Source organism: Rattus norvegicus, chromosome 4 (assembly GCF_036323735.1).
Source record: "Rattus norvegicus strain BN/NHsdMcwi chromosome 4, GRCr8, whole genome shotgun sequence".
NCBI lineage: Eukaryota > Metazoa > Chordata > Mammalia > Rodentia > Muridae > Rattus > Rattus norvegicus.
In genome coordinates, this window is record NC_086022.1 from 1,551,251 (window position 1) to 1,623,339 (window position 72,089).

General features: G+C 40.9%; 1 long non-coding RNA gene, 1 other non-coding gene and 1 pseudogene across 3 annotated transcripts; 1 reads left to right on the plus strand and 2 right to left on the minus strand.

Moving 5' to 3' along the window:
• Positions 1-21,009: 21,009 nt before the first annotated feature.
• LOC134486905 (5.8S ribosomal RNA) lies at positions 21,010-21,163 on the minus strand. The gene has a single exon (XR_010066334.1). It is a non-coding gene; the product is annotated as a 5.8S ribosomal RNA (ribosomal RNA).
• Positions 21,164-27,466: 6,303 nt separating this feature from the next.
• LOC134486531 (uncharacterized) lies at positions 27,467-55,140 on the minus strand. Of its 2 annotated transcripts, none has more exons than XR_010065720.1 (4): positions 51,781-55,140; positions 51,421-51,530; positions 49,159-50,651; positions 27,467-27,611 (listed from the first exon to the last, which is right to left on the minus strand). It is a non-coding gene; the product is annotated as an uncharacterized LOC134486531 (long non-coding RNA). The 2 variants fall into 2 exon arrangements; XR_010065721.1 differs by lacking the exon at positions 27,467-27,611 and adding an exon at positions 45,950-46,253.
• A 10,450-nt stretch (positions 55,141-65,590) lies between these two features.
• On the plus strand, positions 65,591-66,497 carry Uba52-ps14 (ubiquitin A-52 residue ribosomal protein fusion product 1, pseudogene 14; annotated as a pseudogene).
• Positions 66,498-72,089: the final 5,592 nt, after the last annotated feature.

Consider the following 72,089-nt stretch of genomic DNA (forward strand, 5'->3'; position numbering starts at 1 on the left):
GTGCTGCCCAGGGGTTCTCTGCAGCGGCAGCAACCAGGAAGACCTGTGCCGCCCCTTCCGGGAGCTTCAGTGCACCAGGGTTCCAGATGGTCTTTGGCTTTTTCCTCTGGCGTCCGAGATGTGTGTGCAGGGAGCAGTCTCTTCTGGTTTCCCAGGCTTGTCTGCCTCTCTCTTAAATGAATTTCTTATAAGCAATTGATGAAGGTTATTTACTCATTATGAAGTTAGAAGTTCATATTGAAGCTCAGCAAGCCTCTGGAGTGACAATTCCATTTTTTGTCAGCATAGGAGACTTGGATATCATTTGATAAGGGCTTATGACTAGTTATATTAATATTCATAGAATTACCAAATTGTTTGATCCTTGAAGAAGTTACCATTAAATTGGAAGACAAAGAACAAGAGCCAAATAAGTCCAGCAGCTACTGAGATGCAGTCACTGACTGAGCTGAGTCTGAGCAAACATCAAAGAAACAGTGAGCTGTACTGTAGCCTAAGTAATGATACAAGCAAAAGCACTAAAATTCTTTGAATGAGGCATATAGGTATGGGAAAAGCACTTCAACCTGGGACTTCACTTGACTTAGGCTGCATAAAAATCTACCTTCCAGAAATATACCTAACAAATATACCTCACCTCATCTCACCTGCATGAAGCTGTATACATATCAAACAATGGACTAAGACTCCCTGCACATAACATTGTTTATAAACTTCTCTTTCATGATCAACTTCCATTCAAAAGTATTCAAGAGCATATCCACATACCGGAGGGAGAAATCTGTTTCAACTGGCCTGAGACAGTAATACTCAGTAAGTCGTATTGAATCTTCTGGAACAACTTTCAAGGGAAACATCCTGTTTAATGTCATATACCTAGTGATCATGAATATGCATTTGATTAAATCAAATGCATCATGGAAACTGATGTTCACAGTTAATTAAGGCTTGCCTAATCAAAAAAAAAGTCAACCCAAACAGAAATATCCACTCTGAACTCTGAGTAAACATTTCCTCCTTCTCGAGAGGTCCACAAATTAAGGCTACACTGAATACCAGTGTTTCTCACTTTGCTTTTGAATAAAGTTTCTTTGTCACCTTGCTCTCTGTGACTTCTTGTAATAAGATGAAAACATCCTGGAAACACCTCACCTAGTCAGTAACCTCAGATAAAAAAGATAAGCATCTTCTTCAAATAATGACATGAATTATGGAAGCTCAAAAAGAATTCTCCTGTTACTTTCTTGTAAGAACTTCTAAGAATGACACAAGCCATGTCTAATCTCATGCCTATTCAATGAAATCAGAAGTTATAAAAAAATTCATCCTAGCGTTGTTTTTTGTACCAATTTCAACTTTAAGATATTAAGTACAATCACATTGGAATTCCTTTTTTCTCAGAAGTTTTGATAATGTCACCTACAATTAAGCAAGAGGAGAATCCTTAATGAATTTCTCAAAAATACATTTGCATGACAGATAAAATATTACCTCTAGAATGAGAATATTAGAAAAATGCTTGTTTCTGTGTTACTGCATTGAAAATGTAATTTATACCCCTTCGTCATTTTCAAAATGCAGATGTTCATAGTATACATATTAGATTATGTGGACTATTAATAATAATAAAAGTTTCTAACAATAATTGAAGAACAGAGCCAGTACTTTGAGACAATAATGCTTCTGTCACCTTTAATGTATATAGTTTTTGCTATAGGTACACAATGATTTCTACATATGAAAGTCTAAATGCTCTACAGCTCATGCTTTCTGGTTTCAAGAAGTGAAAACTTCAGTAATAGCTTTTAACTTCAAAATCAAAATGAAAACAAAATGCATGAACAGAAAGAACAGAAGGAAAATAAAAGAAGGGAAGGAAGGAACGAAGGAAGGGAGGAAGGAAGGAAGGGAACAAGGAAGAAACAGGAAGAGATTTGGTAAGTTGCTCATTGGACAGGCTACATGCCAGTATGGAAGACGCCCTTGGATGAGTTCGAAAAGTGTACAAGATCAGGCATGGTTGTTCGTATCTATAATTTATTGGTGAATATCAGACATTCAAAGTCATCACTGGATATATAGTGAGCTTCAGGCAAGTCTGGGGTTTACGAGACCCTGTTGAAAAGAGAGAGAGAGAGAGAGAGAGAGAGAGAGAGAGAGAGAGAGAGAGAGAGAGAGAGAGAGAGAGAGAGAGAGAGAGAAAGAAGGAGCTAGGGACCTAGGGGTAGAGGAAGAAAGGAAGAACTGACTTCGAGCGATAGCGACACAAGATGGCAGCCACCACAGGCTCGGGAGTAAAAGTCCTTCGAGATTTCCGACTGTTGGAAGAGCTGGAAAAAAGGCCAGAAAGGAGTAGGCGACAGCACAGTTAGCTAGGGTCTGGAGGACGATGAGGACATGACACTCACAAGATGGACAGGCATGATAATTGGGCCTCCATGAACAATTTATGAAAACCGAATATGCAGCCTTAAGATAGAGTGTGGGCCACTCTAGTATCCAGAAGCATCCCAGTCTGTGAGATTGGTAACAAGAGTCAATATGAACGGCGTGAGCAGTTCCAATGGAGTGGTGGATCCACGAGCCATGGCAGTGCTGGCAAAGTGACAGAATTCCCACAGCCTCAAAGTCATCCTGCAGGAACTGAGGTGCTTGATGATGTCAAAAGAGAACATGAAGCTCCCACAGCCACCAAAAGGACAGAGTTACAGCCATTAGTCACCAAGGCCCCGGCCTCCCTTCCCCATCCAACCCAAGTCTTCATTTTCCACAGTAGTGAATTTTCTAGATCCATCTGTAGACCTCAAAGTACTGGAGAGGAAGCCCCACTTAGACTTCATCCTGAGACACTGCTCTGATACTAACTTCTTGTCCATTTGAAATACCTAAGTTGTGCTGTGTAACATCATCTGTCGAGTATAACCGCTGTCTGCCTGGTTGAACTTATGGGATCAATAAGGTGTGTTGAAATCGGTTTCCTTTAAAAGCGGTGGGCACAGCTAATGCAACTGTGGACAGACACGTCTCACACAATCACCTGCTGCTGGCACTTGGCCTGGGTATGCCTTTGCCCGCCCTGCCCTCTGCCACAGCTGTGTGGTGGCCCTTAGAATAGATGGGGAGGTTTCAGGTAGCAGCCGTGGGACTGACCACCACTAGGCTTGGGGTGCTCTGGCTGTACCCATGCTTTCTTAAGTCTTAAGTGATAGCCCCATCCAAGCCATGGTCCCCAGTCTTCCACTCCCACCCTTGGTCAAAGCTTAGATTGTAACCTCCCCTCCCCTGAAATTGGCCGTGGGTGGGGAATTCAGAGCTTCCAGTCTCCCCACCTTTATCAAGGGGTGCTGCTTTCCCCTCCTCAAGTCCCTTGTTGCCCATCACCACCCAACACTTGCTGTGGCCAGAAGCCATCAGATGAGATTGAAAAAGCCTGGCCTCCCTCCCTTAGCTCTGGACCACACTTGTTCACCTGCCACCATCCTGGGAAGGGAGCGCTGGGTCCGCGGCCCTGCCACCACCATCAGCTCTTGACCTTTGAGCTCAGGTCTAGAGGTGAACAGAGCAGTCACAGGGAGACTCAGACGGGCCACTGCTCAGGGTCCTTGGATATATGCCTAGAGAAAGGCCATGTGGAGAGTCCTCGGTGCACATGGTTCTGGGTTGGTTCCTTTTTCCATAATTGCTTTGTTTTTACAAGTTGAAGAGGTTTGAACAGGGCTCTCAGTCACCCTGATCACCCATCGGGTCTGGAGTGGAGTCTGACAGCTGGAGCACGAGGCCCTGACTCTGCCAACTCGGGTTTCAGTGTTGCTCCTCAGACCCTGGGCAGGGACCCAGAGGAGCTCTGTGTCACCTTGTTCACAGATCATTGCATATAGGTGGGCCTGGCTCCTTGCTCATTGGCAAGCTCCCCACTCTGTTCAGGACCACTAAATGTTGAAATGTGGATGCATACTGAAATAAAAGCAATTTGAGTAGTTGCAAAGGGGGAAAAAAAAAGGACTGAGCAAATGAAACACTAGTGATTCTTAGTCCATTCAAGCCTCATTAAGTTTCGAATTTTTCAAACTAGCCATATGTACAGCAAAATTAAAAAAGACAATGATAATAACCACTGGCAGTCACCTGGGGAGGGAATTTGCTCACAGTGGTAGAATGTAAATGAGCTGAATTGATAGTATAAGAATAACGCAAATCCTCAATTGATTGATTTGAAGTATCTTTTCCCACATATGAGCTTACGTTAATGAGAGGAATGGTGGACATGTAAACCATTAATGAAGTACAATTTTTTAAGCCTTCTCTATTCCTATTTTCAGTCATGGTGACTTCATGCAGGATTTTCTGATAGTATATATCAGTATGATGTCATCTTACTAAAATCAATAGGAAATACAGTCCAAATTTTTGAATCCCAATTAATTAAAGATTAATATTTACACAAAATTGTTTGTATCAAATTTGACAAAGTTGTTTTCGTGAATAAGAAAGGCACACAGAACTAAACCCTTAATAAAAATTAAAATCAGTTTCTGGCTATTATAAATAAGGCTGCGATGAACATAGTGGAGCACGTGTCTCTTTTGTATGTTGAGGAATCTTTTGGGTATATGCCCAAGAGAGGTATAGCTGGATCCTCAGGCAGTTCAATGTCCAATTGCCCGGAAACCGGGAAAGGGAATAACACTTGAAATGTATATAAGAAATACTCAAGTTAATAAAAAAAAATTAAAATCAGGACCTATAGAAAAGGCTCATGGGTTTTCCTTGGTCTCTAGTAGAGAACCTAAGTTCAGTGTCCAGTATCTATACTTGATGGGTCATTACTACTTGTCAATCGAGCTCTGGAAATTGGGTACCCTCTCCTACATTTTGCAAGTAACTGTACTCATTTGTGCACACACGTACAGATGCATGAAGCAAATATTTAAAACCGCTTTTAAATATGAAAAACTAAAAAAGTCAAAAAGAAAATAAAGGACAAAGAACAATGATTTGAATATAAGTCATGTTAATGCTATACATATCTATAAAAAAAGTCATTTAACAAAACCTTGAAACAGCATATTTCAGATAGTTAAAATGCAGTCCCACACTCCTACCCAGTATTTAATATCAAATTATTATCTAGAGTTATTCAAATCAATGTTCAAATCAATAATTTTTACAGGTGCATTTAATAGTCTTTGTTCATTAAACTAATCAAAATCTATGTTGTAGTTATTTGAAGAGAAAGAATTTTAGGAATCACGTGATATCAACTGAATAAATATGAAAATTATGTATGCAAACTTTACAAAAGTTAGTTTCAACACAAAAGTATAAATTTACAATTTAATAAAAAAGGAACTAATGGATCAACCAAATGTTAACAAATAAAATTCATCTATGTATGCAATAGAAAATAATATTTGAGATATAAAATTAAGGGGTTGGGGATTTGGCTCAGTGGTAGAGCGCTTGCCTAGCAAGCACAAGGCCCTGGGTTCAGTCCCCAGCTCCGAAAAAAAAAAAAAAAGAGAGAGAGAAAGAGATATAAAATTAAGACTTATGTTAGTAAAATAATGCATAAGTTATTTTACTTAAAAAGAAAATCTTATGATCATATTAATACAGCTAGAAAACATTAAGAAAAAACTTAATACTCTTAAAAATGGGATACACATGCACACAAATTTAGAAAAGTTTGATACATATACATTATATTATAATGTCATTTCAAAAGTTAGAACTATCATTGTGTTTGTTATGAATGAAAGGAAGGTATTTCAAACCATAAACAGAAATAAAATTTTCTAGAATTTTACATAAATAAAAGGCATTTAGAAACTAAAATTTTTAATAACATCTCCATCATAATTAGATGAGTATGATCCTGCCTTCTTGCAATGAACATTGAATTGATCTCTATCAAGAAAATTGTGATAGCTGTTCGGTACAGAGAATGAAAAGCTGTCCTCTGGACAGCTCATGGTTATCACACTCATTAACTCACAGCACCTGTGTTAACACAATACTTTCACATGATCAAGTCAGCTAGAGTCAGGGCTTAGATGGGGTGACCAACCCTTGCCAATGCCATATTGAGGGGCTTTTGGCATTTGATGGCTACTGGTGAATGAAGAATCATTCATTGGGGGGGGGGGAGGTATTGCCTTGGTAATTTGCTTGTGCTTCAATAGATTCCCTTCACGAGTGACACTAGATTCTGATTCTTTGATGAGATCTAAAAGGTAAACAGATGAAGACATGGTGTCAGGAGATGTATTATAGGAAATATGGTGAGATTTGGTAAAGAGAATGTAGAGTGCATTCAAGTATATTTCTTTATATAAAAAAAAGAAAAGTATGAAAGGACAAATGTTTACTTAATTAACAGAAGATAGAATATCTCTATAGACAAATTCTAAATAGCTTATATACATAAAGCTAGAAATAATAGATGAGTTTAAAAGATGTACAAATTTTCTTCACTGTTTAAGAGATCATCGTAGGAGATCATGGGAGAGAATGTAATGTATAATAATATACTTTCAAATGTAAAAGATTATAACTTAGGCTTAGTAATAAATACAAGGTTTTTCACCAACTGAGATTATGTATAATCAGTTTGAGCTAATTCCTCCCTGTTAAATTATACACATTTCTAAATTCCTCAGAAAAACAACCTTAGAATAACTACTTTTAGTCCCCCAAAGTCCAGGGAATTGGGGCAAAAACTCTTCAATGCTTTCTTCAAGCTGTAAATAATTATTTTTATATATATTACTAAACTAAAATTATGATCTTTTACATTGGCACAGAATTTATTTGATACAAATTTAGATTTTTAAGATTTTCTTTAATATAAATTTCTCATTGATTTAAAATTAATATTGTTACTCTGATGTACACGTATTGTGCCTATACAACACATTTCAGCATAGATGGCTTATACCCAGTCCTTTTCTGCTATTAAAAAATGAAGCTGAGATGATTAAGCACGTGAGTTTAAGGCCAAATAGCAAAATCATGTCTCTAAGTTTATTATCAGAATGCTTTCAAGATAATTTATTAAGATAATTAATCGACAACAGTCCAGATTACTTATATAGTTAGATGGTTTCTAAAAAACACCAGAAGTCCACAAAATATGACATTTAATGTTCTTTAACTTTTATTGAGACATGTCCACTCCCACCAGCTCCCCTTTGGTATATTCAAAGAAGAAACTGAAAATCTCCACCTCCACGTGAGGTGATTTATTGTGGCAGACAAGCAATATGCAAAAATTGCTCCAATGCTTCTACAGACTAATTACTGTCCAGAAAAGAAAACATTGCAGAATAAGTTGGCTGAAAATTTCTGCCAGAAAGATTAGCCGTTCAAAATTCAGTGTTTCAAAAGTCTGTCTGATGATCCTAGGCCAGAAGCCTGAAGACTTGCTCTCACATGTTGCTCACAGGGGACTGTGCAAATAGAAAATTGTCTCAATAACCTATCTCAGTTCTAGAAGCCATGCTACGTTTCCTATATTTACAGATATATGGATCATTCTCAGATTACTGGCGGGGTTGAAAACTTAGTATAATCTTATAACCCACTCAGACTATTTAACTATGAGAATATATATATATATTTTTTTTATTAACTTGAGTATTTCTTATTTACATTTCGAGTGTTATTCCCTTTCCCAGTTTCCGGGCAAACATCCCCCTTATCCCTCCCCCTCCCCTTCTTTATGGGTGTTCCCCTCCCCATCCTACCCATGTTGCTGCCCTCCCCCAACAATCTAGTTCACTGGGGGTTCAGTCTTAGCAGAACCAAGGGCTTCCCCTTCCACTGGTGATCTTACTAGAATGTTCATTGCTACCTATGAGGTCAGAGTCCAGGGTCAGTCCATGTATAGTCTTTAGGTAGTGGCTTAGTCCCTGGAAGCTCTGGTTGCTTGGCATTGTTGTTCATAAGGGGTCTCGAGCTCCTTCAAGCTCTTTCAGTTCTTTCTCTGATTCCTTCAACGGGGATCCCGTTCTCAGTTCAGTGGTTTGCTGCTGGCATTCGCCTCTGTATTTACTGTATTCTGGCTGTCTCTCTCAGGAGCGATCTACATCCGCATCCTGTCGGCCTGCACTTCTTTGCTTCATCCATCTTGTCTAATTGGATGGCTGTATATGTATGGGCCATATGTGGGGTAGGCTCTGAATGGGTTTTCCTTCTGTGTCTGTTTTAATCTTTGCCTCTCTCTTCCCTGCCAAGGGTATTCTTGTTCCCCTTTTAAAGAAGGAGTGAAGCATTAATATTTTGATCATCCGTCTTGAGTTTCATTTGTTCTAGGTATCTAGGGTAATTCAAGCATTTGGGCTAATAGCCACTTATCAATGAGTGCATACCATGTGTCTTTTTCTGTGATTGGGTTAGCTCACTCAGGATGATATTTTCCAGTTCCAACCATTTGCCTATGAATTTCATAAACTCGTTGTTTTTGATAGCTGAGTAATATTCCATTGTGTAGATATACACATCTTCTGTATTCATTCCTCTGTTGAAGGGCATCTGGGTTCTTTCCAGCTTCTGGCTATTATAAATAAGGCTGCTATGAATATAGTGGAGAACGTGTCTTTTTTATATGTTGGGGCATCTTTTGGGTATATGCCCAAGAGCGGTATAGCTGCATCCTCAGGCAGTTCAATATCCAATTTTCTGAGGAACCTCCAGACTGATTTCCAGAATGGTTGTACCAGTCTGCAATCCCACCAACAATGGAGGAGTGTTCCTCTTTCTCCGCATCCTCGCCAGCATCTGCTGTCACCTGAGTTTTTGATCTTAGCCATTCTCACTGGTGTGAGGTGAAATCTCAGGGTTGTTTTTATTTGCATTTCCCTTATGACTAAAGATGTTGAACATTTCTTTAGGTGTTTCTCAGCCATTCGGCATTCCTCAGCTGTGAATTCTTTGTTTAGCTCTGAACCCCATTTTTTAATAGGGTTATTTGTCTCCCTGTGGTCTAACTTCTTGAGTTCTTTGTATATTTTGGATATAAGGCCTCTATCTGTTGTAGGATTGGTAAAGATCTTTTCCCAATCTGTTGGTTGCCGTTTTGTACTAACCACAGTGTCCTTTGCCTTACAGAAGCTTTGCAGTTTTATGAGATCCCATTTGTCGATTCTTGATCTTAGAGCATAAACCATTGGTGTTTTGTTCAGGAAATTTTTTCCAGTGCCCATGTGTTCGAGATGCTCTCCTAGTTTTTCTTCTATTAGTTTGAGTGTATCTGGTTTGATGTGGAGGTCCTTGTTCCACTTGGACTTAAGCTTTGTACAAGGTGATAAGCATGGATCGATCTGCATTCTTCTACATGTTGACCTCCAGTTGAACCAGCACCATTTGCTGAAAATGCTATCTTTTTTCCATTGGATAGTTTTGGCTCCTTTGTCAAAAATCAAGTGCCCATAGGTGTGTGGGTTCATTTCTAGGTCTTCAGTTCTGTTCCATTGGTCTATCTGTCTGTCTCTGTACCAGTACCATGCAGTGTTTACCACTATTGCTCTGTAATACTGCTTGAGTTCAGGGATAGTGATTCCCCCTGAAGTCCTTTTATTGTTGAGGATAGTTTTAGCTATCCTGGGTTTTTTGTTATTCCAGATGAATTTGCAAATTGTTCTGTCTAACTCTTTGAAGAATTGGATTGGTATTTTGATGGGGATTGCATTGAATCTGTAGATCGCTTTTGGTAGAATAGCCATTTTTACTATATTAATCCTGCCAATCCATGAGCATAGGAGATCTTTCCATCTTCTGAGGTCTTCTTCAATTTCTTTCTTCAGAGTCTTGAAGTTCTTATTGTACAGATCTTTTACTTGCTTGGTTAAAGTCACACCGAGGTACTTTCTATTATTTGGGTCTATTATGAAGGGTGTCGTTTCCCTAATTTCTTTCTCGGCTTGTTTCTCTTTTGTGTAGAGGAAGGCTACTGATTTATTTGAGTTAATTTTATATCCAGCCACTTTGCTGAAGTTTTTTATCAGCTTTAGTAGTTCGCTCGTGGAGCTTTTGAGATCACTTAAATATACTATCATATCATCTGCAAATAGTTATATTTTGACCTCTTCTTTTCCGATCTGTATCCCCTTGACCTCCTTTTGTTGTCTGATTGCTCTGGCTAGAACTTCAAGAACTATATTGAATAAGAAGGGAGAGAGTGGGCAGCCTTGTCTAGTCCCTGATTTTAGTGGGATTGCTTCAAGTTTCTCTCCATTTAGTTTAATGTTAGCAACTGGTTTGCTGTATATGGCTTTTACTGTGTTTAGGTATGGGCCTTGAATTCCTATTCTTTCCAGGACTTTTATCATGAAGGGGTATTGAATTTTGTCAAATGCTTTCTCAGCATCTAATGAAATGATCATGTGGTTTTGTTCTTTCAGTTTGTTTATATAATGGATTACGTTGATGGTTTTCCGTATATTAAACCATCCCTGCATGCCTGGGATGAAGCCGACTTGATCATAGTGGATGATTGTTTTGATGTGCTCTTGGATTCGGTTTCCCAGACAACACACCTAAAATCTCTAGAACAAAAAGTAGCAAATACACTCAGGAGGAGTAGAAGTCAGGAAATAATCAAACTCAGAGCTGAAATCAACCAAGTAGAAACAAAAAGGACCATAGAAAGAATCAACAGAATCAAAAGTTGGTTCTTTGAGAAAATCAACAAGATAGACAAACCCTTAGCCAGACTAACGAGAGGACACAGAGAGTGCGTCCAAATTAACAAAATCAGAAATGAAAAGGGAGACATAACTACAGATTCAGAGGAAATTCAAAAAATCATCAGATCTTACTATAAAAGCTTATATTCAACAGAACTTGAAAATCTGCAGGAAATGGACAATTTCCTAGACAGATACCAGGTACTGAAGTTAAATCAGGAACAAATAAACCAGTTAAACAACCCCATAACTCCTATGGAAATAGAAGCAGTCATTAAAGGTCTTCCAACCAAAAAGAGCCCAGGTCCAGATGGGTTTAGTGCAGAATTCTATCAGACCTTCATAGAAGACCTCATACCAATATTATCCAAACTATTCCACAAAATTGAAACAGATGAAACACTACCGAATTCCTTCTATGCAGCCACAATTGCTCTTATACCTAAACCACACAAAGACCCAACAAAGCAAGAGAACTTCAGACCAATTTCCCTTATGAATATCAACGCAAAAATACTCAATAAAATTCTGGCAAAATGAATCCGAGAATACATATTTAATTAGCTAATTATCAGATAATACATAAGCTAGCCAGGATATAACAGATTTTAAGCCTTTTAAATGCTAAAATATATAACTAAATGTTCTGTTTAACTGATAAAAGTTGGACTGGGTGTTAGGTACATCTTATACTTTTAAATTACAGAATGATAATAGTTGTGCTCAACTTATATTTGAGAAAAAATTTTCTGTTTTTTTTTTAATTAAAAGGGTAAAAGAGTAGATTGATGTCATTATTAAGGTGAAGGGAGGTACAGGATAGAACCAGGCCTGTCATTGGATAAGAAGGAAGGATGGGTGGGAGAAAAGTTTTAGAGAGGCAGAGGAAGCCAGAGTGAGAATGTGAGAACACAGAAAACATGGCAGTAGATGTTTAGATGCCTCTTTGTACATATTACAGGTTGTTATGACTATTCTCAAGGGATGGGTGTGTACAGGATTTTGTGCCATCTAGATTGGGAAATTATATCTTATCAATTGCATCAGAAAATATCGTTTGATGTGTTCTTTCATAAGGCAACTTAATTGAGTTTAAGAGAGTGTATGGTGGCCAGATGCATGGGCCTACCAAAGAATTGGGATGTGTATGCCTGGCGTGGTGGAAACCCAACCAAGAGGGCTGTGGATGAGGGAGGAGCAGCCTGACAGGGTGCCGTGTTGGGAAGTTTAGTGTGTCAGAAAATAGATGGGGGCAGCATGGAGCCACTGAGATAAATTATTGCTATTTCCAATGGCACCAGAAATATTAAGGGAGTGAGACAGCTAGGGTATAACTGGGAACAAGTTCTGTAGGGTTTTTTGTTTTGTTTTGTTGTTTTTATTTTTACTGCAGCACATATATTGTGTGTCGAGTGTCCTGAAGGGAAAACATGCTTAAGTCCTTTAGTATGAAGTGATTTATTGCATCATGGCCACATATAACCATGATGGGATACTAAAGACAAAGATAGGAGAGTGAGGATTTTTAATTTCCAAGAAATTATAGGATTTTGGTGTTTCTCAATCGTATGATTTTTTGGGGTAGGATATATACCTTGTGATCTAGACTAATAGATGAATCACAGAAAGAAAAAAGGTGGAGGCAGAGTTACCATGAAAGGTTTTTGGGGCCTGGGAATCAGATGAAAGGGACAGAGAGACTACAAGGCCACAGAATATGTTGCTTATCAATTATATTGAGAGGTTACAAAGGGAATGGCAGGTTTGAGGAAAGCAGCCAGTTAGACAGGACTGTGATCTAACACTTCCCTGCTTATGAAAGAAAATTCAAAAGTCACATCCAGCTGGAAAGTCTTATGAATACTATGAAGTACCTATTAATGTGCGGAGCCAGGACTGCCCTAGGCTGTCTGAAAGACCTGGACAAAAGAATAACTGGAACACTAGTTCTATACCCTTACCCAGGATCACACTTGTCAAGGCCTGTCTGATGCTGAAGCCAATGTCTTAAAGGAGTCAAGGTTGAGGGAAGAGACTCTTCCCTTAGGTTGTGGTTATCAGTTCTTAGGCAGCTGTAACTGTGGTATCCATGTTCTTTTCATCAGCATTGTCTGACTTAGTCATTTGCTGACTTAGTTGTTCTCCATGTACAACCACCAGTACCTCCAGGACTGCAAATTATAAATATGATTCTACAATTTCTAATAAAGTGCAAATAAATTTCAAGCAATCTTCACAAAAATGTTTACTAACAGCAATCACATTTTAAATCAGACAAACTAAAAATAAATTGAACACCATGTGCTCCAGCTGTATATCCTCTGGACATAACCCCAAGACACCAAATTACTACAGAGGTACTTGTACAGTTTCACCCATTGTTGCTTAGTTCCCAACAGGGCGGAAATGCAATTCATATGAATCCTAATGGGGTGACTGCTCTGCTTTTCCTATCAATTATTTTGCTCTACTGCCACTATGCCATCCTCATCGTGCAATCCTAGATAACACAGTGATCTATGACTCCAAGATATAATGTTTGACTCTGTAATTGCAAATATTGGAAGAGAAATGAAGTCTTAAATACTTCTATATATTTATTTAAATGTCCCTGTTTGTTTTATTTGAGAGACTGTGCTACAAAAGGTATATACACACTTCTCCCTCATTTCCTCTGCTGAAGGCTATTAATTCTCATGTGATAAAGTATCACATTCTCTATACTATTTCAAGAGATGTATCTCTCTAATTCTTTTGTATTTAAAGAGTCTAAAAGGTCCTTATATCAAACTATGCTGTGTGTATAACAGGCAAACCCAGAAATATCAAGTGTGCTTCACAAGGTAAATATGCAAAATATGGTTTTATAGAATTGCTTGTAATGCATCTACTACTATTTTTATTTTCTGGTCTATTCAGGTGTCTTTCATAATATCCACCTGCTTGTTACCTATGGAAAATTACAAACGATAGCAAAAACAGAAAACAATTATGGTCTGTTATCAAATCTTAAGCAAACATTCATCACTCTAGGACTGGGAAATTGCTCAGAGGGTAGAAACATATGGACCTGGGTGTGAATATTCAGCATGTATACATAATGCCAGGCATAGGGGATAGCTCACATAACTATTACCTCTGAATCCTGAGGCCTCACTGACCAGTTCTCCAATCCCACACTGAATTTCTAGTTCAACAAGAGAACTTATGTCAAGAACAGTGAACAGCACTAAAGGAGATGTTTGAAATCCTTCTCAGAACTCCAAAAACACATGCACAGATGGGTAAAGCCACACAGTTACAGGCATGCACCACACACTCACATCCACCAATATTCTTACAACACACAACACCACAGATACATAGAAAATGGTTAAGGGACTGCAGGATAATTCTTAATTTGCTGTTGTCACCCAGTATGTATCTTATATACTGATAATAACCAAGAAAAGATTAACCTGAAAGAGAGTTTATCCATAGTTGTATCTTTTGCTATATTTTAATTTAATTAAAATGCTTTCATAATTTTACACAAAATATTATATCCAGATTTATGGGATTCTAGAATCACCCAGGACAAAAACTTTTGAGAATTTCTGAGAGACATCAGACTAGAAGAGTTCTAGTGCAAAGACCCTCCAGCCAGAAGCTGGAACCCAGATATCCTTCAACAGAGGAATGGATACAGAAAATGTGGCATATTTACACAATGAAGTACTACTCAGCTTTCAAAAACAATTACTTCATGAAATTCCTAGGCAAATGGATAGAACTAGGAAATATCATCCTGAGTGAATTAACACAGTTAGGAGATACTAATCCAAAGCTTGGAATACCCAAGATACAATTCATAGACCATAGGATGCTCAAGAAGGAAGAAGAACAAAATGTGTACACTTCAGTCCTTCCTAGAAGGGAGAACAAAATACTCAAGAGGGAGGAGAATATAGGGACACAGTGGAGCAGAGACTTAAGGAAAGGCCATCTAGATACTGCCCCATTTGGGGATCTATCACATATGCAGCCACCAAACCTAGTCAGTATTGCTGATGCCAAGAAGTCCTTATTGATGGGAGCTTGATGTGGATGTCTCCTGAGAGACTCTGCCAGAACCTCACTGATATAGACAAGCATGTTTGAAGCTAACCATCGGACTCCATAGGGACTCCAATGAAGGAGTGAAGGAAGAGCAGAAACGGTTTGCAAACCCACAGGAAGAACAACAATATGAACCAACTAGACTTACCAGTGCTCCCAGGGATTAAACTACTAACCAAATAGTACTCATGTAAAAGCCTAATGCTTCAGTTGCATATGGAGCAGAGGATGGCATTGTCTGGCATCAATAGGAGGAGAAGCTCTTGGTCCTGTGAATGTTCCTTTCTCCACTACAGGGTAATGGTATGCTATTGAGGTGCGAGTGGGTGGATGGGAGGAAAAGCATACTCATGGAAGCAGGGGGTGGGTTATGGAAGAGTGGGTAACTCGGCAAGGGAATAACATTTGCAATGTAAATATAAAAAATATCAAGTTAAAAAATGTTACCACTGCTCTTAATAACCCTATATAAGTTTTTAAAATCCACTTGCCAAAATTCTTACAAAGTCTGTTTTGTGTTCACACATGGACTATGATGGATTAACACCATATCTGGGAATATCTTCAGAATATTAGACATAACATCTGAATATGTGATTATTTATATCCATTTATTGTTAAAGAAGAATCCGGTGCCAAAGAAAATTTCCTCTTTTTGATTAGCATGGAAATTATATTCAAAATAAGCTAATAAAATAAAGGATACCTGAGTGTATACACTTTCACATACATATTCATATATATGAATATGTGTGTACATATGTATACATGATGTAGGCCTCCTTCACAGGGCATCTAGGCCTTAACAGTTCCCTTAGGACTACACATTGCATCTAGGCCTTCATGTTTTCCCTAGACCTTTAACAGCCAGCAGCTTTGCCCTCTGAGCCATCAGTCTACAGAGGAATTCATAGAGAAACCCTGTTTCAAAAACTAGGGGAGGGAGACAAACAGATTAACAGATTGATTGCTCTCTCCCTCTCTCTCTCTCTCTCTCTCTCTCTCTCTCTCTCTCTCTCTCTCTCTCTCTTTCTCTCTCTCTCTCTCTCTCTCTCTGAGTGTGTGTGTGTTTGTGTGTGTGTGTGTGTTTGTGTGTGTGTGTGTGTGTGTGTGTGTGTGTATTCAACTGAGGAGGCACTGGCAAATAAATGTTTGCCCCTCCTCTGTAAGCCAGGCCACCCCAATACTGCCTTTCCTTTTCCTTAGTTTGTTTGGTTTATTCCAAGTTAATTGTGTCTGTTTCTTTAATTTCCTCTTCATTTCTTTAGTTGAGTCAGGGGTCTTTGCACATAAGCCCTGGAAATCTGTACCTGGATCAGGTCTTCAGCCTGCTCACAGGGTTCTACCCACCTCCACCACTCAAGTGATGCAATAAAAGACATGCACCACCGCACCTGGATTCTTTTCAGTGAACATTTACTTTAGTTCCAATTTTCATTCAGGTCTGAGAGAGGAGGGAGGGAAGGAGGGAAGAGAGACAAAGAGAATGACAGAGAAACAGTGACAGAGAGGGAGAATTGTAGGTTATTGTTCCATCTCTTCAATTACTGTCTGTTGTTTGCCATCTTGGCAACCATGCCCCGAAACCCTACCTTGGGTAAGATCAAGCATAATGGCAGCAACCATACAATTCCTGCTTAGTTGCACTGAACACCCCAAACATCACTACCTGTGGAGAATTGTAAGGGGGCTCCTCTGATCTAGAGAGTAGTACCCTTGAATGAAATGAGAAGCACAACAAGCATTATTTGTTTTGAAATATAAGACATGGAAAGAACTATATGTGTGGATTCACAGACAGAAAGACAGAGAGACAGACAGACAGACAGACAGACAGAACAGGACAGGACAGGACAGGAGAAAAAAAACAAGAACACAAACAAAAACTCAAAATGGGAGTCCGGTTCCAAATAGTCTCTGTCTGCACTGTCACTCTAGTGTTCGTGGTCCAGCTTATAAAAGCTTATACATGGATGGTTTTGGGAAATGCTGCTGGGTGTTCAGTTCAGGTCCAAGATTATTGCGGGTAACTAGACAACAAAGAATGCAGTTAGACTGACTTCTACAGTGTTTGGCTTCTGAGTGTGTTATCACACAGAAGAACCTACCAGAATATGTAATGAATTCCACCAGTAACAGCAGAAACAACCAATGAGAAAGTGTCCTTATAAGATTAGTAACAGCAACAAAATGGCAGACTAGCTAGATAACAGTTACCTAGCCATTAACTAATCTGACACAGGCCTTCTTCACATTGCATCTACATAGGCCTTCCTATCTTCCTCTCCAGTGCTGAGACCAAAGTGAGATCAAAGTCATGCATCACCATGGGTGCCTTCCTTTTCATTTTTTTTCTTTCATCCTAGGAAGTGTGTGTGTGTGTGTGTGTGTGTGTGTGTGTGTGTGTGTAGAGAGAGAGGGGGGGAGGGAGAAAGAGAGGGAGAGTGGCAGAGTGAGAGAGAGAGTGCTCTACAGAGAGAGAGAGAGAAAGAGAGAGAGAGAAAGAGAGAGAGTTTAAAATCAGCACTCAAGACTTTTTTCTTCCTATCCCTATCCCAATCCCCCCAAACCAGCAGTAAAGCCACCAGCACCAGAGACAGAGGAAGATGAAATCTCTAGTCTGAAAAACTAGAGGAGGGAGGTAAACAGATCTCTCTCTCTCTCTCTCTCTCTCTCTCTCTCTCTCTCTCTCCCTCTTCCTCATAATTTGTTAAAGTGTTCCCTTTGTGCTGTGTGGATTCTACTTTATTAAGCAAGTTTCACATCGTACTAGCTCCAAAGAGGAGTCAACAGTCTCTTGGCGTATTGGCAGTTGTTGCCTGCTTTAAATATTTTTTGGTGTGTTTGTTTGTTTGTTTGTTTGTTTGTTTGTTTGTTTCAAAACCCAGGGCCTGCCTTCGTTCAACAGATCCAAACCCAATTCTCCAAGGGAAAAATGGAGTCAAGTCCGAAGTCACTGGCGTTTAAGTCATCTGCTATTGACAGTCATAGGAGATGGGAATATCGTGCTTTCTCCAATGGAGATTCACCTGGGTATGCATCAACCACATATAAGGACAGGCCTGGGGTAAACGGGGTGGTGGATGGGGAGGAAGGATCTGGAAAGAGCTTTGCGATGGGAAACTATGATCAGAATGTTGCACAGAAAACAAAATTTGTACTTTAAAAAAAAAAAAAAAAAAAAGCTCCCGATATCTATCCAAAAAGGAAAGGAAAAAAAAAAAAACCGACAGCAGAACTTTACTATCTGCAAATGTTCCATCTCCCTGTACCCAACCACTCCACTCCCAGATAGGTAGATGATAGTTTGCACTTCTGTCCCAGTTGTTCTATCGAGGTTAATAAAAGGGGAACCACCTCTGTGGTTATGTTTTACACACACGAAATAAAATAATAGGAGTGGATAGACGTGCCTGGCATTTTAAGATGCCCAATTTCTTTGCAAGCTTCATTTTGTTTCATTCTTTTAAAGGTTTATTTATTTATTTTCATTTATATGAGTATACTAAAGCCCTTTTCATATACACACGACAGTAGAGTACATGGAATATCCCTTTGCAGAGGGTTGTGAGCCACTATATGGTTTCTGTGGAATGAAACTCAGGACCTCTGGAAGAGCAGAGCAGTGAGTGATCTTAACTTCCGAGCCATCTCTCCAGCCCTTCACAAACTTTATTTAACAAAACATTAAACATGAATCAGAAATGCCAAATCTTGCAAATATGGTCCAGATTCAGCCTTACTTAGAAATCCAGAGCTGGCAGGGCGAGGATGGGAGTGAGCAAAGGGAGTCTTCCTCTTTCCCTGAGGGTGTGCTATCAATTCCATTACCATTTCCAAACAGCTGGGTGTGAGTCTAACTAAGGTTTTCTTCAGTCATTTGCCATTAGCCAGAGCACTGAAAGGACAGCAAGGGATCAGACCTTCACACTGAAATCATCACTCACTGATTTCAGGCAGAAAACTTGCCCCCACCCCCCCAAAAAAAAACAGGCACACCCTGGCTCAGCGCTGACGCAAAGCATGCTAGGGCAGCAGCAGTATTTCCTGGACAGTCCTTCAGGGACATGCACATTCTCCAGCCCCACCCCACCCCACCCCCTCTCAGCTAGCTCCTGTCCACCCCTCCCCCTTCCCCCACATACAGGGAAGAGGCCTTGTGTGTGTGGAGGGGGGAGATGGAAGTGTCTCTTGAGAGAGGGTTCGGGTCTTCCAAACAAATAAATAACTAGAAACTTCATTTATTTACTTTATTTCATCGAGCATACCGTGGCAGAGGGAAAAGGAACAGGGAAACTAGGCCAACTGGTAGAGCTCCTTTCATTTTGGTTCAAAAAGGAAAAGCCAAAGAAACAACACTCCCTGGTTTCATGAAAGGAACATAATGGGAAAAGTTGAAACATTGGCTCGCCAGTTAATACTTTGGCTTTTAATAAAAGGGGCAACAGATCTACCTCCTATTTGGTAAAAAAGAGGATAAAAAAAACACAAAAACGTCTGTCAGCCAACTTCCCTTTAAACGTCTGTTAAACAGGAAGACTGTTTTTTTAAACATCATTTTAAATACTTAAATATGTATTTGGGTGTGTGTGTCTGTGTGTGTGCACGCACGCGTGTGTGTGTGTGTGTCTGTCTGTCTGTCTGTGTGTCTGTCTGTCTGCCTGTCAGTGTCTTCTGTACGGAGAGGATGTGCTGTAAAACTCGGGATGAGGTGGTCTGGGGCCCACAGGTGATGCCGCGCCGCACTGCCCTCCCCAGTCACCTTCCCCGTAGGGCCTTCCCAGCGGTCCCGTAGCTGGTTTTGGCGCACCGCCAAGGTGGAAGGGCGCCTGGCTGTGGCCAGTCGCTGAACAGGGGGGGAGGGGTGGTCACCCACCAACCCCACCCCTGGCCGCACCTGCTCACCCGCACCCGCCGCCTGAGCGCCCGCCGACCCCCCTGCTGGGAGGAACGGGACAGCGATGGCGGTACACTTGGAGGGGTAGAAAAATGCGTGGGTTGAGGTGTCGGGAGGAATGGGGAGTGGGAAAGATCCACCGGGATCACCCGCACAGCGGAACACGCGCCTCTGGGTTGAATCCTCTGGGCCGACTGTGCTGACCACACTCGTTTACCTCTTAACGGTTTCACGCCCTCTTGAACTCTCTTCAAATTTCTTTTCAAGTTTTCCTTACTGTACTTGTTGGCTATCGGTCTCGTGCCGGTATTTAGCCTTAAATGGAGTTTACCATCCGCTTTGGGCTGCATTCCCAAGCAACCCGACTCCAGGAAGATCCAGGCCTGGCGGCACTGGGCCTGCTACCGGCCTCACACCGTCCAAGGGCTGGGCCTCGATCAGAAGGACTTGTGCCCCCCACGAGCGGCGCCGGGGAGTGGGTCTTCCGTACCACATTTCCCGCGCCACAGCACGTGGCGGGGATTCGGCGCTGGGCTCTTCCCTGTTCACTGGCCTTTACTGAGGGAATCCTGGTTAGTTTCTTCTCCTCAACTGACTAATATGCTTAAATTCAGCGGGTCGCCAAGTCTGAACTGAGGTTGTGGTCAAGAGGGAAAGGAGGAAAGGAGGGCGCGCCGGCCACGGGTGGACAGAGGGAGAGGAGAGCAAGTGGGCGCCAGGGTCCCAGGCTGGGGATTGCGACCTCTCTACCCCGGCCAGCTCCCACACCCCAGGAGCAAGTCGAGTCAGCAAAGGGCTGGTCCCTGAGCGGTCGGCACCCTGTAGAGGGAGGGTGGGAGGAGAGGTACCTGAGACCGGCTCCCGAGGGTGCGGTATGACTCCCCCGTCCAACCCTCGCAGGTCGCTCTCTGAGCGCACTTGCAGGTGCGTGGCGGCGGCGGACGCACCGACCCAGTGGGCGGGGCCCACCTCCCACCAGACCGGAGATGACTGGCCCGTCTCGGCCCCTCACGCGCCCAGGCACCCGACCGGCCCACGCCGATGCGTCCCCATGGTGGGGAGAGCGGGCGAGGACAGCAGCTGGAGTGGTGGAGCGAGCAGGAATGAGCCACGAGAAGGGTTGCCGGCCCCCGGCACCGGTGGATGGCGAGATCGACGCCCACGCAGACCCACCGGGCATGGACGACAAACGGACGCCTCCCAAGTCTGAACGTCGGGAGACAGAGGGCCGAGGGGAGAGGCCCTGCGAGCAGAGTCCCAGCTGCAGGACGCCTCCCCCCCCCCCCCCGCGACGAAACCGCAGGGGGGGTGCAGCGATTGATCCTCAAGCTTCTCTCAGACAGGTGTAGCCCCGGGAGGAACCCAGGGCCTCCAAGTGCGTTCATAGTGTCCATGATCAATGTGTCCTGCAATTCACATTAATTCTCGCAGCTAGCTGCGTTCTTCATCGACGCACGAGCCAAATGATCCACCGCTAAGAGTTGTATCAGTATCTGGGGTGTGAGCGAACTCCTATGGGTACTAACAACAGCACCAGCTCCCCCGCCGGCCCTTGCTGAACCGGAAGAGAGGGGCCAATGGCAAGGCTGCGCCACCTCAGGCCGGCCAGAGGGAAACTAAAGGATACATGTGAAAAGAAAAAAAAGACAGGGTCGGGAACGGAAAGGCGGAACACACGGTACAAGGGACGCCGCGCACCCAGCACCCGGCGGCGGCCAGCCAATGGGCGGGCAAGTCTGGCGCTCGGGCCGGGACCCCACGGGCGCCCAGAGGGGGCCCGCAACATGGCCCCTGACCGCCTCCTCTGGAAGCGCCGGCGGCCGGAGGGGGCCCGCTGAGTTTCAGGGAGCAACAGGTGGAGGGAGGAAACGGGAAGCCCTCCTGCGGATGACCGACGGGCGGTAGGGCGACCCCCCCCCCCCAGGGTTCTTTAAACCTCCGCACTGGAACACGACTGCTAAGTACCCGGACAGGATCGGGGCAGACACGCGAGGCCCAGAAGGCGGGGTGGGGTGCTCGAAAACCATCAGCGGCACAGGCACCCCCGCACTCGACAGACCCACCCAGGCACCAGCAAAGCTGGAGAGCTGTGGCGAAGGGGCAGCAGGTGCCCAGAGGAGAGCGAGCGCGTCCCGGCCACCGCCCGGGAAGAGATCACATACCATTTCTCTTTCTTTTTCTTTCATTGGGGGAGGGGATTTTTTTAATTCACATTTTAAATATTATCCCATTTCCTGATTTGCCCTCTAGAAACTGGCTATTATTTCCCCTCATGCCTCCTGTTCTATGAAGGCAGTTCCTCACTCACCCACTCACTCCTTCCAACCTGCCAATTCTGACAGTTCCCTACACTGGGGCATCAAGCCTTGACAGGACCAAGGGCATTTGCTCCCATTGGTGCCTGAAAAGGATATCCTCTGCTTCATATGCAGATGGAACCATAGGCTCATCCTTGTGTATTCTTTGGATGGTTGTTTAGTCCATGGAAGATCGAGGACAGGGGTTTGGTTGGTTGATATTGTTCTTCTTATGGGGTGGCAAACCCCTTCAACTACTTCAGTTCTTTCTGTAACTCCTCTTTTTCGAACCTTGTTCTTAGCTCAATGGTTGACTGCAAGCATTCTCTCTCCCTTCTTCTCTCCCTTCTCCCCTCCCTCTCTTCTTCCCTCCCTCCCCACACCACTCTATGTTTGTATGTTTGTGTGTTTGTGTGTCTCTGTGTATGTGTGTGTGTGTCTGTCTGTGTGTCTGTCTGTATGTCTTTCTAAGTGAATGTCACTTTTCTTTTCTTAGATAAAGTGATGAGATAAGAGTCTTACCCAAGCTATGCAAATATGTCCTTTAGGCTGAAGCCAGAGTATTTTTATCCCTCTGTTCTACTATTTATAGACCTAATACTAGGAGCTTCCAGCCTCCATGTAATCCAACCTTCCAAGCTGACTGATTCAATATGGTTTCTCTTGGCATCTTCATGAGTTGCTCTACTTGGACTCACATTAACTTGGACAATGTGTTACAATCTTCTGGATCCTTCTAATTCTCCAGCTTTTTCTGTTTTCCCCAGTGAATAGTTTGTTCTCTCAGAACCTGAATCTGTAAAATCATGTCCAGAAAACTTCCGTAAACACATGCCACACACAACAACTTCTCTTTCTTGCTCTACTTCTCTCTGTCTTTCTTTTATCTATTTTTGACTCTCTTTATCTACTCTCCTGTATTCTCTGATTCCTAAGCTGTTCTCATGTGAATTGGGCATATTTTATCTATGATACATTCTGTCACTTTTTTCTTTGAATTACTACTTTATCGGGAACTCAATTATATGACACTTTCAAACATGGCTACTTCCTTATATAAACTAACCTTACAATGTACAATCATTTTGCTAATATTTATCTACATAGTTCTTACCTAGACCTATTGGTTGTAAAGAATTAACCTTTCAGGATGCCTATATTTAAGGCAGAATATTTCTGACCTTTCATATATGATGTCCTGTGTCTCAAAGATGAGAGTATTAGAATAAAATTATTCTATGCATTTTCTAGAAGGTTGAAAGATTCAACTTTAGTCTTATTTTATGATCCCATTAGCAGCCATCAGTCCAAAACACAAAATCACTAAAATAAATCCTAGTTGCATCAGGTAGGATGGGAAGATATCCCAGTAATTAAGCAGGCAGGAAATGTTAGAGAGACATGGGAAGAAGAGTGTTTATTGGTCTATATTTATGGCTTGCTCAGCCTGTGTTTTCATAAAAGCTAGAACAATAAACCCAGGAGTGGGACAACCTAAAGGGAGCTGGGCCCTCCAACAAAATTATCGATCAAGAAAGTGCCCACAGGCTTTTTCATTGGACAATCTTATGAAGAGTTTTTTCTCAGTTAAGATTTCTTCTTCCAAGTTATCTCTAGTTTTATATCACATTGAAAAAAACCTTCTTATATAGTTTGTAGGTGAGAGTTTGTCGGTGTATATCTCTAAACTTATGTTTGAAGTGATATCATTAAAATTTTTACAAAAGAATGGCTAATAATAACGTGTGTGTGTGTGTGTGTGTGTGTGTGTGTGTGTGTGTGTGTGTGTGTTTCTTTAATCCCGCAGGCTTTCACCCAATACTTGGTACCGTGTCGGTGCGGGCATTGGGCACCGACATTGTATGTCAGTGAAATTATGTGGGTATATGTGTTTCTGCATGCCCACAGGTATTACATGTATCATAATAGGGTATTAAAAAGGACAATGTCTTAATCTAAAGAAATGCTTTAGATTGTAGCACACACCAGCAAGAAAACATTCACTTTTTGGCATGGGGTAGCAATTGGACTTGCAACAATAAATTATGAAATATACTAGGAAGAGTGAAATAGCTCAGTAGGTAAAGATATTTGTTGCCAAGGCAGTTAACCTTGGTTTGGTCCTTGGGACATACACAATGGAGGGAGGAAATGAATGCCATAAATTGTACTTCGTCATCCACATGTGTGCAATCACATGCAGAAACAAGCAAATACTCAACTAAAAGAATCAGGAAATTAGAATTCTATAAATATAGGACTTAAAATATATGCATAAATTAAAGTAAGGAAATAGGTTGACATGAGATATGGTAAGAATTCTGTAAAGCTGATACATACCCAGACTTAAAGAAAGTATCCCTATGTGTGTTCTGTTTCACCCATTTCAGACGCAAGAAAAAAATTACATACATGGAATTTCTGCCTAGTATTACAGAGCAACAGAACATAATATTGAGAATTAAAAGAAGAACACATATATCATATGAAGGCAACTTGGTCTTGCAGAGATAAGCTAAACAATTCCTGGATACTATAAGTTCAGACTCATGAACATGTATTACTCAGATTGATGAATAAAAAAACTTAAATATGGGGCATGTAGATTCCAGAGACTTTTCCACAGTGGAACTGTGGGACCAGGGTGACCAGACAACAGAACTTGTATTTGTATCACTTAGATTTATAGGGACCTTTCCTTGCATGGTGGAGGAATAGGTATCTACACTGAAATGTACTATATGTAACTAGAGAAATAAAACAAAATGTTCTCCTTTATAACCAAATCAGGAATACTAATAGGAGATTCCAGGTTTCTTAGTCACATCGTGAAATAGAATCAGGTGACCTTGTTCCAATATGATATTCTTCATTCTTTCTGAGATATGAGGAAGAGGATCAAATAAAATACCCCAACAACCTGGGTTTAGGGTAATATATTAGTTAGAAATCTCAAGTGTATGAGTCCATGGGGATCTGACATCCATCAGGAGTCATGGAATACTTCCACTGGACTCTCCACAGTGGTTGCCTGTGTAGGATTTAGTTGCTGAATCAGCACTCATTTTTCAAATGTAGAAGACATCAAAATATAGACAAGGGGGATCATCCTCATATTCATTTACAAAGCACACCCACAAGTTTTCTACTGTCTTCCTTGGAAAGGATAAATTTAAAAGAGTAAAACAATATTATTATACTCAAGGAAAAAGCTTGTGTAAAGCTTTTTGTGTAAAAAGCTTGTTTTGTTTCTTGTCAAAGAAACAAAACAACAATTAAAGGCAAAAGTCTATGTTTTTCAATAGAGTGACTATAAGTAAAAGAAGTATACTTTAAGCAGCCATTGTTATCTTCTTCAAATTTATGGAGCATGGATGTTATAAAATGAATGATAAGATAGAATAACAATGTAGGGCGAGAAGGTAATTGAGAGAGGAGCAGAAATTAAAATCAAAGCAGCTCAGAGCATCAAAGAACCCTGTGGTAAAACCATATCTGCAGCAACACAATTGTAAGCAATACCCATTATGGAAAAGTAAAAGACAATTCAAAAGGCACATTAATGTATATGATGGACACTTTTGTCAACTTGGATTTACATGCCTCTAAATCTGGTGCGGTTTGTCTCCTATCGAGAAGGCAAAATGTTCCCCTTCAGAAATTTGAAGTAGATTGAATAATTTTACCCTCCTTGTCCTAGTAAAAAGAATAATAAGGCCAGAAAATAATTTAAATTGTAAACGTGTGTATGTGGCGGGGTGTGTCTTTGTTAAATTATGTGTGAGTATTTGCATGTATAGGGTTGCCTGTGGAGGCTAGAAAAGGAAGGGTATTGGGTCCCTGAAACTGAAATTACCCGTGATTATGAGTCATCTTGTTCTTTGAATCTAACATGGGTCTTCTTCAAAAGTAGTACATGTTCTTAATTTCTCCGTCATCTCTCCAGTCTCCTGTAAAAATAAGTTAAAAAAATTATTTCTGTTGCCTAAAGACAAGGAGGCTGAATGAATATAATGATTCTGAGGTTATTTTTAAAGATGAAATTCATTATGATAGACAATGGGCATAATATATCTAAAACTAAAAAAAGATAAAGTGCAAACAATAAGGAACAGTGTGCTGTATGAGAGATGTTGCAGGGTAAAAAATGACATGAAACTTTCTAAAGAGGCTTGAGTCTGCTTATAAGGTCACAGTACTTTGTGTGTACATGTTTGTGTGGGGGCACATGTGCATGCAGTTGCATGTCCACAGGTGTGAATAAGGAGGTCAAAGGTCAATACTGGGTATCATTCTCAGTCACTCTCTACTGTATTGATTTTGTGACATGGTCTCAAGCTGACCATGGAATTACCAATTTAGCTAGACTGGGGCTCTGTCAAGCCACAGGGTTTCTTTCTTCTCCATTTCACAGGCACCAGGATGATTAGCTTGGAACACAGTCCCATGACTTTTTACATGTTCTCTGGAGACTGCACTCAGATCCTCATGCATGTATCAGAAATAATTTAGCAGAGTTGCTACCTCTTTCTGGCAGTGGCCATGTAGCTGCTGCAAGGAATAGCATATGAGTGCTTCAGTGACAGGATTCTACTGTGGCAATTCCATGGAAACCACTTCTCAGTTGACAAGGTAAATTTGGTGGCCTTTATATTTAGTACCAAGTTTGCATGCCCTACAAGCTCTCCATTCCTTCATTGTACTGCATATAGTCATTATCAAAACTGTAGCACTTCATCAGTCATGGACAAGGCCATCTGGAGTCACACAGACTAAGTCACTGTGGATGATTCTACATTTTTCTCAAAACTCTTTCAAGGGATAAAATGTTCTTCACCTTTTTTGTATCTATCAATCCTCCAGATGTTACTATAAATCCTGGGAATTTGAGACTTATAATCATATCTTTAGAGAAGTACCCAGTCACACTGAGCAAGTCTGTGTCAGTTGTGGAGAGAGGTCCTGCTTACATAACTGTTTTTAAGAAGCTATATCTGATCAGTGGAGACATGGAAAATGCAGAGATTATGTTGGATTGATAGAGACTTGAAAATGGCTCTTAGAATGATTACATCTTACAAAGATCTATATATTAGAAAGATGTCTAGAAGATCTGCTTTGTAAAATGAACTTGTCTGTCTGCAATTAAAAGGGAATTATTATAGAAGATAATAACTAGGTATAGTTTACCAACAAATGTTTAATTCGGCCTCTCACCATGCATAACTATGTAACCATGTTTGCTACCACACCAGTATGTCTTCCTGTTTATAGGACAAGCCTGCCCAGTCATCTCTTTTGTCTTGCTGAATTTGTGCTTTTTAATGCAAAATAAGTTTAGGTGGTGACTGATCCAAGGAATGGGAGAAGGAGGAAGGGGAACTATTGGGGGATTTGTGTAAAGATAGAGCTTTTGAAATGTGGATATTATGATTTCTTTTAATAATTTAAGCAATGATATCACTGCTTGGGTAAGCTCAATTGTCATTGTATAAATATAGAAGGCTCAAGTTATTTGTGGCCACTTGCCTGAAAATCAAAAGGTGGTCAGTGTCTTCACTTTTGTTAACTCCCCTTCTCCATCTCAGGACCTAAACATTATAGCTAGAACTGGCTTTGGCATCTTCTTGGTTCCTAAATTTTAATTTTTTAAAAATTTTTATTAGATGTATTTCTTTACTTCCATTTCAAACATTATTCCCCTTCCCAATTTCCTGTATATAAGCCCCCATTCTCTCCCCTCCCCCTCCCCCACACAGGTATTCCCCCTATACATCCACTTTATCACCCCCCCCCCATATTCCCCTGCACTGGTAGTCCAACCTTGGCAAGACCAGGGGCTTCCCCTTCCCCTGGTGCCCCAACAAGTCTATTCTCTGCTATATATGCCGTTGGAGCCCTGGATTATTCCATGTATAGTCTTTCGGTACTGGTTTAGGCCCTGGAAGCTCTATTTGGTTGGCATTGTTGTTTTGATGGGGTTGCATGCTCCTTCAACTGTTTCAATATTTCGTCTAATTCCCTCCAAGGGTCTTGTTCTCAGATCAGTGGTTTGCTGCTAGCATTGACCTCTGTATTGGACATCCTCTGGATGTGTCTCTCAGGAGAGATCTATATCCGGCTCCTTTCAAGATGCATTTTATAACTTCATCAATCTTATCAAGTATACATATATATATACACATACATATACATATATATACACATATATACACATATATACATACACACACATACAAACACACATACATATATATAGATATAGATATATAGATATATATACATATATATATATATAGATAGATAGATAGATAGATAGATAGATAGATAGATAGATAGATAGATAGATATAGATATAGATATAGATATATCCCCTTTTAAGAAGGAGTGGGAGCATCTGATTTTTGGTCATCCTTCTTCTTGAGCATCCTGTGGTCTGTGGATTGCCTCTTGGGTAATTCAAGCTTTTTGGATAATGTCCACTTATCAATGAGTGCATACCAAGTGTGTTTTCCTGTGATTGAGTAACCTCACTCAGGATGATATTTTCTAGTTCATTCCATTTGCCTATGAATTTCATGAAGTCATTGTTTTTGATAGCTGAGTAGTACTCCACTGTGTAGATGTACCACTTTTCTTAATCCATTCCTCTTTTGAAGGGCATATGGGTTCATTCCAGCTTCTGGCTATTATAAATAAGGCTGATATGAACATAGTGGAGCATGTGTCTTTGTTGTATGTTGGAGCATCTTTTGGGTATATGCCTAAGAGAGGTATAGCTGGGTTCTCAGGTAGTGCAATCTCCAATTTTCTGAGGAAACTGCAGACTAATTTACAAAGTGGTTGTACCAGTTTGCAATCCCACCAACAATGGAAGAGTGTTCCTCTTTCTCTACATCCTCCCCAGCATCTGCTGTTAAAAGACCTCCGGAGAGGACCATTCCCTCAGGAGAGACCCCAAGCACCCAAAAACCGAGCCGAGGCCACTCGGATGCCATCAGCAAGAGGGTTTATTGGAAAACACAGGTACCTGCGGGCACACAGTCTCTTTGGAGGACTTGTGTGCCCAGCAGCTCCAGCACGGGGCTTTTATAGGGTTTGGGGAAGCAGAAGCGGGCATACAGAAGCAGATGCATAGTTATGAGGATTGGTGGATTTAAACGAGGCATATAGACATGTTCACATATGATTGGTTATTTCACATGATGAGGTAATAAGGTATAGCTACACACATTGGCAGGTTTGAATCATATTCGAATGAGGTTGTAACAGGGTAAGAGAGTACATGCGGGCTGGGACGACCTGAATGTCGGGGGCTAGGGGCTTATCCCTTCCTGCCAGGTGGCCTGTGAGTCAGATCCCATAATCCTAGTCTGTTCTGTATTCCTTTCCTTTTATGGTCTGTTAGTTTTAACGGTGACTAGGGCCTAGGTATCTGAGCGTGCCTGGGCTCGTTCAAGCCTGTTGCAGCTTTGAGTTAAGACTCATGGGGTGGGTCTTTCACTGTCAACTGAGTTTTATATTTAAGGTTTTCTGAATGATGAGGTAAAATTTCAGGGTCGTTTTGATTTGCATTTCCCTGATGACTAAGGATGTTGAACATTTCTTTAGCTGTTTTTTGGTCATTCGATAATCCTCAGCTCAGAATGATTTGTTTAGCTCTGTACCCCATTTTTAATAGGGTATTTCACTCTTTGGATTCTAACTTCTTGAGTTCTTTGTATGTTTTGCCTGTATCTGATGTAGGATTGGTAAAGGTCTTTTCCCAATCTGTTGGTTGCCATTTCATCCTATTGACAGTGTCTTTTCCTTTACAAAAGCTTTGCAGCTTTATGAGGACCCATTTGTCGATTCTTGAAATTAGAGCATGAGCCATTGGCGTTTTGTTCAGGAAATTTTGCCCAGTGCCCATGAGTTCGAGACACTTCCTCATTTTTTCTTCTCTTAGTGTGGGTCTATCTGGTTTGATGTGGAGGGCTTTGATCCACTTGGACTTAAGCTTTCTACATGGTAATAAGAATGGATCAATTTGCATTCTTCTATATGCTGACCTCCAATTGTACCAGCACCATTTGTTGAAAATGTTATCTTTCTGCCATTGGTTGGTTTTAGCTCCTTTGTCAAAGATCAAGTGACTATAGGTGTGTGGGTTTATTTCTGGGTCTTCAATTCTATTCCACTGATCTGTCTGTCTCTGTACCAATCCCATACAGTTTTTATGACGATTCCTTGGTAATACTGCTCGAAGTCAGGAATGGTGATTCTCAGAGAAGTTCTTTTAATGTTGAGTATAGTTTTCGCTATCCTGGGTTTTGCAAATTGCTCTTTTAATCTCTATAAAAATTGAGTAGGGATATTGATGGAGATTGTATTGAATCTATAGATTGCTTTTGACAAAATGGCCATCTTTACTATATTAATCCTGCCAATCCATGAGCATGGAAGACCTTTCCATCTTCTCAGTTCTTCCTCAATTTTTTTCTTAAGAGACTTGAAGTTCTTGTCATGCAGATCTTTCGTTTGATTGGTTAAAGTCACACCAAGATATTTTATATTACTTGGGAATATTGTGAAGGGTGTCATTTCCTTAATTTTTTTCTCAGCCTGTTTATCCTTTGAGTAGAAGAAGGCTACTGAATTGTTTTAGTTAATTTTATACCCCAGCACTTTGCTGAAGTTGTTTATCAGGTTAAGTAGTTCTCTGGTGTAACTTTTGGGGTCACTTAATTATACTATTAAATCCTCTGCAAATAGTGATAATTTGATTTCTTCCTTTCAAATTTGTATCCCTTTGACCTCTTTTCACTGTCTGATTGCTCTGGCTATGACTTCGACTATTAGATTGAATAAGTAGGGAGAGAGTGGGCAGTCTTGTTTAGTTCCTGATTTTAGTTGGGTTGCTTCAATTTTCTCTCCATTTAGTTTGATCTTAGCTACTGGTTTGCTTTTACTATGTACAGATATGGGCCTTGAAATTCTGATTTTTCCAGAACTTTTATCATGAAGGGGTGTTTAACTTTATCAAACGCTTTTTCAGCATCTAATCAAATGACCATGTCATTCTTATCATTGGGTTAGTTGATATAGTGGATTACATTGATGGATTTTCGTATATTAAACAATCCCTGCATCCCTGGAATGAAGCCTACTTGATTATGATGGATGATCATTTCGATGTGTTCCTGGATTCCGTTTGTAAGATATTTATGAGTATTTTTGCATCAATAATCATAAGGGAAATTGGTCTGAACTTCTTTTTCTCGGTTGGGTCTTTGTGTGGTTTCAGTATAAGATTAATTGTATAATCTTATTATACAATTATTAATTCATAGAAGGAATTTAGTTGTGTTCCATCTGTTTCAATTCTGTAGAATAGTTTGAACAGTATTAGTATGAGGTCTTCTGTGAAGCTCTGGTAGAATTCAGACCTGAATCCATCTGGACCTGGGCTCTTTTTGGTTGGGAGACTCTTAATAACAATAAGTGCTTCTATTTCTTTAGGAGTTATGGGGGTGTTTAGATGGTTTATTTGTTCCTGATTTAGCTTTGGTACCTGGTATCCGTCTAGAAAACTGTCCATTTCCTCCAGATTTTCCAGTTTTGTTGAATATAAGCTTTTGTAGTAGGATGTAATTTTTTTTTAATTTCTTCAGATGCTGCTGTTATGCCTCCCTATTCATTTCTGATTTTGTTAATTTGGATACACTGTCTGTGACCTCTGGTTAGTCTAAGGGTTTAGCTATCATGTTGATTTTCTCAAAGAACCAGCTCCTGGTTTTGCTGATTCTTTGTATACTCATTTTTGTTTGTACTTGGTTGATTTCAGCTATGATTATGATTATTTCCTGCCTTCTACTCCTCTTGGGTTTATTTATTTCTTTTTGTTCTAGAGCTTTTAGGTGTGCTGTCAACAGTGGCCCTTAGAATTGGCGGTGATTGGGAGGGGGGGTTCTGGGTCTCCTTGGGTATTCCATTGTCTTTATAGGTGATATCTTCTGTCCTAATGTGGTCTTTATCTGGTTGGCTGTTTTAACAACTACCTTTAAGAAGAGATCTCCTTAGTTGGATGGGGGGAGGTGGAGTAAGGGGAGAGGCAGGTGGAAGCTCCTTTGTTTTTTTAATGGAGTCCTGCACAGGGGGGGAGAGGGTAGAGCAGACAGTCTGTTTAGTGTCTCCTGTGAAGCCTTGGAGGTTTTCTGCATCAGCTCAGCCACAGGGCACATCCCCAAGGTGATACAAGACTTAGAAGTTTGAGCACACTTACCCCACACTGCCACAGGGTGGGTGTTGGGCTGTGGAAAGCTGCAAGAACACTGCTGGGGGGGGGCGAGTGCAGGAACTGAGGAATTTTTTTTAATGTTGTGTTTTTGTGTGTGTTGGTGAACTGTCTGTTACAGAAAAGAGGAGAAATGGTTTGTCCAATGGGGACATTCCCTTGGCCTATCAGCTTTGGGGGATTCCACAGAAGTCCAAAACGTTAAGCCTTTCTGCAGATTAAAGAACTAGGTGCCCTGTGGCTTTATGTGTCTGCTGCGTTACCAGGTTAGATAGGGAGTCTGCCAAAACCAATTGCAGGCTGTTTTGCAGGCTGTCAGGATTTAGACAGGGGCTAGAGGGACCTTCAGCCAACTCCAGAGAGTAGCTCTGGCCAGGAGCCTTCAGTTGCCCCTTCAGCTTGACCTAAGCTTGAGATGGTGCTGACTGAAAACTCAGCAGGAAAAGATAGGTTGCTAGTGAAAAGAAAATTATACAAATTCTAGGTTTAGAAATATAAAATTAAAAGAGTTAGCCCCAAAAGCCACAAACTCAGGGCTAAGCCCTGCCGCCAGGAATAGCAGGCCATAAAGATAAAAAAAAGGAATGCAGGATCCAGCTCAGGCTATCGAGGACTGACCCATAAACCATCCAAAGACGTCCCCCCAGCTTACTCAGAGTCATACTTTAACCAGATGTCCTCCAGACCCTGATAAGCCCCTACTTGTGCTTTTCAGCCATCGTGTCCTGCAGAGAGCACTTCAAGAAACCGGGCAGCCCAAGCCTAACCAGAGGTGTTTCAAATACAAATGCTCCATCAGTTTTGACAAACGTTTAAAAATAATGAGGACCTGCAGACCCTACCCTTCTCCTGATTTAGTAGCTCTGTTCCAGGAACCAGGGGGCCATAAAACCTTCTGGCGTCCCCTTATCTCCTGGAGCCATAAAACAATCTTGTAACTTGTGGTACATTCCCCTTTGACATCCCCCATCCCCTGGTGCTCACAGCCTCTGCCTTTAAATACTCTTTTTCCCAGCCTCTCGGGGCCGACACCTCTGTCTCCTGCGCGGGATACGTGTCGGCCCGGAGATCTCTGTAATAGGTCTCCGTAATAAACCTCGCCTTTGCTTATTACATCCAAAATGGTCTCTCTGTGTCTGGGGTCCGCGATTTCCCAAGACTTGAGTAAGGGTCTCTCTGCGTGGGATCTTTCATATTTATGGGGGCTCGTCTGGGATCTTCGCGACCACCCCAGACTCTGAAGACCCCTTGTAGGTGAGTTGGATGTTTGTCTGAGTGTTTCTGTGTGAGCGGCGCCGCAATTGTCAGTCTGTGTCTGTCTCTGTTTTGGTTCCGCCGTGTGTGTATATATGTGTGTCTTAATACTGGTCAGTGTTAAGAGGGCAGATGGGTATTCCTGCCCTGTGGTAAGAGGGCAGATGGGTATTCCTGCCCTGTGGTAAGAGGGCAGATGGGTATTCCTGCCTTGTGCTGAGAGGGTGGATGTGTAGTCCTGCCCTGTGCTAGGAGGGTGGATGTGTATTCCTGCCCTGTAGGAGAGTGGATGTGTATCCCCACTCAGTGCAGCTGCCTTTGTGGTCCGTGAGGACCCCCTGGCTGCGGAAGGGGGGACGCCCCGGGCCCGCAAGGCTGCAGCCCCTGGAAGACGTTCCACGGGCGGAGAACAGTCGGGAGAGCCCGGCTATGGACAGTCAGGAGGACCTGACTCTGGTTTTCTGGAACAAAGGAGATGGAATGCTCCTTTTACCTAGGCGGGAGTGGACGAGGAATCCCACTCCATCAGAGGTCGAGTTCGGCTGCCTATTTAAATATAGGCACGGACAAGTGTGCTTGGTCGTTAGGACAAGAGGACACTCTGGAATCCTGTTGGGAGGTGGAATCAGATGGTCCATCTCATCCCAAAAGCAGCTAAGGTTAAGCTGCAGTTTGGGCCACGTACTGAAGGTACCAGGCATCTGTGAAAGTTGGTTATAAGATGCTTTGTCTTGGTATTGTTTGTCTGGCTTGTTTTCTGTGGTATTGTCGAGTGTCTTTTTGGCTTTTGTTTCGTTTTTGAATTTTGGACTGACGACTGTGTTTGAATCTTGGACTGACGACTGTGTTTGAAATCATGAAACTGTTTGCTTTGTTCGTCAAAGAGTTTTACTTGGTCCTCTTGGTGCTTAAGTTAAAAGTTAAAAATAATTTGCTTGAGAGAAATTGTTTTCTGCCAGGGAGTTTTGTCTTTCTCTCTTGAGCCTCCTCCCCAAGGAGAGAGGCCCCTCCCTTTACTCCCCTTGAGCAGCCTAGCTGCTGTTAACAGTTGTGTAAACAGACATTAACAAAAACCTTGAGGAAAAAACCTCTCGTAAATAAAAAAGTTCCCCAGATTAGGCCTCCGGTATGAAACAAGTATAGTGAGTAAGAAAGTTAATTTTATGGACCCCGCTCTAGTGGCGGTGTGTTGGTTGATAGCCAACGTTAATTTTTTAAAACATAGTGTTTTATCTGTGCTTGTGCTAGCAACACACAGTAGGGGGGAGCGAAATTAGCTGCGGAGCTGCTACAGCGAGCATGGGGACTTCTCAAGTCTCACCCAATTTTTCTGGCTCTTCAGGAGCTGTTTAAAAGGAAAAGGCTTAAGGTAAAAAGAAAAACTATAGAGAGATTTCTTAGTGAATTGCTACACCTTGGTTCGCTATCTCTGGGAATCTCCCGGTAGACAGCTGTGATAAGCTGGGGAAGATTTAAATTTTGCCTGGGAACAAGGAATCTTAAAGGCGGAGTTTCAGCCGGTATGGCTAAAAGATCAGAAATGCTGTCAACAGGCTATAAAAAAGGGACAGGCTGTGTTAAAAATGCTACATGAAGAATAATCTAAAAAGGCTGAGAGTGAGGTGGGAGAGGACTCTAAAGAAAACAAGAACAAGAAAGGAATTTCTGCTTTTAGTGACCAGACCTTCAACTCTTGCTCACAGAAAGAGGGTGCTCATTAGGAGAAGTTCTTTAAGGAGCCTGCCTTATCTGCTGGCCCTATTCCAAGAGAGGAGCCAGTCTCCAACATTAAATTACTTTTCTCACTGGTCATCATTAGCATGGAGAATGCCTTTGATCCTATCCCCACAGCAGCCAGTTCCTGCCCCTATGGTCGAAATGTCCCAGGTTGGGGGACAGAGAAGCCCCTAAAATAGTTTCAAAGAATCTACAACAAACTGTAAAGAACTTTGTTTTGTTTTGCCAGTCAAGATTTAGAATTCAGACTTTGGCTGTGGCGAAGGTCAGGATTAATGTTTTCTTTTCCATGGGCCTTTAGCCCACTGAGAAAGTTTGGTAAAGGGCTGCTACTGAGGTCCTGAAAGCCCCAGGTAAACTGGTTACAATTCTTTTGTCAGCTGCTTAGTATCTAACACCCAGGTTCTACCGTCTCTCCATCCTTTTGTTATTAGTTCTTACTAGAAGCCTAGTGTCCTTCAGAGGATGGGTCTCTTGAGTGATAAAGCCACTGAGCTGACACTAAAGGAAGGTACTCCTTAAGGGAAAATCTAAGTCCAGAGAGACAACCGGTAACAGATAGACTGCCCCTCTGCTCACTTTTCTGTTTCACAGACACAAGGTGTTTTTGTCCCAAGAAAGCCCCCTGGCTTAGCTGTGTGACTAAATGCTATTTGCCCTCTTCAGTGGACCTCTATCCTCAAGATTCCCTTGTTTTCTCACCATCCCATTTGAGATTCTTGTTAGTAACTGTTACAGGTCTTCTTTACCACCGAGAAAAGACGGAATCCTACTAGAGGCCAGAAAAAAAAAATGTTCCAGACACGATAGAAGGCCCTCACTTCTGCCTGCTCTCTTCAGACGCCTGAAGGTAGGGAGTGCTCCAGGTCTGCCGCCAGGCTCCAAGGGTGGGTCTCTGAGGGGCTAGAAAATGCCCCACCAATCTGGCTAAGATAAAAAAAGGATATGAAGAAAAAGTTACAAAAATTTAAAGGGTTAAGTTAAGTTGCTGAGAGTTAATATAAGTTACAGAAAAAATAAGGTTAAAAAAGAAAGAGGTAAAAAGAACAGAAAGCTAGAAAAGAAAAGAGACAAAAAGAAGAAGAAGTTAGAGAGCTAAAGAGAGATAAAAGACGAGAGAGGAACATATACTGGCCACAGTAATTAGGGAACCTAGGAAGATAGTACCTGGCAACAGAAGAGAATTCCTGGCTAAAGATCAGTGTGCCTAAGACGAAGAAAAAGGACACTGGGTCAGACACTGCCCAAGAAAGAACAAGAGGGGCCACTGGAGAGCTTCTTGGTGCTAGAGTGCTGGACAGGGACCCAATGCTCTGTGCTCCTATGCCCCCCAGTGGGCCAATATCCAAAAACCTTGAGTGCAAGGAGCTACTGACAACGAACAATACTTATGGACTGCCCGAAGAACAGTGGACCTTGGTGTGGGCCGGGTAACCCACCCACTAATTCATGGTCATCCCTGACTGCCCCTATCCCTTGCTCATGAGAAAATTGCTCTCCAAATTGGCTTGCGTGGGCTAAAATGGCTGGATGAGGCCATGTATATACATATCTATAGACTGTGTATGTGGAGCTTAAGACCTGTCTCAGTACACCAGTAACTGATGCTGGGAGATGAATGGCTTAGTGCTTTTCTGCTTGGAACACATCACTCCTGCCAGCTGGGCACTGACAATTATCACCCAATCCAGGACTTAAACTGTGATAGAGTGGCTGATAGAGTGTCCCAAAAGATGGGACCACTAGTCAGCTGCCATGGACTAGATTCTCCACCGGTTGGGGACAATCTGGTCACCTTGCTGCCCAATCCGGACCTGGAGCCACCACAGCACGAGTGTCAAACACTGACAGAAGCCCATGGGTGGAGGAAAGACCTCTGTGACTGGCTGATTGACCCCTGCTGAAAGCCGAGGAGCTTGTCCACAGACGGGAACAGTTCTCTTCATGAATAAAGGTCAGAGACAAGTGGGTGCTGCCATGGTGGACAACACAATGTCATCTGGGATGGCTGAACCTCTACCCCCCAGCACATCAGCGCCACAGATGTCTTTGCCATCTCTTAGATGCCCTGATGAAGCCAACAACTGTGAGTACTATTCATTGCTCAAGATATTGGGAGGGAAGAGATTCAGTGACATGGGACAGTAACAAAACAGATAAAGTGGCTCGGAAAATGGCTATACAGAAGCCTATCCTGGTTACAGGCCTACAAGAAATAGCCACTGGGAACTGGGATTAGACTAAGAGATGGCCCCACTTAGAATGTACAACAGAAGAAAAGGCCCAAGTTGCTTAAAAGATAAAAGGACAATGACACACTTGAGGGGAAAGCTATACCCCCCAAAGAACAAACAAAAGACTCACTTTGCCAAATTAAAAAATGGACTCATTTAAGAGATAAGAAGTTTGTCCAAATAGTTAAAATATATATAATAGACTTTAAGATTTTAGCCAGAGAGACAGTAGAAAGTATAAGATATGTCAGTAAGTGAATGCTTAACAAACAAACAAGACAAAGAGACCTAGAGAGTTTAATAAAAAGTCGAAGTGAACTTCACTGAGATAAAACCAGAAAAATATAATGACAAGTATCTCCTAGTGCTTGTAGATACCTTTTCAGGAATAGATAGAAGCTTTCCTCACCAAACGAGAGACGGCCTCGGTAGTCATCAAGAAGATACTGGAAGAAATCTTCCCCAGGTCTGGAATGCCCAAGGTAATCTGGTCAGACAACGGCCCTACTTTCGTTGCCAAGGTAAGCCAGGGTGTGGCCAAGTATTTAGAGGTCGATTGAAAATTACATTATATCTACAGACCTCAAAGTTCAGGACAGGTAGAATAAATAAATAAAAATTTAAAAGAGACCCTGAACAAATTGACCATGGAGACTGGCACAGACTGGGTGACACTCCTTCCCTCTTGCTCTCTTCAGAGCAAGAAATACCCCTTCCAGATTCAGCCTTATCCCCTTTGAGATCTTATATGGGGCCTCAGCTCCCCTGACTGTATTAGATGATGTTACTGAACCAACATGTCATAGTAATAATGATTTGTGTGCCAGGCTAAAAGACCTACAGGTGATACAGAAAAAAATCTGCTCACAGCTGACAGCAGCCTATGCCCCAGAGACCCCTGAGACATCCCATCAGTTCCAGGTCAGAAGCAGCTACACTGAGCCCAGACACTCGAGCCTCGCTGGAAAGGACCGTACCTGGTGCTGCTGACCACCCTGACAGCCGTCAATTCTCAGCCCTCACCAGCCGTGTACTAGCTGTTAGGGCTGAGAGCTGGGACCTAGAGGGAAATTCAGTCATGTTTGTCCTGGGTTCCATCGAGATAGGTGTGGAGATAGGCTTGATTTCTATTACAAATGATGTAACATTACATATGTTAATACTCCTAACACTTCTTGGGACTGTGCCTCAGGGATCACAACCTATATAAGTTTAAAAGTTCTAAAAAGACAATCATGACCTTGGTGTATAGGTTCAGATTGTGTCCAGATTAGAATCCTGATGCTAAAGACTTAATAAGATATAAAAAAAAAAAAAAAGAGTTGAGAATTACTTAGGGCTAGGGCTATCTAGGTGCTACAAGGGCAACACAAGGACATCTGCTGTTGCCCTACAATACAAGGCTTATAGAGAATTCAGAACTGCCATTGACTCAGATATAAAAAGAGTAAAAGACTTTTTAGCTGACCTCCAAGAATACCTAACCTCCCTCTCAGAGGTAGTCCTTCAAAATAGAAAAAGATTAGACCTGATATTCCTTAAAAAAAGAGCCTGTGTGCTACATTGAAAAAATGTTGCTTATTCAGGAATAATTAAAGACTCCATAAATAAACTTAAAAAAAGGTTAGACAAAGACGTCTAAAAAACACATAAGAGATGGTTCGAGAGCTAGTTTAGTAGATCTCCCTAGATGACTACCCTACTCTCTGCTACAGCTGGGCCATTATTAATAATTTTCTTGGTTTTAGTCTTTGGCTCCTGCGTGACAAACAGGTTAATTGCTTTTGTTAAAAATTGAGTGGGTGCTGTGCGGTTGATGGTTGTGAGACAACAATACCAGTCAGTTAGGACAACAGGTGAGACCAAATAAGACTTGATATCAAAATTCTAAGATTAGAATTATTTAGTAGGAGAAGACGGGAATGAAAAGAAAATTATACAAATTCTAGGTTTACAAATATAAAATTAAAAGAGTTAGCCCCAAAAGCCACAAACTCAGGGCTAAGCCCTGCCACCAGGAATAGCAGGCCATAAAGATAAAAAAAAGGAATGCAGGATCCAGCTCAGGCTATCGAGGACTGACCCATAAACCATCCAAAGACGTCCCCCCAGCTTACTCAGAGTCATACTTTAACCAGATGTCCTCCAGACCCTGATAAGCCCCTACTTGTGCTTTTCAGCCATTGTGTCCTGCAGAGAGCACTCCAAGAAACCGGGCAGCCCAAGCCTAACCAGAGGTGTTTCAAATACAAATGCTCCATCAGTTTTGACAAACGTTTAAAAATAATGAGGACCTGCAGACCCTACCCTTCTCCTGATTTAGTAGCTCTGTTCCAGGAACCAGGGGGCCATAAAACCTTCTGGCGTCCCCTTATCTCCTGGAGCCATAAAACAATCTTGTAACTTGTGGTACATTCCCCTTTGACATCCCCCATCCCCTGGTGCTCACAGCCTCTGCCTTTAAATACTCTTTTTCCCAGCCTCTCGGGGCCGACACCTCTGTCTCCTGCGCGGGATACGTGTCGGCCCGGAGATCTCTGTAATAGGTCTCCATAATAAACCTCGCCTTTGCTTATTACATCCAAAATGGTCTCTCTGTGTCTGGGGTCCGCGATTTCCCAAGACTTGAGTAAGGGTCTCTCTGCGTGCGATCTTTCACTAGTCTCCAGAGTTGGGGGAGGTGACTCACCTTCCTGCACTGCAGTTTTGTTGATCATTGTTCGAGCACTACATTGTAGGGCTCTGGTGCCAGAGTGCTCTCAGCAGTGATCTCTGACCAGGCTGACTAGCTGTGTGGGTACAGGTAAAGGGAGAAAGATCTCAGGCAGGGAGGGGGAACATTTTTTTGCCACCCCAACTGCCTGTCATTCTCCTTATCCCCACTGCCTGCCACTTTGGTTACCTGGGCTGGGCTGAACCAGCAGGGGACTGACTAGCCAGTGAGGAGTGCAAGGGAGATTCTGGCAGTGATGATTTCTGGAGAGCAGATCTCATCTCCAAGTGGCAGAGTAACAGATCTTATAACAGAAGCTCGTAGACAATGGAATAATTCCTGCACACCTTTCATTGTGCTTAAATAGTTTTGTGAATGGGTCAGTGTCTGACAAAAGGTACTTCCTATTGGTTTGTCCTGAGAGCTTGGGAAGACCTCCTCATATACTTATTTGTAGGTGTGGTCCTGCTTCTACCTCTGATCTGTCTTGATCCTACATGACCTGTGCTGCAGTGCTTGCAGCATTGCCCTATATGACTGGTCTGTCTCAAACCTCTATAAAGGGGTCTTTGGGGGACCTGTTATCCTGGGAAATTGGGAAGGCACTGGCAGTCCCCTTTAAGTGTCCTGGGGATTCAACCTATCTCCTATCAGGGTACCTTTCACTGCCTGCCCCTCTAGTGAATTACATTGATGTATTTCCATATATTGAACCATCTCTGCATCCTTGGGATGAAATCTACTTCATCATGATGGATTATTATTTTGAAGGTTGCTTGGATTTGGTTTGTAAGAATTTTATTGAGTATTTTTGCTTTGATATTCATAAGGGAAATTGCTCTGAAGTTCTCTTTCTTTCTTGGTTTTTTTGTGTGGTTTAGGTATAAGCATTGTTGGTATCAAGTGTTGCCTTTAACAGTAACACCATACAGTCCCAGAAGATGTTTTAGCTCAAGACTTACCTCCACCTGGGCATCTTTACCTCACAGTACAAATAAAAGCAGACTCCCTGCACCCTCACTCTCTTTTCTGTTCTTTCTCTGGCCCCTTCCCCTTGTATTTAATAAGGGAATTATTAGTTCTCACCACATGGAACCAGGTTGGTATTGGTTTGGTGTGCTCTTTCTGGACGGGCGCAGCCAATATTTAGTAGCAACAAGTGTAGAACTAGAGTTTTAAAAAGGTTACTCATTGTCAGAGTCCGGATGTGCAGGGCTGGACGTGCCTGAGGGAGAGCCAGAGGTAGGACTTGCCAAACCAGATATCAGCCCCAAGGACATTGACCATCTGTAGCCACCCCCTCCCCTTCCTTCACCCCCCTGAGTGAGATGAGCCACCCTATCTGCCTGCCGAGCTGCTAGAGAGCATGTACTCCTTGCTGATATAATTTAGCGCCGAAAGTAACTGTGCACCATTTGAAATCACCAATCATGTGTAACCACGTGAATGCCCCTAACCTCCCCTATATAAACCCCCGAGTCTGGAGGCTCGGGGTCGATTCCTCTGTCTCCTGTGTGGGATACGTGTCGACCCGGGATCCCGCTAAGACCCGGGATCCCGTTAATAAAAGCTACCTCTTGCTGTTACATCAAGAATGGCTACTCGTGATTCCTGGGGGCACCCCACCCCGTGATTGGAGCAAGAGATGCGGCTCCCCGTTTTGGGGTACGCTCTTTCACAAGCATAATTATGGTTTCATAGAAGGAATTGGGTAGTGTTCCTTCTTTTTCTATTTTGTGGAATAGTTTGCACCATATTGGTATGACATCTTCTTTGAAGGTCTCATAGAATTCTGCACTAAACACATCTGGTCTTGGGCTTTATTTGGTTGGGAGACTTTTAATAACCGCTTCTATTTCTTTGGTAGTTATGGGACTGTTTAGATGCTTTGTGTGATCCTCACTTAACTTTGGTACCTGGTATCTGTCTAGAAAATTGTCCATTCAATACAGATTTTCCAGTATTGTTGAATATGAGCTTTTGTAGTAGGATCTGATCATTTTCTGAATTTCCTCAGATTCTCTTGTTATGTCTTACTTTTCATTTCTGATTTGTTAATTTGGACACCCTGTGTCCTCTGGTTAGCCAGGCTAAGGGTTTATTATCTATCTTGTTGATTTTCTCATAAAACCAGCTCCAACTTTTGTGGAATCTTTGTATATTCCTTTTTTGCTTCTACTTGGTTGATTTCAGCCCTGAGTTTAATACATTTTCCTGCCTTCTACTCTTCTTGGGTGCATTTGCTTCTTTTAGTTCTAGAGGTTTTAGGTGTTCTGTCAAGGTGCTAATGTATGCTCTCTCCAATTTCTTTTTGAGCTGTGAGTTTTCCTCTTAGCACTGCTTTCATTGTGTTCCATAAGTTTGGGTACATTGTATCTTTATTTTCATTAAATCCAAAAAAGTCTTAATTTATTTCTTTATTTTTTCCATGACCAAGTTATCATTGAGTAGAGTGCTATTCAGCTTCCATGTATACGTGAGCTTTCTGTCACTGTTGTTATTGAAAACAAGTCTTAGTCCATGGTAATCTGATAAAATGCATGCAATTATTTCAGTCTTATATCTGTTGAGGTCTGTTTTGTGATCAATTATATGGTCAGTCCTGGAGAAGGTAACATGAGGTTGTAAGAAGGTATATTCTTTTGTTTTAGGATGAAATGTTCTATTAATATCTGTTAAGTCCATTTGGTTCATAACTTACGTTAGTTTCTCTATGTCTCTGTTTAATTTCTGTTTCTATGAGCTGTCCATTAATGAAAGTGGGGTGTTGAAATATCCCACTGTTATTGTGTGACATGCAATATATGCTTTGAACTTTAGTAAGGTTTCTTTTATGAATGCAAGTGCCCTTGCATTTGGAGCATAGATATTCAGGACTGAGAGTTCATCTTGTTGGACTTTTCCTTCGATGAATATGAAGTATCCTTCCTTATCTTTTCTGAAAACTTTTAGTTGAAAGTTGATTTTATTCGATATGAGAATGGCTACTCCAGCTTTTTTCATTGGACCATTTGCTTGGGAAATTATTTTCCAGCAATTTACTCTGAGGTAATGTCTGTCATTGTCACTTATGTGGGTTTCCTGTTTGCAGCAAATGCTGAGTCCTCTTTAAGTATCCACACTGTTTGTCCATGTCTTTTTATTAGAGAAGTGAGTCCATTGATATTAAGAGATATTAAAGAATAGGATTGTTGTTTCCTGTTATTTTTTGTTGTTAGAGGTGGAATTATATTTGTGTATTTCTCTTCCTTTGGTTTTGTTGCAAGAAGATTACTTTTGTGCTTTTTCTAGGGTTAGTTTTCCTCCTTGTGTTTGAGTTTTTGATCTATTATTCTTTGTAGGACATAAATACCTATCTTAAAGAAGTACAGCACAACAGAGGTAAGGAATAGAAGCCCTTAAGAAGGAAACACAGAAATCTCCTGAAGAACTACAGGAAAGCATAAACTAACAGGTAATGGAATTGAACAAAGTCATCCAGGAATTAAAAATGGAAATAGAGACAATAAAGAAAGCATAAAGGGTGACAACCCTGGAGATGGAAAAAGAAGGAAGGAGATCAGGAGTCAGAAACACAAGTATTTTCAATCAGAAATCAAGAGATAGAGAAGAGAATCTCATCGGCAGATGATAACAGAAAACTGACACAACCATCAAAGATAATGTAAAACGCAAAAAGCTCCTAACCCAAAACATTGAGGAAATCCAAGACACAATGAAAAGATCAACCCTAAGCATACTAAGTATAGATGAGAGCTAAGATTTCCAACATAAATGTCCAGTTAATATCTTCAACAAAATTATAGAAGGAAACATCCCTAAAGAAAAGAAAGACAGGCCCATAAACAAACAAGAAGTTTACAGAACTCCAAATAGATTGACCAGAAAGGAAATCTGTCCCATCACATAACAGTCAAAACACCAAATGCACAAAACAAAGAAAGAATATTAAAAGCAGTAAGGGAAAATATCAAGTAACATATAAAGGCAGACCTATCAGAATTACACCAGACTTCTCACCAGAGACTATTAAAGCCAGAAGATCCTTGGCAGATGTCATACAGACCCTAAGAGAACACAAATCCAGGTTACTCTATCCAGCAAAACTGTCAATTAACAATGATGGAGAAACCAATATACTCCATGACAAAACCAAATATACAAAGAACCTATGCATTTATTATGTGTATCTAACTGTGTGTCAGACAGACATCTATATACACATGTAAATAAGTTACATATTTACTAAATTACTCAAAAACATTTTACAGTATTCAAGTAGACATATGTAAACACATGCCTACATATATACACATATACAAGTGTGGCTGGTATATACCCACAGGTTAGGTGTCTTTATTGCACATCAGTCTTTATTAATGTGTGTAGTCTGTGAGTGTGTGTGTGTGTGTGTGTGTGTGTGTGTGTTGTGTGTGTGTGTGTGTGTGGCATGTGTGTGATGTGTATATATTTATGTGTGAATGCACAACCTTTTGTGTGGAAACACATGTGAAAGTCAGAGGAAAAGTTCATGTGTAGGTTCTCACCCCTTACCTTGTCCTGGGTAGCCTCTATTGCTACTACCACTGAGTAGTCAAGGCTACCTTGATCAGAAGCATCCAAGACTGATCTTCTTTTCTCTTTCCAACTTACCATGTGACCTGTGGTATGCACATCAACCATGCCCATGCTTATTTCATATGGATTAGTTTTTGATATGGTGGCTGTTTGCGGCAAGGTCTTTTCCTTAATGAATAAAGATTTCAGGGCACCAATCACTAGACATATAACCCCAGGTTAGACTTCCAGGTTGGAGGGAGAAAGAGAGGATGAGAAAAGGGACCTGTGGATTTTTGGATTGTGGGAGAACTTGGGATAGGTGATATAATAAACTAGAGCCTCCCACTTAGATTTCAGATCAGTCAGGGTCAGCCACTGAAGGATTTCATTTACTATGGCTTACTAATAAGGAATGTTAGTAGTTGTACTCAGTGATTGAATTACCTGTTAATTCTAAAATAAGTTTGTGTGGTGTTTGCCTTCACACAGCTTCTCAACTGATTTCCAGAGATAGGTACAGCCCCACTCCCACCCCCACCCTCCAGCCAGCTGATAAATTTGGATGCTCGAATCTGAGGTTTGTCATGGTAGTGACTTTCTAAGGTAACTTAGCAAATTGGGTGAAGAGATTTCTGGAGCTACAGGCCAGAAAGTCTGTCAAGATGAGAACAGCCCACCAGGGCCAAATGACCCATTGGTGCCATGTGACCTGCTGGTACATGGGGTAATATGGGATGGTGCCCTCTTCAGTATTTCACGCTGCAGGTGTTCAAATTCAGTTTGAACCAAAATGAGTACTTTGGTATTAAAGCCTAAGTTTAACCAATAACAATATTCCAGCACTGACATTATATTTCTTAGCATAAAGCATCCTATGGGATCTGTTCGGTTCAGAATGAGTTCTCTGTATTTGATCTTTTCACAAGATTCAACCCAACTCCCAGCTCCTTTGGAGGTCACCAACTATACTATAGGCTGTTCTCCTATGGCACCAAACCTGGGCATAAAATGTAAATGTTATCAGGTTGATTGAATTCCCATGAATCCATTTCCTTTCACTTTCTTCTTTGTTCAGCCACTGATGGCTTTTGGTTGTCTTTTTAAGTAGCCATACACATACCACCTTTTACATTGTCTTTTACAGAGAGGCTCTATGGCTCATGTCTGGACAAACCACACCAGGCCAACAGGGCTCCACGTGGAGAGGTTTATTGGAATGGTAGAGACAAAGGCCAAGGGGTGAAGAGAGGTAGGAGAGAAAGAGAGGAGAAAAAGGGAAGAGAGGAGAGACAAGTGGAAGAGGGCAGAAAGGATCTGCCTTTTATGTGAAATGTGGTGTAACTGTAACATGAAATGTATGCTGGAAATGGATGACCGTTGCCTTGACAACAGATGCTCAGGTGACCAGATGACATCATTGCTGGAGGCAAAAGCAGTTCCTGATACCAACATTTGGAAATTTAGGTCACCAACTGGGACCCTCCTTTGTACCTGTAGCATACCTGTCAAAAAAACTAGATCTAACCATGCAAGGATGGCACCTTGTGTTTGTACCTTAGCAGCTGCTGAACTCCTTATTGAAGAATAAGAAAACCTAACATTTGGGTTGCCTATAATGGTCTTCTCCTCTTATAACATGTCACAGCTCCTACCTTTCAAAGGTTTACAGATTTTACCTCCCTCCAAGGTTCTTTCTCTTCAGGTAGCACTAATAGAAGACTCCACACTAACCTTTCAATCACACCTGCCTTTCCAATCTTCTTTCTCCACTAAATACTAATCACTCCTTATCTCACCCTTGCACTAAAACCTTAGAGAAATTATTACCTCACCCTTCACACATACAGGAGGGCAATTTGCCTCAGACCATCTATACCTGGTATACAGATGGAAGCTCCTTTCTACATGAAGGAGCCATAAGAGCCAGCTACCCCATAGTGTCAGACACTGAGGCACAGGCCCTTCCTGCTCATACCACCAATCAACAGGCTGAAGTAGTAGTCCTTACCCATGCCTTTCAACTGGCACAGGGACAATCCCTCAACATCTACACAGATTCTAAACATGCTTCCCATATCATCCCGACCCATGCCCCTAACTGGAAGGAGCATGGGGTACTTATGACTAAGGGAGGATCAGTAGCTAATGCAAAGAAAATTATGGCCATGCTAAAGGCCTCCCATATCCACACAGCTATTGGGTTTGTCCACTGCCGATCCCACCTGATGAATGACTCTATTGTCTCCAAGGGAAACAAGGGAGCTGAAGAGGCAGCCAGAACCGCGGCCCTTAGGGGCCTACACATGTCTCACCCTCCCCAGGACATTCTTACACTGCAACCCACATCCCCACTCTCACTTCCTAACACTCATCAAATTCTCTCCTATTTTGGCCACATCTTTCATCCTAACAGCAAGGCATTGTCTTATTTTGTTAAAACCCACCAGAAGCCTACTCCTAAGGACTTAAGTTTCTTAAAATCCATCACTGCCTCTTCCAAAGTCTGTCAAGTGTCAGACTTCAACCTCTGGTATTGTAGCACCCCTTTTTCTATCCATCAGGCCAGAGGTTCCCTTCCTGGAACTGACTGGCAACTTGTCTTTACCCACATGCCAAATGTGCCAACTACCTCCTAGATTTGATTGACACATTCTTGGGGTGGGTGGAGGCATATCACACAACTAACAAAAGGGTTCAGACAGTTTCTGAGCTCCTCTTCCAAGAAATCATCCTCTATTTGGTGTCTCAGCCTCCCTTCAGTGAGACAATGTTCCTGAATTTACTTCCCAAATTTCTCAAATTCTGTCTAAGGCCCTAGACATCACCTGGCATTTTCATATTCCATACTACCCTTAATCTTCAGGTAAGGTAGAAAGAACTAATTGCTCCCTAAAAACCACTCTTGTTAAACTGTCACAAGAACTTTGATTGGGCAAAACTCCTACCTCTGGCTGATTTTAGGCTACAAGCTCTCCCCAAGTGACCTCTTTTTGTCTCACCTTTCAAACTCATGTATCGATGTCAGTACTAATTCCTGGTCTTTCAAGTAAATGCGCTCCCCTCCTAGACCATTGACTTACCCCATTACTTTGTCACCCCCTTTCTCTCCTATGCAACTCTACTGACCAACACTGACCAAGGCCACACGCTGTCTCCTGTCCACTACCTATCAACATTTCAGACCAAGTTTTTCTGTCCCCTCCAGATCAGCAGCTCTTAGCTGTCTCTCCTAAATGGTAGGGCCCTTCATGGACCCTGCTCTCTTAAGCTCCACAAGATGTTGAGACCACCCACCTTGTCCCCAATCCCAGAAGAATGAAACTCCACTCTAGCATCTGTGCTCCACTCCACTGGATTAGACCTGGGCTTCTCATCTGATCGTTTCCATCCATAGTATCACTTACATCTAGAGATTCGAGGTTCAAGGAATCCCCACTGATAATAAACAGACTTTCCCAATAGGATCAGGAAACCACTCCATGCTGGGAGTCAATCCAAATTGCTGTCATCCCTATATCTGTCATTCCTTCTACATATTATGTTCCCTTTGTCTCCTTCCTCTTTGACCAGACAAAAGATGATTGCAAAAAATGGTCAGACAAATATGGAGGCTGTCCATATTGGTCGTTCCAGATACATATGTTAGGATCAAGGACCAATCACTTCTGTCAGCAATGCCAGACCCTGTTCTTCTGTATACCAGACCCATGGAATCCCAGGTAGAAAACAAGAGTTGTTGGTAAGCTCTAATGTAAAAACCAAGCAGGGTCTTCAGTGAGTACTATCCACATCCAGAGAAATTTTGTCCAATTTCTCAAACTCTAGATATCAGAAAAATAGGAGAAATAATCAAACAGTCCTCCAGGGTCCTTACGTCCTTGACATCCCTCCTCACAAATGGTACTAACTTGTCATTTAGCCTTTTGATTCAGACCCTGACCTTGGTGTACCAACTCCTTATGGCACCCAACCTGGTCACTTTAAAGACTGCTAGCTACGCAGTCTTTAAACTAATTAGTCTGAAATTAATTCACAATTGCCAATTACAGCCTCTCTAGTGATACTGCCCAATAACCTTACCTCAGCTTTTATCAGCTGCCCTGATTCCAATACTGACATTGCCCCATACTTTTTATATCCCTCTTATTGGTTTGACAGTTTTAGGACATCTAGGACATGTTCTGAAGGAAAACTCAGTTCCCTACACTGCAACAGAACCACCATCCTTGATACCCCATCTCTGCCGCAGTGCCCTGAAGTCCAAAACACGTCAGTTCTCTGTGGCACTAGTATATATCATCACTTACCTGCCAGCTGGTCTGGAAGAGTTTGCATACTGGTGTTCCTTCCATGAACTAGGAGTAATACATGGCAAAGAATCTCTACCAATTCCAGTTTTTGACATACCTGTCCAGCATAAGAGGGCACTGCAGGTTGTGCCATTCCTGGTTGCTGCAGGAGTAGCTACAGGTGCTGGCACTGGAACAGCAGGACCGAAGACTTCCCTAACCCTATACCAGAAGTTCTTATCCCAGCTTGCAACTGTTTCCAAGGAATGTATGAAACCATGCTCATCATCAAGAAAAAGATCGATTCTTTGGCAGCAGTTGTGCTTCAGAACTGACAGGGACTAGATGTCCTGACAGCTAAAGGAGGTGGTCTTTGTCTGTTTCACCAGGAAGAATGCTGTTTCTATGTCAACGAATCTGGGGCAGTAAGAAATACATTCCATTAGCTGCAATCAGACATCCAGAAATGCAGGGAACAACATGAGGCCTCCAATTCCTGGGTTTTTCAAAACCCTACATGGAAATAGGATACTGCCCTTCTTAATGCCCCCCATTTTCCTGGACCTACTATTTCCTCCCTGCCTCATCAATCTTGTTTCCACATTCCTTCAAAGAAAAATTCAAAATTTTCTAACCAAAAAGTCAAACAGTTCCTTTTGCACAACTATCAAGTGGGCCCGGATGGTGAAAGTCAGCTACACCCTAAATCTGATAATGCTCCTAGACAGCAGGGAGCAGTTTAAGAGGTCTACAGCCCCGATTTCCCTTTTAGCATTGGCTTCCCCTGTTTCCCTTTTTTCTTCTCTCTATGATAAGAAAAAGGGAGGTATGTTATCATCAGAAGTGGTTTACAGCTAGCCTCTGAATCCAGCAATGACATCATCCTTAGGTAACAAAGACCTGCTTGCTTCTGTTGCCATGGCAACCACCACACTCTCAAGGCACATGCCTCACTCACATTTAAAGTACACACACACACACACACACACACACAAATGAGTTTTTACTAACAGATAAGTAAGGTAGAGTACACTATTCTTTGTATTATTTTATACTATCACGTGTATTTATAACTATGCTCACATAAAGAAAAACTATTATAAGTAACTAAACATCATTTAAAAGATGGTAAGAAGTAATACGTATCTACATAAGCAATGGAAATGGAGAAAAGTACACAATTACAGTGAGAAATTATCTCCTTTAAATTGTTTTTAAAGAGTTTTTAAATAACCATACCACTAACTTTCAATTACAGTCCCCAGGAATTAAATTCCTAAAGCATATTGTACCATAACTGACATGGATAAATCATACCTCATAGTAACTAGTACTTTTTTAAATAGGCAAAGACATATTTGTATCCAAGAAAATACATTGTTTCAGGTAGCACAATTTAAATTTTCAATCTCCTCCTTCCTCTCCAGCCTGTCAACAGCCTTATTTTCAAATGTTTTCCTATTTCCCATCTTTTCCTTTTCACTTCCTCAGTCAGGTTCTTCCAGTGAAATTTCGGTCTTATACGCAGTATTCCTGCTGGCATAATCTTCTGTGAATATGTAAGAGATATATTCCTTTCCATGGTCCTTCCTCTTATGTTCATTAATGGACCTGGTGAAATTCAATAAAAACACACAAAGAAGTGAAATAAATGGTATAGTGACTTGTTTTCATATAAATCAAGGATGGAATTACAAAATATTAATTTTAAATTAGTAGGCTAAATAACAGTTTTGTGCTACAGCAAACAGAAGCAGTTTTTCAAAAAACAAAACAAAACAAACAAACAAAAAGCAAAAGCAGGGTATGTTGCAAAACAAAGCAGGTGAGCCCTAAACTATGACATTTAGGAAGTAAATTTCGTTCTGAAAATATTTCCGCCTATAGTAATGGAACCAAGATCATACATGGTTCAGAACCAAGAAGTATACCTTTTGAGTGTGCACAGTATGGTAATCTATATTGACAATAGGTCAATATTACTTCCTGAATCCTATTTGAACTGATATAAAGGCAGGGGAAGAAAAGTATGAAAACAGCGGCCACCACATTCTCAAAGTTGAAAAGGTAAGATATCCCAAAAACAGTTAGAAAACATTTACTGGGAGTCTAATCCTGATGCTGAAACCAAACAACTGGAAAAGAAAGTCATACATCAACATGTCTGTGAGGCGAGTTTTTCTTATTTGCAAAGACTGACAAATAAGGCCTCGCCAATGCCATTTACATAAAAAAATAAAAATAAAAATAAAAATGTCGCTTTCAATTTCTTATCATTTTATACCTGAGGGAAGCTAAACATGACAATGCCTATTACTATTATTATAATTATAATTATTATTATTATTATTATTATAGAACTCACTTAGCTTCTCCATACCTGCCTTCATAACCACAAGAAGCAATTTCATTTCTTGAAAAAAACAGAACCAATTCAATTTCTTTGCGTAGAATCGGGATTCTTACTCACTGATGAATCTGATATTAGGTCTGCATTAAAATAAGATTTAATAATTATGTTAAAATATGTTTTCCTTAAATTTTATTAAGGAAATATGGTTTCTATTATTTTCAGGTGCAAATATTTAGGTTCCAAACACCTGCATGAATGGCCATTATTTCTATACTTAGTACAAAAACTAGTAATATTGTTTTTTTATTCTTCAGCAGTGTTCAGACAAAAACGCGTCACAATAAACTCATGGTATCATGTTTTAATAAATGGAAACCATTCTTTTACCTTTTCAGACAGTCCCTGGGGTAGGCAAGGGTGAAAGTGGTAAGGAGGATGAAGTCCACCTCCTTGCTTAGGAGAACTATGCAGCTCACTATAACAGGAAAAACAGAAAAGAAGTTTCTTGGAATGGTTATTTTTTCTTTCCTAAAAGAACTTTCTATAGAACTTAAAAATAACATGTTAAAGAAATTTCAAGTTTCTGCCAGCCATTTGATTAAACAAAAACTTACTAATCATTTTTAGAAAATTTGGTTTCCTGTTTCCCATATCAAGAAACTAAGTCAGTTAGCTTGATGATCTCATCTATACACTACAATCAAACATACATGTGCGAGCGCACACACACACACACACACACACACACACACAAATATATGTACATTATATGAACATTTTTATATACTATAATGACACTTTATCTTAAACATTAAAGTTTTTCTTTTACGCACAGGTAAAAACAGTCTAACAGCATTATTTTCTACTTGTCATGAAACAAGTGCACCTTCAACTAAAAAACCTGAGCTCAATTTTTGTCAGTAGTAACTGCTTTACAGAACATAATTCCAGTTTCGATAGAAAAACAGCTTACCGGCATTTGTAATATACAAACAAAATTTGCAATCTCACCCAGATGTATAAATGTGCCCGGCACCTGAACCATAAAGAAGTCAATTAATAATGGATGAATATATTAAAGAAATTGGTCATTGCTCTGGATAATACTATTAGGTTAAGTATGATGTGTGCATTTATAGAAACTTTTCTGCTACAAACTACACTGTTAGTAAAGCAAGACCCAAACCTATCACTTTAGCTAATTCCAAACAAAGCTATTCTGTGTACACTGCAGTAGCACATAGTTAAAAAAAAACTACTCACTGCCTCTTTTTCACAAATATTGAAACACCTCAATGCTCTATGAAAAACAGCAAAGTTATTGCACCACCAGAAACACACAGTACAATATCTAACTTCATTTCAGTAGAGCATGAGACTTAATCTCAGGGTGAAAGGCACCAATTATAAAAGGAATTAAACACTCTAACTAGTCCAAATAAAAGACACACAATCCAGGTACTTTATTTACAAGTCATAAGCCTAATTGGGCAGGTTTACAGCTATACTAACCTATTTCCATGCCATAATGTCCCTTGTTACTTGCTGTTTTTCCAGGCCATATGCTCAGGGTCCATCTCCTCACATGGTGGTTTCCTCCTCCCTTGGTCTCCTCTCTTGTTCCCCATTCTCCTCTCTCTTGAGACCCTCCACTACATCCTCAATCTCACCTTTCTTCTTCTATTGCCTAATCACAGACTCTATCCATTTTTGATGAGTTAAACTAAGAAGCAAAGTTTACAAAGCATCACTTGGGGTACTTGAGGATCTGTTCCTCAGGGCTTCGGGGTCTTGGGAGCCAGTATGTAGGGAGCATTTAAATACAAGCAGCACCACACCAACCCCACCAATAAATTTTCCTTATCTGACCAATAACCATCAACATCTTTACCTAATACACAGCCCATACAGATATTTTCAGATCCTAGCACCCATAGCTATGGCTTCTGGTAAAATGTAAGTACGTTTCACATACTTATAAACTCAACACAAAGTAAGCAGATTATCCAGTGTTTCCACAACAGTCCACTATTTAATCTGCAAGAATTTAAGTGTCATCAATAAGAATCCAACAGAAAATGCCACTAAACAAAGACAACAGCCATGATATATTATATTCCAAAGTTACAACCATGAATTAAGCTTTAAAAGGAAGTTACATAACCTTTATATTTTAAGAACTTTTAAAATAAGAGTCTCACTTGGAAATTATGCAAAATTCATCTTTGACTACTGAGTGTGGGCCATGCACCCCCACTGCCGTGGCCTGAGAGGCAACACCATAGTGTTCCTCTAGCTGACCTGTTCCACAGTGCAGCAGAGTGCATGGGTCTCTCCACAAGCAGAGTGAGCTACTCTATCTGAGATTCATGGAAATGCAAGGATACACGGTCCTCACTGGAGGGCAAACTAGAGAAGCACATGGAGAAAAGAAGTGGATGAATAGTTGGAGAAATCAGAGACCAAGACACAAAATTGTGAAAGAGTAATCACTGAGAGTCAGAATGTGACTAATAGAATTTAAATTGTTGCTCTTGTAGAATGAAAAGTAAAGTTGCTAACAGGGTAGAAAACATCTGCATCCTGGGAATCCAGGAAGGGTTTGTAAAAGGCCCCAAACATGTGCAGAGATTAAATAGGTCTAAACGGAATCATCAAAGAGATGATTCAGGAAACAGCACACAAAGGAAGTCACAGATGGATCAAATGCTCTGGTTACATTGATCTAATTTCTTAGTATAAGGAACAAGAAATCAGTTTCCAAAAAACACAAAAGACGCTTCATCTAACAATACAAGTCAATATTAGACCTGATTTTTATAGAGCTAATGTGTAGAAGTCAAAGATACTAACTTCTAAAATGACTCTTTGTACATTTAATTTTTGTGCGATGTCTAATAATGACTCAGAGAATGTGATATTGGAAAAAAGTAGAAGAAAGGCATTGGAAAAGGAGTTTTAGGCACAGGTTTGGCTGTAAATTTAGTAAAAGACAATCTAGTCATTTTATATCTATCATATACTTTTACAGGCTCCAAATGGGTCAAAGACCTTAAGATACAAACATGAATGTCATAAAGTTAAAACAAGAATATAGTATCAAAGTATTATGACCACTTTTTTAAAGGAAAGGAATATTTCATTTTGTGGAACTTAAACATTTCCTCTAATATTTGACTTCCGGTGGCCGATCCAAAAGAAATGAAAAAGATATGAATTATAAAAGGATGTTAAATATTTTAAAAATCCAGTGGCTAATAAGATGCAGCTAATTAAGTAAGCAAAGAAAATATTCTGCTGCAAAACCATGCTTGGCCAGCCAGTGATGGAAAGCAAGACAAAAGAAGATTAGTTTCCTGCTATTTTCAAAAAACAAGCACCGGGAAGGGGCGGCACAGGTCTCCCTGGTTGCTGCCGCTGCAGAGAGCCCCTGGGCAGCACCCCACGAGCGAACCTGAGCCTCGGGACCACAGGTAAGACCAAACTTTCTGCTGCAAGAAAGCTGCCTGGTGAGCTTGGGACACGGAAGCAGAATTTCTCTAGGAGGCACGGTCTGTGTTTACCGGAAGTCCCACACCCGCGGATCCCGGCCCGCAGCAGCTCTCTGCTCCCAGACCCGGTGAGAGAGAGACCCAACCGCCTGGTCAGGTGGGCACTCCTGAGGCTGCAGAGCGGAAGAGACCACCAACACTGCTCACCAATGCCCACATCCCTGGCCCAAGAGGAAACTGTATAAGGCCTCTGGGCTCCCGTGGGGGAGGGCCCAGGAGCGGCAGGACCCCTGCCTGAGACACCACCGGACCCTGAGGGAAGCAGACCAGATAAACAGTTCTCTGCACCCAAATCCCGTGGGAGGGAGAGCTAAACCTTCAGAGAGGCAGACAAGCCTGGGAAAGCAGAAGAGACTGCTCTCTGCACACACATCTCGGACGCCAGAGGAAAAAGCCAAAGACCATCTGGAACCCTGGTGCACTGAAGCTCCCGGAAGGGGCGGCACAGGTCATCCTGGTTGCTGCTGCTGCAGAGAGCCTGTGGGCAGCACCCCACGAGCGAACTTGAGCCTCGGGACCACAGGTAAGACCAAATTTTCTGCTGCAAGAAAGCTGCCTGGTGAACTCAAGACACAGCCCCACAGGAGCAGCTGAAGACCTGTAGAGAGGAAAAACTACACGCCCGAAAGCAGAACACTCTGTCCCCATAACTGACTGAAAGAGAGGAAAACAGGTCTACAGCACTCCTGACACACAGGCTTATAGGACAGTCTAGCCACTGTCAGAAATAGCAGAACAAAGTAACACTAGAGATAATCTGATGGCGAGAGGCAAGCGCAGGAACCCAAGCAACAGAAACCAAGACTACATGGCACCATCGGAGCCCAATTCTCCCAACAAAACAAACATGGAATATCCAAACACACCAGAAAAGCAAGATCTAGTTTCAAAATCATTTTTGATCATGATGCTGGAGGACTTCAAGAAAGACGTGAAGAACTCCCTTAGAGAACAAGTAGAAGCCTACAGAGAGGAATCGCAAAAATGCCTGAAAGAATAACAGGAAAACATAAATAAACAAGTAGAAACCCATAGAGAGGAGACACAAAAATCCCTGAAAGAATTCCAGGAAAACACAATCAAACTGTTGAAGGAATTAAAAATGGAAATAGAAGCAATCAAGAGAGAACACATGGAAACAACCCTGGATATAGAAAACCAAAAGAAGAGACAAGGAGCTGTAGATACAAGCTTCACCAACAGAATACAAGAGATGGAAGAGAGAATCTCAGGAGCAGAAGATTCCATAGAAATCATTGACTCAACTGTCAAAGATAATGTAAAGCGGAAAAAACTACTGGTCCAAAACATACAGGAAATCCAGGACTCAATGAGAAGATCAAACCTAAGGATAATAGGTATAGAAGAGAGTGAAGACTCCCAACTCAAAGGACCAGTAAATATCTTCAACAAAATCATAGAAGAAAACTTCCCTAACCTAAAAAAAGAGATACCCATAGACATACAAGAAGCCTACAGAACTCCAAACAGATTGGACCAGAAAAGAAACACCTCCCGTCACATAATTGTCAAAACACCAAACGCACAAAATAAAGAAAGAATATTAAAAGCAGTAAGGGAAAAAGGTCAAGTAACATATAAAGGGAGACCTATCAGAATCACACCAGACTTCTCGCCAGAAACTATGAAGGCCAGAAGATCCTGGACTGATGTCATACCGACCCTAAGAGAACACAAATGCCAGCCCAGGTTACTGTATCCAGCAAAACTCTCAATTAACATTGATGGAGAAACCAAGATATTCCATGACAAAACCAAATTTACACAATATCTTTCTACAAATCCAGCACTACAGAGGATAATAAATGGTAAAGCCCAACATAAGGAGGCAAGCTATACCCTAGAAGAAGCAAGAAACTAATCGTCTTGGCAACAAAACAAAGAGAATGAAAGCACACAAACATAACCTCACATCCAAATATGAATATAACGGGAAGCAATAATCACTATTCCTTAATATCTCTCAATATCAAAGGCCTCAACTCCCTAATAAAAAGACATAGATTAACAAACTGGATACGCAACGAGGACCCTGCATTCTGCTGCCTACAGGAAACACACCTCAGAGGCAAAGACAGACACTACCTCAGAGTGAAAGGCTGGAAAACAAATTTCCAAGCAAATGGTCAGAAGAAGCAAGCTGGAGTAGCCATTCTAATACCAAATAAAATCAATTTCCAACTAAAAGTCATCAAAAAAGATAAGGAAGGACACTTCATATTCATCAAAGGAAAAATCCACCAAGATGAACTCTCAATCCTAAATATCTATGCCCCAAATACAAGGGCACCTACATACGTAAAAGAAACCTTACTAAAGCTCAAAACACACATTGCACCTCACACAATAATAGTGGGAGATTTCAACACCCCACTCTCATCAATGGACAGATCATGGAAACAGAAAATAAACAGTGATGTCGACAGACTAAGAGAAGTCATGAGCCAAATGGACTTAACGGATATTTATAGAACATTCTATCCTAAAGCAAAAGGATATACCTTCTTCTCAGCTCCTCATGGTACTTTCTCCAAAATTGACCATATAATTGGTCAAAAAACGGGCCTCAACAGGTACAGAAAGATAGAAATAATCCCATGCGTGCTATCGGACCACCACGGCCTAAAAGTGGTCTTCAATAACAATAAGGGAAGAATGCCCACATATACGTGGAAATTGAACAATGCTCTACTCTATGATAACCTGGACAAGGAAGAAATAAAGAAAGAAATTAAAAACTTTTTAGAATTTAATGAAAATGAAGGTACAACATACCCAAACTTATGGGACACAATGAAAGCTGTGCTAAGAGGAAAACTCATAGCGCTGAGTGCCTGCAGAAAGAAACAGGAAAGAGCATATGTCAGCAGCTTGACAGCACACCTAAAAGCTCTAGAACAAAAAGAAGCAAATACACCCAGGAGGAGTAGAAGGCAGGAAATAATCAAACTCAGAGCTGAAATCAACCAAGTAGAAACAAAAAGGACCATAGAAAGAATCAACAGAACCAAAAGTTGGTTCTTTGAGAAAATCAACAAGATAGATAAACCCTTAGCCAGACTAACGAGAGGACACAGAGAGTGCGTCCAAATTAACAAAATCAGAAATGAAAAGGGAGACATAACTACAGATTCAGAGGAAATTCAAAAAATCATCAGATCTTACTATAAAAACCTATATTCAACAAAACTTGAAAATCTTCAGGAAATGGACAATTTCCTAGACAGATACCAGGTATCGAAGTTAAATCAGGAACAGATAAACCAGTTAAACAACCCCATAACTCCTAAGGAAATAGAAGCAGTCATTAAAGGTCTCCCAACCAAAAAGAGCCCAGGTCCAGATGGGTTTAGTGCAGAATTCTATCAAACCTTCATAGAAGACCTCATACCAATATTATCCAAACTATTCCACAAAATTGAAACAGATGGAGCCCTACCGAATTCCTTCTACGAATCTACAATTACTCTTATACCTAAACCACACAAAGACACAACAAAGAAAGAGAACTTCAGACCAATTTCCCTTATGAATATCGACGCAAAAATACTCAATAAAATTCTGGCAAACCGAATTCAAGAGCACATCAAAACAATCATCCACCATGATCAAGTAGGCTTCATCCCAGGCATGCAGGGATGGTTTAATATACGGAAAACCATCAACGTGATCCATTATATAAACAAACTGAAAGAACAGAACCACATGATCATTTCATTAGATGCTGAGAAAGCATTTGACAAAATTCAACACCCCTTCATGATAAAAGTCCTGGAAAGAATAGGAATTCAAGGCCCATACCTAAACATAGTAAAAGCCATATACAGCAAACCAGTTGCTAACATTAAACTAAATGGAGAGAAACTTGAAGCAATCCCACTAAAATCAGGGACTAGACAAGGCTGCCCACTCTCTCCCTACTTATTCAATATAGTTCTTGAAGTTCTAGCCAGAGCAATCAGACAACAAAAGGAGATCAAAGGGATACAGATCGGAAAAGAAGAGGTCAAAATATCACTATTTGCAGATGATATGATAGTATATTTAAGTGATCCCAAAAGTTCCACCAGAGAACTACTAAAGCTGATAAACAACTTCAGCAAAGTGGCTGGGTATAAAATTAACTCAAATAAATCAGTTGCCTTCCTCTATACAAAAGAGAAACAAGCCGAGAAAGAAATTAGGGAAACGACACCCTTCATAATAGACCCAAATAATATAAAGTACCTCGGTGTGACTTTAACCAAGCAAGTAAAATATCTGTACAATAAGAACTTCAAGTCACTGAAGAAAGAAATTGAAGAAGACCTCAGAAGATGGAAAGATCTCCCATGCTCATGGATTGGCAGGATGAATATAGTAAAAATGGCCATTTTACCAAAAGCAATCTACAGATTCAATGCAATCCCCATCAAAATACCAATCCAATTCTTCAAAGAGTTAGACAGAACAATTTGCAAATTCATCTGGAATAACAAAAAACCCAGGATAGCTAAAGCTATCCTCAACAATAAAAGGACTTCAGGGGGAATCACTATCCCTGAACTCAAGCAGTATTACAGAGCAATAGTGATAAAAACTGCATGGTATTGGTACAGAGACAGACAGATAGACCAATGGAATAGAATTGAAGAGCCAGAAATGAACCCACACACCTATGGTCACTTGATTTTTGACAAAGGAGCCAAAACCATCCAATGGAAAAAAGATAGCATTTTCAGCAAATGGTGCTGGTTCAACTGGAGGGCAACATGTAGAAGAATGCAGATCGATCCATGCTTATCACCCTGTACAAAGCTTAAGTCCAAGTGGATCAAGGACCTCCACATCAAACCAGACACACTCAAACTAATAGAAGAAAAACTAGGGAAGCATCTGGAACACATGGGCACTGGAAAAAATTTCCTGAACAAAACACCAATGGCTTATGCTCTAAGATCAAGAATCGACAAATGGGATCTCATAAAACTGCAAAGCTTCTGTAAGGCAAAGGACACGGTGATTAGGACAAAACGGCAACCAACAGATTGGGAAAAGATCTTTACCAATCCTACAACAGGTAGAGGCCTTATATCCAAAATATACAAAGAACTCAAGAAGTTAGACCGCAGGGAAACAAATAACCCTATTAAAAAATGGGGTTCAGAGCTAAACAAAGAATTCACAGCTGAGGAATGCCGAATGGCTGAGAAACACCTAAAGAAATGTTCAACATCTTTAGTCATAAGGGAAATGCAAATCAAAACAACCCTGAGATTTCACCTCACACCAGTGCGATTGGCTAAGATCAAAAACTCAGGTGACAGCAGATGCTGGCGAGGTTGTGGAGAAAGAGGAACACTCCTCCATTGTTGGTGGGATTGCAGACTGGTAAAACCATTCTGGAAATCAGTCTGGAGGTTCCTCAGAAAATTGGACATTGAACTGCCTGAGGATCCAGCTATACCTCTCTTGGGCATATACCCAAAAGATGCCTCAACGTATAAAAGAGACACGTGCTCCACTATGTTCATCGCAGCCTTATTTATAATAGCCAGAAAATGGAAAGAACCCAGATGCCCTTCAACAGAGGAATGGATACAGAAAATGTGGTACATCTACACAATGGAATACTACTCAGCTATCAAAAACAACGAGTTTATGAAATTCGTAGGCAAATGGTTGGAACTGGAAAATATCATCCTGAGTGAACTAACCCAATCACAGAAAGACATACATGGTATGCACTCATTGATAAGTGGCTATTAGCCCAAATGCTTGAATTACCCTAGATCCCTAGAACAAACGAAACTCAAGACGGATGATCAAAATGTGAATGCTTCACTCCTTCTTTAAATGAGGAAAAAGAATACCCTTGGCAGGGAAGGGAGAGGCAAAGATTAAAACAGAGACTGAAGGAACACCCATTCAGAGCCTGTCCCACATTTGGCCCATACATATACAGCCACCCAATTGGACTAGATGGATGAAGCAAAGAAGTGCAGACCGACAGGAGCCGGATGTAGATCGCTCCTGAGAGACACAGCCAGAATACAGCAAATACAGAGGCGAATGCCAGCAGCAAACCACTGAACTGAGAATAGGTCCCCTATTGAAGGAATCAGAGAAAGAACTGGAAGAGCTTGAAGGGGCTCGAGACCCCAAAAGTACAACAATGCCAAGCAACCAGAGCTTCCAGGGACTAAGCCACTACCTAAAGACTATACATGGACTGACCCTGGACTCTGACCCCATAGGTAGCAATGAATATCCTAGTAAGAGCACCAGTGGAAGGGGAAGCCCTGGGTCCTGCTAAGACTGAACCCCCAGTGAACTAGTCTATGGGGGGAGGGCGGCAATGGTGGGAGGGTTGGGAGGGGAACACCCATAAGGAAGGGGAGGGGGGAGGGGGATGTTTGCCCGGAAACCGGGAAAGGGAATAACACTCGAAATGTATATAAGAAATACTCAAGTTAATAAAAAAAAAAAAAATTAAAAAAAAAAAAAACAAAAAAACAAAAAAAAAAACAAAAAAAAAAAAACAAAAAACAAGCACCTACCCAGGTCAAAATCTAGATGCAGACTACTAAAACAAGCAGCTGACTTGGAGTCTACCCACCAGACTGAGCAACAGAGGAACTTAGAAACACCAACAAACATGCACAACAGTTTTTTTTTCCCTCATTTTGACAGATGTTCACTAAGTATTTTCTTAGTGTTCAGCATGGGACACGTACTGTGTACTTCCTTCAGTTACACATCCCTTGCTTTCTAGAACTTAAATTTCTATCTATTTAATAATACGAAGTAGGAAATTCAGAAAGAAAAAGCAACATGGTACACAAGTATGCTGAAGAAACTGACCACAAGCAATCAAACAAAGACTCAACAAGCTCAGGAAGTTATCCCAAGATCTACTGACACAAATCACTAATCTCAATATTTTCTGAAAACATTTAACAGCTAATAAGAGCCCTAGAAAACTTGAAAAACTGATACACATATAAATTATAAATATGTGTCTACAATCACCCTTCCTGGTGGACCGTGTAAGCAGATGATGGCAACCAAGAAAGACTAATTCCAGAAAAGAAATCCAGATGGCCAGATTCTGTTTTTCCTCAACAGGGTCGTTCCTAAAATAACCATTGTTTTTTTTAAATCTGACAAAACAGGAAACAGAAGTAACTGGGATAAAACCAAAATCTAGATCCTTTCTACTCTGCTATATGTCTTTCTTCTTGTTAATGTGTTTCTAAAACAATGATTTTTTTTTAATATTTGTGGTTTTATAATTTATTCTACAAGGAAACCAATGGGAAAGACTTGCCAATTTCTTTGGAACTGTAATGCAGGGTAGTAAAACAAATGAAGATCTTGTGATTGTAAAGAGACTAATTTTCCAACAGAGTTACGGAAATATTTTTTCTAAGAAACCAGCTCAGTCAAATGAGGCATTTAGACTCTGGTTACCATAGTGGTTGTGTCTTTCCTTGAGCTGGGGTTACCTGCTCTGTAGCCTTCCCTTGAAAGTTCTGTTCTCTTGGTGTCATCTCCTGAAAGCCGAGATTAGGTACCACGGTGTCTGCTTTTAAGTTCTAAAAAATACTGAAGAACCTAAACTTTAGTGTCTGCATGGTGACATAAGCCACATCGCTAATAGCTCATCTAGTTAATATGAAAAAATCATGCTTTCACTCCCAACCTAAATTGGGATTGAGTTCCAGGTGAACATCATCCTCCAGTTCCAGTAACCAAATCTATACACTGGTCATTGCTCAGATTTCGATTTTGTTTCGATTCATGTTGTCACTTGTAGAAGTTTGAACCCGGTTATTCCTCCAAGCCCCATGCTCCCAGAAATAAGACAGAGACTCAAAATATATTAACAAATACCTTGGCCATAGAGCTAGACTCTTCTCTGACAAATTCTAACCCACTTACTCAAATCTACATTCCGCCATGTGGCTCATTACCTGTGCTCAGGAACCACGAGTCTGTCTGGTCACATTTTCCAGGACAAATCTCTCCAACCTGGCTCTATCCCAGAATTCTTTCTGCCTCCTGGATGTCCCACCTTCTATTCTACCCTTTCCTATAGGCCATAATTTTTTTTAACTGAAAGGTGATATATCCATACAAATACACAAGATACTCTCTCTACAGTCACTAGCATTCTTAAAGCCTTCAAAGAGCTAATTATTCCAATTCTACTTTTACTTCTAATGCACCAACACCAACACCAACATTCAGAGACCATCCATGGGAGGACTATTGCTTTAAAGAACTTATGTGCACCGACTTTTCCTTTCAGTTTATTCTGGTAATAATGCCACTCCAGCTGGGTGTTAGTATCAAGATGAAAAGGTGTTCTATGTACACCAGCCTGGCCGGGAACTCATAGAAGTTCACCTGCTAGGATTAAAAGCTTGCTCCACCAAACATGGCTTTGATGAACTGACTCAATCTAACAGCAGCAGAGTCAGTTTTCTGTGGCCTTTGATTTCTTACAATGAAAAACAGGCAACTCGGATACCAGGTTCAGATTGTAGGAGAAGAAAATGAGACAAAAAACTACAATCAGACTTTTGTAATTCTGGTCTAAGTAATTATAAATAGATTTTGAGAGCAGGTTGCTCAGAACAAAGAAACATATAACACACAAGCTCTCCTGCCTCACTACATAAGCCAGACAAAAGAACAATAGACCAGAAGGTAAGTGTCCCTAGCCTAAAATCAATTCCTTTACATTCAAAAAAATTCCTTTCAGAGCTGAGTCAAAACTATCCAGAACAAAATAAAGCCTTGTTGGGAATCTAGAATTTTCTAGTATTTTCACATAAGAGAAAAACTGACTTTCAAATGAAACTGCAAATGTAGCTATCTTGTCCAGAAAGAACTAAAGAAAAATGCTAAATAAATGCTTCTAATACTAGTAAGTAGTACACACATAAACCTGAAATTTCATTTGCAAAGCAGACTGCCCAGTTGACTCAACTCAATGATACAGAATTATCCAAAACCCAGAAGTTAGTATGTTTACCTACATTAAGGGAGGAGTTATTTGAACAGAAGAGAAAGTCTGAAGACACAGTATAGCAGCAAATTCCCCTTAATGTGCAATAAAAAGATATAGAAAATATCCAGAAACTCTCATCTATGTGAGATAACGGAGTCCTCAATTTAAGATACTCTTCTCTGTATATTTCAACGTACACTAAAGCAGTACTATTCTAATTTTCCTATACCTGTGATAATAAAGGGTAGCCAATTTGAACAAATGAATAAATTTAATTGAGAAAGAACAAAATACTTTCCAAAGAATATATTGTTATCATTTCAGATACACACACAGACACACAGACACACAGACACTCACTCTCTCTCTCTCTCTCTCATGTGTCAATTTTTTTAAACAAACAAGAATACAGATCTTTAAGATCTGTTATACTTCCTACACCCAGGAGACAAAGAAGAAACAGTATCAACATGCCTTCCAGAGCTCTGATGTCTGGGTGCCCTCAATACTGACATATTGCCTAAACGGAAAAAAAGAGCATTCAAACCCAAACTAATTCTTCTCATTAAAAACATAGTCAATTTTTAAAAATCACATTTAAGAAAAATGTTAACATAATGTAGGATATATTATGGACTGTACACCACCTTAATAGATGAATTTCCTTTTCTTCAGTTTTCTGAATGTTAAGTCACTTCTTACAATAGTACAGCATTATTTCCTATTCTACCTTCTAACCTTCTTCCTTTAAGATTATAATTTTATAAGATAAATCTGATTATACAATTTAGTTATGTGTAGTTTCACCTATTTAGCTTTGATAACCTCCATTCTGCACAACTCTACAAATTTTATTTAATGAAACAATTACAATGGCTACTACTACCCAATGTTGTTGATAAGTAATAAAACACAAGAGGTTTACAAGGAGTTAGATTAATTCTCACAACACTATAGGGAAAAATTACTATCACCCACAACTTTTATATCAGTAATATAAGTTCAACAGCTGCTGAGTGCCCACATTGGAACTTATTTCCAGTCAGTCTGGTTTCCAAGCTCTTAAATTATTATACTTGTTGTTATTAAAATCTCGTTGTAATAAAATACCCACCACACACATCCAAATAGAGCACACAAAACTAACACAGTTCCACTTGGTGAAATTTAATGGGAGAACAAGACAAGGGAAAGGGGCAAGAGAAAGAAGAGAAACGAATGAAGAGAAAAGAGAGCATGAAGGCAGAAGGAGTCTGCCTTTCATTTGGAATATGACATAACTACTCCCATGTGGAATTGGGATTTGGACCAAAGGAATACTGGGAAAGTAGGGCTCTTGCCATGTCAACAGTTACCAAATGATGTCGCTGCTCAAGGCAATTCCTGATACCAACAATACTGCTGTTATAATTCGACATATTTCAAAAAGTAGTTCACAAAAAAACAAAGTCTATATACACAAGGAATTGTTCTTTCACCATTAGCTGTTACTAGTTCTGCCGCATGACTGTTATATTTATAGAGATGAAAGTAAATATTATCTAATAAGGAAAATTACTGACTTAGAATAACCAGAGATTGTTAATAAGAATTATTATAACCCAACTATTAGGATAACACTACGTTATAATAATATTACTTCTAATAATCCCCCTGGTGATCCAAAATATGATAGTACAGGTCCTAAAACTGCCACCCATTTCTCCTTGTCTCAAACTCTGGGTGAATTTTTCGTGCACTGTGACAGCCAATTCTGTGAAAAACTGACTCATAAAAGGGCAGTGAAAGAAGAACACAGACTGGAGACAATTTAAAAAAAGTCTATTCAGTCCCATAAAAAGGACACCTGCCTGGTAAGATAAAGGAGAGAGCAAGCAGTGAAGATCCAGGTAAATATATTTTAAATGCAAGTTATACCAGCCCTCAAGAAACACCGAGAAGTCAACAAAATGATCTGAGTATTAAAAGGAAAAAAGAAAACAAACAAACAAAAAACCCCAAAAACCCCAAACCACTCTTTCTCTTCAACAAGGTGGCCAAGTAGCAGATACCAACATGCAGATCTTCATGAAGACCCTAATGGGCAAGACCATTACTCTTGAGATTGAGCCCAGTGACACCATCAATAATGATCCAAGACAAGGAAGGCATCCCACCGACCAGCAGAGCTGATATTTGCTGGCAAACATTTGGAGGATGGCCACACTCTGTCCAACTACAACATCCAGAAAGAGTCCACCTTGCACCTGGTGCTGTGTCTGCACAGTGGCATCATTGAGTCATCCCTTTGTCACCTTGTCCAGAATTACAATTGTGACAAGATGATCTGCCACAAGTGCTACTCATGCCTGCACACAGTGTAGTCAACTGCTACAAGAAGTTCGGCCACTCCAACAACCTGAGCCCCAAAGAAGAAGGTCAAATAAGACTGGGGCCATACCTGGCCTGTGACCCTGTGACCAAATAAAATCCATTGACAGGGGCAAAAAAGAGAGAGAGAGAGAGAGAGGGAGAGAGAGAGAGAGAGGGAGAAAGAGAATGACAAATAAAAATATCAAGCTGGGCACAGGACTTAAACCCTAGCATTAAGAGACAGAGGGCAGGCACATCTCTGTAAGTCTGAAGGCAGCCTGGTCTACAAGGTGAGTTCCAGGACAGCCAGGGCTATACAGAAAACCCTGACTGTAAAACAAAACAAAATTCTGACAATTAGCTTTTCTTTGTAAAACCATTATGACTCTTTAGCATATCCAACAAAAATTCATGTATTGGTGGCAAGAAAATACACTGTTAACTATGAATACTCTACGCTGGTATAGAACACCAGACAAACCCACATTTGGAAAACAGCTGTGTAAGAAATATGGTAAGAAACACATTTAAACAACTAACATTATTGGATTTTGTACTAAAAACTGAGATCTTACGAGTAAACTGTAGTGGTTTGGCTTGATGCTGCTTGTATATTATTGTTCATATTGGTTCCTCAAGAGGGGTTGCCCCCACCCCACAAGCAGAGCATCATGTACTTAGGTGATGCTATGTGAACCTTCTCTCCACTTTAATAGGTCAATAAAAGGTTAGAGCCTATGATTGGGTACTGAATAGGAAAGGTGGGACTGGAGGCTCAGGAGGGGGTGGCAGGTAGAAGGAGAAAAAGAATGAAGGAAGAGGAGAGAAGGAAGCCACTATGCACCAGAATCATGTGGCTGGGAGCAACCAGAAATAATAAGGAGTCTTAGAATTGGGAAATATGTTAGTATTGTATTAGATAAGCCCAATGTAGGCATATAACTTATAATTAAAATATTTAGATTGTGTGTCTTTTACATGGGCTATTAGGGTTGGAAATTTTAGTAACAAATTGACAAACCCATGTCTGGCTTAGAACCGAAGTAACCCGATACGGAAATCCACCCCCATCCACTCATTATTAACAACTAGGGCTTCACTCTAAAGCTGCTTCAGGGTGGAAATTAAGCATGAATCTAAAGGGTGTACAGAGAGCTAACTGAGAGGCTCCCTGCCCAAGCCCCAAGCAAACCTAGGCAACCAGAGGTAGAACAACAGTCCTGAGCTGGGACACAAGGTGGCGCCAATGCCACAACATAGTTGGGGTTCCCTGAGTGTGAGAGAAAAAAAAGGACAGGAAGTCAAGATTGCCTGAGATGAGACCTTCACAACTGAAAATTAGCAACTGAAAACACAGCAGGTATCTTTCCAAAGCTTTCTCACAGATAACAATGGGCTGATCTAGGCATCTCTCTCCCAAGTCAACCTTCCCATGCACACTTTGATTTCCAACATCCCTCCACTTCTAAACAGGGCACAGGACACAGGTAGCAAGACCAGCTCTCTCAACTGCTTACACTACAGGCTGTGTAAGATCAATACACAGGCTGAAGGCTATACAGGACCCTAAAGGGCTCAAAACACAAAAGCCAAGGGTCTTTGTACAGTCAGCCCCTCCCTACTAGTGAAAGAATCTGAAAGGACCTTAATGTCCTAAAACAAACACCAGAAGGAAACAAAGATAAGAGAAACTTCAGACCAAATATAAGAATTAAAATAGTACCACTGCACTCTTTTCCTGCTTGGTTTTTTCCCACATAAGGTGCTATAGAGAATTGAGGAGTTTCTTAAGTAGTGAATATAAGAAGCAGTGATTTTGTTTTTAACATTCTTCGCTTCTCAGAGTATATATGACCAAAGTCTTAGAAATTAAATTTGCCAAGGTATGTTGAAGAAAATTTTTGCATTTTCTTTTTTTTTTTTTTTGATTTTTTTTTTTTAATAACTTGAGTATTTCTTATATACATTTCGAGTGTTATTCCCTTTCCCGGTTTCCGGGCAAACATCCCCCTCCCCCTCCCCTTCCTTATGGGTGTTCCCCTCCCAACCCTCCCACCATTGCCGCCCTCCCCCCATAGACTAGTTCACTGGGGGTTCAGTCTTAGCAGGACCCAGGGCTTCCCCTTCCACTGGTGCTCTTACTAGGATATTCATTGCTACCTATGGGGTCAGAGTCCAGGGTCAGTCCATGTATAGTCTTTAGGTAGTGGCTTAGTCCCTGGAAGCTCTGGTTGCTTGGCATTGTTGTACTTTTGGAGTCTCGAGCCCCTTCAAGCTCTTCCAGTTCTTTCTCTGATTCCTTCAATAGGGGACCTATTCTCAGTTCAGTGGTTTGCTGCTGGCATTCGCCTCTATATTTGCTGTATTCTGGCTGTGTCTCTCAGGAGCGATCTACATCCGGCTCCTGTCGGTCTGCACTTCTTTGCTTCATCCATCTTGTCTAATTGGGTGGCTGTATATGTATGGGCCACATGTGGGGCAGGCTCTGAATGGGTGTTCCTTCAGTCTCTGTTTAATCTTTGCCTCTCCCTTCCCTGCCAAGAGTATTCTTTTTCCTCATTTAAAGAAGGAGTGAAGCATTCACATTTTGATCATCCGTCTTGAGTTTCGTTTGTTCTAGGGATCTAGGGTAATTCAAGCATTTGGGCTAATAGCCACTTATCAATGAGTGCATACCATGTATGTCTTTCTGTGATTGGGTTAGCTCACTCAGGATGATATTTTCCAGTTCCAACCATTTGCCTACGAATTTCATAAACTCGTTGTTTTTGATAGCTGAGTAATATTCCATTGTGTAGATGTACCACATTTTCTGTATCCATTCCTCTGTTGAAGGGCATCTGGGTTCTTTCCATTTTCTGGCTATTATAAATAAGGCTGCGATGAACATAGTGGAGCACGTGTCTCTTTTATATGTTGAGGCATCTTTTGGGTATATGCCCAAGAGAGGTATAGCTGGAATTTTTGCATTTTCTATAGGCTAACTCTAAAAGCTAGACCAGGATCCAATCTGAAGTAACACTCTACAAGCAAAACTTGTAATTATATACAGTATGATCTGCACTCGTTAAGCAAATATCTTGATTGATTAGTACTTAACTTTAACTCAACGAATAAATAAAATAGTTAGATTCAGTCATCACAGAGACAACAATAGTACAATTAATACAGTAATGAAAATGTAGCTCTACCTTATGTCTATATAACAAGGAACTATAGTAAGGACTAAAGAGTGCTAATATTGCACATACCCTAAGAGACATGGACCTGGGCAGGAGAGATAGCTCAGTGGATAAGAGGTCCTGAGTTCAATTCCCAACAACCACATGGTGGCTCACAACCATCTGTAATGGGATCTGATGCCCTATCCTGATTTGTTTGAAGACAGCTACAGTGTACTCATGTTAATTAATTAATTAATTAATTAATTAATTAATTAGCCATGGACCCAGAGAAAAAAGGTGAATTCATCTAAACCAGTATGAAGACAACCAGACAATCACGCACAGTGATATATGAAGAGATCTCAAATGACAAATATGTATCAGTCAACTGCACGGGTTAAAAAAATGACACAGACATACATATTGACAGCAATTTGCTGTCAATTGGGGGCAAACATACACAACTATGACCATCAAGAAGACTCAAAGTTAAGAAAAATTTGGGTAGTAATACTCAATAAAGAAAGACAAGTGCTAAAATGATCAGAAAGGAATAAATCTAGATTGGGTAAATGAAAACTCAGAAAGAAATTATTTGGTATAAAAAAAAGGAAAATAAAATTAATTAAATAAATAAAAAAATTTGGGGCCAGAAACAGATGGAACAATCTCACTGGGCAAAAGAAAGTAGGTGAATAGGTGTCTTACAGTTTTATTGCTGTGAAGAGACGCTGTTACTGAGTCAACTTTGATAAGGAAAAGGGACATTGGGCTGGCTTACACTCTCAGAAGTTTAGTCCATTATCGCCATGGCGGGAAGCACAGCAGCATTCGGGGAGGCATCGTGCTGGAGAAGGAGCTGAGAGTTCTACATCTTCATCTGAAGACAGGAGCAGGAGACTGTTTCGACACTGGTCATAGCTTGAATATAAAGACCTCACAGCCCACTTTCCCAGTGACCTACTTCCTCCAACATGGCCACACATACTCCAACAAGGCCCCACCTCCTAATAGTGCCACTCCTTATACAACAAGCATTCAAGCATATGAGCCTATGGTGGTCATTCCTATTCAAATCATCACAGCAGATAAGTCTTTAGACAGGGAGATCATAGCTAAAACTCTATAAAAATTAAAATTTCCAGATATCTTCACAGACCCACAAGACAAACTACTCATTCATTCCAGAGACTAGACCCAGGAAGAGTAGATAGAGTTGGTAGAAGAGGCAACCAATACAAAGGGGTAACTCGGTGATACCCTTTCTAGACTGACAATTGTGGCCCTTTCCTGACCTTCTTTGACAAATCCAAAAATGTTCTCTGCTATGAATGTACCCTTTCTCAAGCAAGTAAAAACAGATCTTTCTCTAGGAAATCACAAGCATGCACACCAAAGGACCTCAGGGCCAACCCTAATCCTGAGTTCCTGCATGAAGACCCTGAGAGATGAAGTGAAGCCTGGGATACTTCTTCAGACTCCAACATGTTGGAAGCGCCAAAGCTGTGATTTCTGCCAGGGAGAGTTGCTTACATGGGATAGAACCAGCCTGGAAGAGATATATTTTACAGGCAGAAAGATGGAGGGATGGCGCCATCTAAGCCTCTGATATCAGATATTAAGCTAGAGCCCTGGTTCTCAACTTTCCTAATGCTGTGACGCTTCAATACAATTCCTTGTGTTGTGGTGAACCCCAACCATAAAATTATCTTTGTTGCTACTTCACAACAGTAATTTTGCTACCGTCATGAATCATAATGTAAATATATGTTTACAGATGGACTTAGGGAGCCCCTGTAAATGGGCCATGACCCAGAGGTGGGAAGTCTGACCTACGGGACTTGATGTTTACATGCTGCCTTATCAGTCTTGCTTGGTCCAGCGTTTTCTGACTATGCCCCCATTCCTCCTTTTAGGAAATAGTAATATATATCTTTTCCATTGTATGTTGAAATGAATTCAGTTTTCAAATTCACAGGGTTTTATCGAGACTGTGGGAGTCCATGGGGACTTCTGAAGTAGGATTAAATATACTTCATATTTTAACAATGGCCTTTGGAGCCTGGGAGGGAAATGTGGTGGTTTGATTGAGACTATCTCCCATAGGCTCAAATGTCTGAACCCTGGTGGTGACTTTACAGGCTATACCTTGCTAGGGACTAGCTCTGAGGCTATTATATATTGACTAGCCCCAATTCATGTTCACTCTCTCTGCTTCATATTTGGGGTTTAACATGTGATCTCTCAGCGCCCTGCCATGATGGTCTCATGGAAGCCCAACCAAAATGACCTCTTCCATAAACTGGCTTGGTCATGGTATTTCATTATAGCAACAGAAAAGCAAATAAGTCAGACTATAAGTAATTGAAGATTAAAACAATTTTTTCTTAATCTTCAAAAGTTCATGATAAAATTGGGCACAAAACCAGTAAAAAGCACTCAACATCTCTAACCATTAATATAGATAGCAATTCCTCTAAATATTGCAGTGTTCCATCCTCCTGCTTAACAGAACAAACGGTTCCTCCAGCTTCTAGAACAAGACAGCCAGGTGCTCATCCTACAACCGAGAAAAGACATTCCAATAAACAGCAGGTACAGCTCCCTGCC